Below are 71,750 nucleotides of genomic sequence, written 5' to 3' on the forward strand. Positions count from 1 at the left end.
GAGGCGGCTGCCGGCCGTTTCACCTCGCGCAGAGAACTTCCAGCCGTTCCGCCGCCGCAGGAGAGCCGCAGGGGAGGGTGGCGGGATGCTACCACGCCTCGCGGACTCGCGGTGTGGTCGCTGGGAACCGCGCAGCACAGGAGCCGCCACACCGGCAGAAGCTCCGTGAGTCCGGCGGGGGCTGTTTCACTCGTGCAGAGAAATTCCACTCGGGTTCCGGAGCTTCTGCCGCCCGTGGCGGCGCAGCACAGGGGCTGGCTGTGACGCGAGGAGGTGAAATGAACTCCGCAAAGGGGGAGAAGGAGGAGAGGAGGGCTGTCTCCTCCCCCCAGTGCCTCCCGATTCCCACCAGTACCAATTCATAACATGATTACTCACCAGTGAGTAACCGCAGCTGCAACCCCAAAAGATGAAATGAAATGGAGACTCACGCAGGCGTGCTCAGCAAAGCAGAGTCCAGCCAATCAGTGAGCTGGTTGGGATGGAAAATTTTCAGCATGTGGCATGCTGAAAATTTTCCATCCCAGCCAGCTCACTGATTGGCTGGAGTCCAGGCCAATCCAATCAGTGAGCGGAAGGCTGGGCTGGCTTAAATTTGTAGGATAGAACGGAATGATGCACCAGCCCAGCGAGCTAGCAGCTGATGGGCGGGGGAGCGAGGGAGCTGCGAGCGCCCAAAAAAGCGTGTGTTTTTAAGAAGCGTGCGGGACACGGGAAAATTTATGAAAAGGCGGGGCTATCCCGCCAAAAGCGGGACGTCTGGTCACCCTAGGCAAGACATTCATTCATCTTGATTACTGTGATTCTTCCCATCAATGATATTTGTAGCTTCGACCAATTTTTTAAATCTTTTTGGATGTTTAGTAATAGTTTATCATAGTTATCTTCTTTTATAGAAGAGCATTTCGCAGATAGCCAAATCCCTAAGTATTTGACCTTTTTAGTTACCTTTAATTCCATTGCTTTCTCTAGTTCTTCTATCTGTTTTTTGGGAAAGTTCTTTATAATTATTCTTGTTTTTTCCTTATTTATTTATAATCCGGCCACACGCCCAAAGTCCTCAATGTGCTTCATTAATTTCGGTCCTGAGATTAGAGGGTCTTCCACAATAAAGACCATGTCATCAGCGAAGGCCTGTGTTTTATATTGTTTTTTCTTTATGGTCAAACCCCTAATTTCCTGATTTAATCTTATCTGATTTAGGAGTACCTCCAACGACATAATAAATAGTAATGGGGAGAGCGGACACCCTTGTCTAACACCCTTTCCGATTCGTACCCTCTCTGTTAATTCTCCATTAATTATAATGTTTGCTAATTGCTGTGAATATATAGTTTCTATAATCTTAATAAATTTGTCGCCGAATTTCATCATTTTTAGTTGTGTGATTAAAAAATTCCAATCTAAGTTATCGAATGCTTTCTGCGTGTCGACAAAAATTAATGCTAATTGTTTCTCAGATCTTGTTTTGTAGAATTCCAAGGTGTTAATTATTATTCTTGTATTGTTCCGAATGTGTCTTTTAGGGAGAAAGCTGTTTTGGTCCGAATGGATGTTTTGATTTAATATTATTTTTAATCTTTCCGCCAAAATTGATATAAAAATTTTGTAATCTGCGTTTAACAAGGATATAGGTCTATAGTTTTGAATTTTACTACTATCCGCCTCTTCCTTTGGTATTAGGGTAATGAAAGCTTCCCCCCATGATTTTGGAACCTTACTGTTTTGTAGTGCCTCATTAAATAATTCTAATAATGTGTCTTCTACGGTATTTTGGAGTTTTTTATAGATTTCCGACGGAAGCCCATCTGGACCAGGTGTTTTATTGTTTTTTTGTTTTTGAATGGCCTTTTTCAATTCCTCTTGTGTAATTTCCTTGTCAAGCATCTCTCTCATCTCCTCCGGCAAGGCTGGAAGTTTCTGTTCCATTAGGTATTTTCTGATGTCTTGTTCACTAATTTCATCCGGTTCATATAGTTTCTTATAGTAGTTCTGTACAATCTTTTTCTTTTCCCCTATTTCCTGTTTCAAGTTCCCCTCCTCGTCGCTCAGTTGTTTAATAGTTCTTTTTGCATCATCTTTTCTTATTTTGTGAGCCAGCCATCTCCCAGTTTTATTTGCATGTTCAAAATAGTTCTGCTTCATTCTCTTAATGTTTTGTGCTACTTCCTCTTGAGAAATCAGATTTATTTGGTGTTTAATTAACTCTCCTTTTTCCCTGTATTTAATATTGTCTGGCTCTTTCTGAATCAGCAGTTCTATCTCTCTTAATTCTTTGTTCAATGTATTAAGTTTTTCCCTATGCATTTTATTTCTTCTTGCTATTGATGTTCCCCTCACGACTGCCTTCATCGTATCCCAGACGTTTTGTATTGATGTCTGCTCTTTACCGTTTTCTTTGAAAAAATATCCCAATTCCTTTTCTATTGATTGTACAAATTGTTTCTCTTGTAATATGTTCTGGTTTAGTGTCCACCTAGCTTTTATCCTTGTCTTTCCTTTCCATTGCCATAAGACTGGATGATGGTCGGCCCACTTGTTTGTTGTTATTTCAATATTTACAGTATCCATAAGTAGTGCCGGGTTTGACCAGACCATATCAATACGGGACCAAGAATTATGTGGTTGAGAGTAGAATGTGTACTGTTGTATCTTGTCATTCATTGTTCACCAGACATCATAGAGGTCTAGTTCCTTCACCATATTTGCATAGGCAGTCGGTAGTTTCCTTCTAGTACTTTTCTTGTGTATACCCTTGTAATCCATTTTACCGTCTACTACTGCGTTGAAGTCCCCTAGCCTAGAATACATATATTTTGCCACTTTATTTCATTTATCCTCTTGTGTAAATTTACATAGAATCTTTCTTGTTTTTGGTTTGGGGCATAAATTCCAACTAGTAAAAAATTTTTCCCACCATTCGTTATCTCCACCATTAATATTCCACCCTCTTTATCTGCATATATTAATTTTGGGTTCAACCATTCTTTTATATACATCACAATTCCCCTTTTTCTAGTTTGTGCTGACGAACAAAATGCTTTACCTAATTTTGGGCATTTCAACAGGTTATTATATTTTTCTTTAATGTGTGTTTCCTGAAGACAGATTACATCTAACTTTTGTTTCAATAAATCCAACAGTACACGTTTTCTTTTTGATGTTATGTTAAGACCATTTATATTTGCTGATAGTATATTCGTTTCCCATTCCTCAACTCCTTTACATATTGTTTGCTTTGAGGGCACCTTTAGATCTTGTCTCAATTGGTGACCTTGCTCTTGATTCTTCTCTGCCATATCTCTCTCGCTCTCTGACCTCTCTCGTCTCTCACCCCTCCAGTTGGGATTCAGTTATAATATCTTCCTGTCTTCTACTTAAGGTTCCTTCTTTATTAAACCTCTCTTTGTCTGCAAATAAAAGTTCCTGGAATTCTTGAGCTTTCTCCTAGGTGTCTATCCGGTACTTCTTTTCCCTCCATGTTACTAGCATTCCTTCCGGAAGGAGCCATCGAAACTGGATTCTATGTCTATTTAATTGTGAGGAGAGGAAGTTATATTTCCTTCTCTTCTCTCTAACTCTCCGGGGGATCTGCTTTAAGAGAAGAATTTCTTTACCTTTATATGTTAATGAGTCCCCTCTTATTGTGCTTAAAATATCCTCTCTCAATTGTCTTCTTAGAACCCTCACATGGATCTCCCTTGGAAGTCGATGGCGTCTCGCAAAGCTTATGTTAATTCTGTAAACTTCATCCAATTTGTTAATGACCTCATTTTTGGGCCTGTCGAGAACTAGTCCCAGAATTTCTGCAATCAGCTCCCGAAGATTTTCATCTCTCGCTTCTTCTACATTTTGTAGTCTCAAATAAAACGCTGATCTCTCTAATTCTAGGTGGAGGATGGCCTCCTCCAGATTTGTGTTTATGGATTCCAGTCTATCCTCTGTCTTATCTATTCTTTTTTCTGCTATTTCCGTTCTCTCCTTAACTTTTTTGATTTCCTGTTCATTCCTTGACAAAGCTGCTTGGATAGCCCCTACACGCTCTTCAATCCTCCCCATATTATTTTTGACTTCACTCATTTCGTTCTTTACTCCCTTCAGGCCTTTGGTGATGTTTTCATTCATCTTCAATATTGCTTCCTGTAGAGAGTCCATTGTTACCTCCTGGCCTTGTGAAGTTGAGGCTGTCTTATCTCCCGTCTGCCTGCCCTCAGGCGACTTTTCCCTCACCAGAGTGGATAGAGAAGTTTGTTTTTTGCTTCCTTTAGTTAAGGTTACTATTCTTGTTGCCATTTAACTTAATTCAGCTCTCCCCCTTTGATCTGTAGTTCCAGTACCTTCTAGCTGCTGTTAGAATATTTATACAGTTCTATTACATTAATCTATAAACTTTTTGAGTAATTTGTACTTAATTAATTAATTGATTAGGTATCAATGAGTTAGGTATCTAGACAGTAATGTTAACAATATATCAGTTACCCAAGTCTCAGTGTGTTGTTCAACAACAATCAATCCACTATAATGCACACCCCCAAAAAAGAAAGATAGATAAATTAGAGCAGTACTATACAGTATACAGTAGAACAGTTCTGTAGTATCTAAGAGGCGTCCACTAGATAGGGAGAAAACGTTTCAGCATGGAGAGTCAAGAGACGGGAGAGGTCAGAGCTCACGAAAGTCGTTTCAAAGCTCACCCATCAATCACTTCTTGTTATCAGTGAGGTAAAGAAAGAGGCAGGGGGGGATGGTTTGTTTTTTCCCCCCCGGCGCTCAGTTTTCGCTTTCAAGGTGTCGCCCTTCTGTTATCTCTATCAGTGTGCCTCGGCACTGCCTCACCAGAGTTTTAAAGCTGATTCAAACCCTCGTGACTCGCAGATTTTTCCCCCCTTTTTCCCACGAGGAGGACAGATCCAACCGACTGTCTTTCTCTTCACCGTCTCGCCCACTGTTAATCCTCCAAATTTAAATATTCAAAAACTCAGTCCTTCTCTATCCGATCTGCCACTCGGCTCTCTTAAATCTTTCCCTGTCCGTCTTTACTCGCTGCTTCAGCTCAATGCACCCACTTACGTATCCGTGCTCAGGACAATTAAATTTTTAATTTCTTCAAATTTAGGTTCTTAAATCAAGGTCTTTCATTTACCGTCTTTCAATCCGATATGTTCCCTGCAGCTGTCTTTCCCTTCCTTGTTAAAGGCTGGCAGTCACGTCTTCTGGTCGGCCATTAATCAGCCAACCTCCTTTGCACTCGATCTGAGGGAGCCTCTCGCTTCGTGGGGGAGATCGCCTTTCTCCCTCCGCTGCTCCGATGCTTCCCCTCTCCACTGGTCCTCGCACCTCGAAAAGACCTTGCCTGCTACAGCCACGCTCGTGCAAAAGGCCGGGCAAACCGAGCAGAGGATCTGTCGGCAGCTCGCACCGGCGTAATGCCAAACCGGAAGTCGCAATTTCTTTGATCTGATGCTGCTTGACACATTAAACCAGGGAATTTTTTTGGAGGAGGAGGAGCCAATGTCGCGACGATACATCATGCGGACTCGACAGTCCAAGTCTGCCAATGACACTTTTGCCCCTGGCCGGACCGGCAGGACCTAAACCGTCCCGAAGAGATGGTGACTAGGAAGACAAAACCTTGCTGGTCGCAGGGACACCGCAAAGTCCCTGATCGACCCAAGGAAAGCACTTCCAACCAGCGGCAAACAGGCAGCCCCCAGGCTGACAAAGTCGGAGACGGCTTCGCAAGGAAAAGAAGTGAAAGTGTTCCATCTGGTGAGGTTTTTTTTTTTTACTTTCAGAAGATTGCCCTAAGAAACCTTTTTTTAAAGATAAATTAGTCCTCTAAGTAAGAATAAAGTGGCAAATTTAATCCCTATTGGACTGCCTTAGAAAGTTTTCTGCTCTTGCTTGTAACAATGTTTTGTGGATTGAAGTGATTGAATCTTTCCTGTTTCTCCGCTTGAAGTGAATGTACTAATCTTTTTTCCTCTATTTTTTTTTTACTACTTTAATTTTCTTTGGCTTAAACTAAAACTCTTTTTATTTTAACAAATTTCTCCCTCTATTCGTTATAAAATTATATTAAAGATACTTAAGGTAAAAGTATAAAAAATAGTTGAATCTGCCATTTGGAAGCCTGAGTCTAACATTTTTTTGAAACAATGTATCCTTTGTTCATTCCTATTTGACTTCACTGACTTTGTAATGGAAGGGTTTGGAACTTGTTTATAAAACCTGATAAAGACTCAAGGGCAGTGTTTTGCAGGTGCCCTTGGAAAATATTTTGGCAATAGAAGGAAAAGGAAAGAAAAAGATAAGAACCCTTCTACTTTGAAAACCACAAAAGAACTTGTGCTTAAGATTTAAAATAAATATAGATATATTCTTCAAAAAATATTTGACAGGCTAGAGTGGCAGTAATTATCAGATTCCTCTTTTTCTTTTTCTTTACATTTCTTTTTATTTTGAAAAATGGATCAATATTCAGATGAAGAAAACTTAATAATCCAAAACATTCTGGCTGGACTTCAAAATATTTTAGAAGGATTTGAGAGATTTGACAAGAAATGGGACAGACTATGGGGTATCACAGCAAAAGATGATGAGGTCGGAGCCCCAGAGATTAAAGAAGAGAATGAAAATACAGAAAACAAAGACAAGACATTAGATGAACTTATTAATGGAGTAAATGTGAATGAAAGCGGAAAGAAGGGAAGCTGGAAAAGTGACTTTGACAATTTGAGCTTTATCCCAAATTCCAAGATGCAGGAGAAAAAAAAAGAGCAAAAAGGATGGAGTTAAGAAGACAAATCTATCCAGAAACAAGTTTGACAACCAAAGTTAAGCTTACCTTAATAACAATTCAAGGGCAACGAAACTACATGAGAGATCTTCCAAGCTACAAAGTGCGGAGAGAAGTTCTAAACTCTGGAAAGGTGCTGAAAAGAGAATTGACACAACAACTGGCAAGAGAGAAAAGACCATTTGCTACTGGAAAGACACTGGTTGATAATGCTAGTTGATGATAAAAAGTTAGCTAATTTTTGATGTTTAATAAGTAGGGATTTTAGTATTTTGTAGACTGTTTTAGATTATCATTGAATGTTTATTTGTTAACATATAACACTGTGATATTAATAATGAGATAACTTTAATTAGGATAAATAACCAGGCCATAAATTGTAATTTGGGATCTGGCGAAATGACGTATAAATCTTATAAATTTTTGTTTAGATCTTGTTATGAAGGTATAAATAATTTGGGTCAGAAGAGATGGAGATGTGATATAAATAGCAAACAATTGTTTTTTCTTTTTCTATTCACTATAATAATAATAAGGAAATGTTAATGCATACTTTTGGTGATTATTAAGTAGAAATGTTAACATCTCTTAGATTGTCTTAGATTTTATGTTTATTTCATCAACAGGTAAATAACTAATCTGGGACTTAGGGAAAAGACCTATAAATCTTATTAATAAATTTCTGTTTAGAGATGGTCATAAAGGTATAATTTTGTTTGGGCCTGTGGAGAGGAGGGGTGAGATAAATGGTAAATAATTTTTATTTAACTACAATAATAACAAAAAAATGTTAATGGATAATATTTAATGATACATACAGGTGTGTTGTACCAGTAAAAGTAAAATGGACAGAAACGTCAATTTGTGAGTTTGGGGGGGAAAAGGAGAGGGAATGTTTGATACCCTCCTAACTGACTTTCTTTTAAAAGATGTTATAAAGATGTTAAGTTATGGCAGATTCATTGAGATTGCGAAAGTATGCCAGTAGGTGGTTGTGTCTTTAAATATAAATGATCTTAGGAGGAAAAAAACATGTTTAAGTAACTGTAATCAAATGTAAATTGTGGTACACTGACAGTAAAATACATAAATTTTAAAATGTACAACTCAACCTGATTGAAATATATGTAATGATTGTGGAAAAAATGCATGAAATGTACTTGTAACCAATTAACATACTTTCTACAAAATGTAATGAAAGATGATTCTTTTTTGTTTAATAAAAACAATAAAAATTAAAAAAAACCAGGGATTTTTTTCCAGTTTGAGTCAAATTGGAATAAAGTCTTGAATTTAATCTGGGTCCTCAACTCCCAGTCTGCAGCAAGCTGGGCCATGCAAACAAGTGAAGCCCCATCCATGGGAAATCACGCCTCCTCCAGTCTGGAAAAACTTATCTCCATGGAAACAGTCCCTGGTGCCCAAAAGGTTGGGGGCCACTGCTTTATACAGACGATTTAGAAACAGAGCTTCCAAAAGATGATCCCAGCTCCAAGGACATCCCCGTGACCATGACCATGACGTGGTTTAATCTTTAAGGTGTAAGTTATTCATCTCCATAGTTCTGTTTTTTATGTTATCATCATTCATTGTTCCTTGTTATTTACTCTAAATATTTATACATAAAGCTTTTACATTAGTGCTCTTTAAATCAAGATGTTTGAAGGAGGATCCTAGGGCAGTTTATAAAAGCAATGAAAACATCTTGAAAACTACTTTATGCAGTAATTTCCAAAATTGCCCTTTGTCAGTTTGTGTTTAATTTGTTAAACTTCCTTTAAGGAGTTGTCGCAATGAGCTAGACTTAATATATCTTGATCTCTATAAAGCATTTTACAAGTTTGGTGGCCAGCAAGGTCTGGTGGAAAAAAAATGTCCAGATGGTGTGATTGAAGTGTGACTCATTTTTTAATGCCAGTTACATTAAACAAAAGTCAGAGCTTCAATCCTATTGTTGGCAGCTGCCATCTTGATTTTTTTGCCTGTACCCTGCAGGAGAAATGAAAAGGCATTGGGATTAGCAAGCTAGTCAAATGGGGGCTCCAGAATCACAGGCATGCTTCACACCCACAGAGTGCTCATCAATGATCCCACATCCAACTGGAGTCAAGGATCCAAGGATTTGGGTTGGATCTATCCTTTACTATTGTTTTAATGGCCTGAACAGGATGGCTGCAGAATCCAGGGGGTTTGCCAAAAAAGACAACAGTAGCATCATGCTGCAGGCTGCACATTCTGCCCCATTTGTGGGTATCTACAATGTCAACACAAACATACAAGAGGGGAAAGAGAGAGTCATGACCTCACAACTCTCATTTCATCCTCTGCCCTCCCTGACCCCAGGGGAGGGGGCTCTGCAGGACAAAAGTTCAGGTGGCAACCATATCCACGAGAGCAAACCAGCACCATTGTGCTCAAACAACAGGCAGAGCTCTGACTGCCCCCCCCCTCCGACTTTTCTGCCCAGGCTTTGCAGACACCCTGCTTAGCACAACCATGCAGTCCAGAAGATACCAGGCAAACCTCTCTGGCTGAAGCAAATTGTGCCCAGCCCCTCTGGGCAAGAGGGCGGCCTTGGCCCTTGCTGCTGGAGGAGCAGGAGGCAATGCCTGACCTGCCTCCTGCAGCACTACAAGTCCCATCCCCCTGGCTGCAATTGCTAGGGCTCAGGGCTTAGAGTCCAGCACTGTTGAGGGTGCAGGCAAGAACTTGAGTCTGGGTGCTGGGGCTCCTGTCCTGAGAGAACTGCCCCCCATCCCTGGGGCCTTGTTGAGCATTCCAGTGGGACCTGCTACCTCTTCCCCCAAGGAAAGGCCCTTCGCTCAACTCATCTGTGCTGGGTTTTTTTCACCAGGAGTCTCTGCCAGGCAGTCTGCAAAGCCACAGTACCCAGAGATTTGTTGCTGTCCATATGACGATGGGTATTCTGCAACAGTGGTGAGAAAAATTGTCACAAGTCACTTTTTTCAGCGCCGTGGTAACTTCAAACAGTCACTAAATGAATGTTTGTATGTTGAGGACTACCTATTTGCCAGAATTTGCCCCCTTGGATCTAATTTTGCTTTCTTCTCCACCCCCCTCCCTCCGCTTGGCCCGACAAGCAACTGCACTTTTCCCTTGTCTCTGGGCAGTGCCTGGATTGAGCCTGGTTTGCTGGATTTTCAGGTGGGAAGAGCAGCTGGTGGTCAGCTTAGATGGATGAGATGAAAGAAGAGTGTTCAAGGCAGGCCCCAGGAGCAACCAGGGGGTTCCTATGCTTGGGGAAGGGTGCTTATCCTTTTCCTCCCTGATTTCTTGGTTGCCTGGCGACTGCTGGGGTTTTCATTTCATTTTATTTTCATTTCCAACATCATTTGTTGCAGGCTGCTAGGAGGGGTGCCTAGTATTGAAGGGAAGTCTCTCTGCACATGCTCAGAGATGGGAGGGCTTAATTGCCCACACACCCCAAGCTGATAATAGAGGATAACAGAATAACAGAGTTGAAAGGGACTTTGGAGGTCTTCTAGGCCAGGCCCCTGTTCAAGTAGGAGACCCAAGACTATTTCAGATAAATGTTTAATTGTCCACTCTTTTTAAAAACCTCCAGGGTTGGAAAACCCACAACTTCTGGAGGGAAGCCATCCATTGTTTTCTGTCTTGCCTTCAGGGGCTTTGGAGAATAGGTTGACACCCCCCCCTTTTTTTTTTGTGGTAGCCTCTTGCATATTGGAAGACGGCTATCCTGTCACCCATGGTCCTCCTTTTCAGCAGACTAGACATACCCATTTTAGCCTCCAGACCCTTAATCATCTTTGTTGCTCTTCTCTTCCCTTTTTTCAGCGTCTCAAGCTCTTTGTCACATGGTGGCGACGAAAACTGGATGCAGTGCTCCACATGTGGCTTTATGAAGCAGTATTAACACTTCACCTGGTCTCGATTCTGTCCCTCTGTTGATGCAGCCGCTCCGGTTGCATTGGCTTTTTTGGCTCCCACTGCCGGCTCCTATTTAAGTGATTGTCCACTAGGACTCCAAGATCCCTCTGGCAGTTGCTGCTCTTGAGCCAGGTTCCACCTACTCTCTGCCTATGGGTTTTCTTTTTCAGTGGCTGAAGGCAGCCTCACACCAATACACCGACTCTGCTGGCTTCCACTGGACACGAGCAGAAAAATGCGTCTCGGCTGCAAAGTGGATGAGACTAGATGATCTCTCTGAATTCCTCCCTTCTTGGGCTCTGCGCGGCGATCCCGGCAGGCAAGGGTTAATCTGCCCTGGCTCCCTCGCACCGCAGACGTCAGCAAGGCTAGAGCAGAAGGGGAGGGGGCTCGTGAGGGTCTGGAGGGGGCTTGTGATACGCCGAGCCCGCGGGAAGCAGCTGCACCGGCACCGGCACCGGCACCGCGCCCTTCCAGCGCCCAGCCCGCCGCCGCGCTCTCCGCCGGCCCATCTGGGAGCGAGGAGCAGCAAGGGCGGCAGCAGGACCCCCGCCGTCCGACCTGCGCTTTAGCCTCGTCCACGACCTCCGTTCAAAGGTGGGCCCCTCGCCCCTCGGACGGCGATGGGGAGGCGGGCAGGGCGGCGGCAGCCTGGATTCTGGGGGCTTTCCGGAGCTGCGGGCTCGGTCGGGGACCGAGCTGTTTCTGCAGAGCGGCGAAGCGGGAGGATTACTTGGGCGCCCCTTGCTCAGCAGCGGTCGAGCCCCGGCTCCTTTCTTTCCTCCCTCCCTCCTTCCTTCCTTCTTTCCTTCCCCGTTGCCGAAGGGCTCAGCCCGCCACTTTGGGGACCAAGCCTTGCCGGGGATTCTCCTTCGTGGTCGCGTCTGTGAAATGGGCCGCTGCTGATCCCTCCTCCCCGCTTTGCCTGCAGAGACAGGAAGTAAGAAGCCACCCATCCTCTCCCCTCGAAGAAGCCCCCGTCGTTGCCTGCCTGGGAAGTTGTCGGAGGGGGAGGCGCAGGCAAGAGAGCGGCGTCTCTCCTTCCAGCAGTCCCAAGGCGCAGGGAGCCCAGGATGAGGGGCTCCTAAACCCTCTGCTTTCCAAAGGGGCCGGGAAGTGGGCAATCTCCAGCAGGGCTCCTCCCTCCCCTCACCTTGGAGATGGTCCACTTGAGAGCGTAACCTTCAGCGCCCCCCCCAACCTCTGGGGTGCTTGGAGGGACTGATCCCCAAAGTCTGCTGCAGTAATGAAGGGAGGTTTCTTTGCTCGGATGGGGGTTGAAGCGAATGGTGAAAAAGCGGAATGAGGGCTGGGCAGTCTGCAGGTGGGATACTGGAATAGCTGGTCCTGGTCTGAGCCAGCCAGGTGTTCCTTGGCAGGCAGGTGAGGAAGACCTTACCGGTGGAGGATAGAGGCACCCTGGGCCAAGATAGAAATGATCTTAGCCGATGGGGTAAATCTAGGGCTTCTGGAGAGGATTCTGTCTGGCAAGATCCTTGGAGGTCCTGCAGGGGAAACAGCCCTGTGGAGAACTCATTAAGAAAAAAGAGAAAATCTCCCTCAGAGCCCACAGGCTCAGGCCTGGCTTAGCTGCTCATTGATGGAATTTGAATGAGGGAGAGTAGAGCTTTGCATTTCTTTAAGCATCTTCTTGGGAGGGGGGAAGGTGGATGTCTCCTCTCCACAGTCCACACCCCTGTCTGGTGGCCCAGCTTCCCTTGCAAGAGTGCAGAGCATTCAGGCTGTGATGCTGCCGGCAGGGGCTCTGGCTCTGCCCTGTGTCTGCAAACTCTTAGGTGCACCAGACTGGCACAGAGACTGGCCCCTCTCCTGCTGGGTAGCAGACTGTCCTGAGGAGGATGGAAGTGGAGAAGGCTGGGCAGGAAGGGCAAAAGGATGCCACCTGTGGAGCAGGCATCCCTGGGCCTCAACTCCTGCCAAAGGGAGCAGCCACCTAGAGGGTGGACTAGCCTCGACCCAACCAACCCAGGGGTGGGACCATTCAGCTCAAAATCTCTTCCTGCTAGGAGCTTTTTTGAAATTCGATTGAGGGTGTATTTATTTGCCTATGGATGCTGTTGAATCATAAAGGCCTGGGGCAGCTAACAATTTCATCCTAAAATAAAAAACATCCACAAAAAAGTAGGGGGAAAAAGAAAATCCATCACAAATAGACCAAAAGTACACATAAGCAGGAGTGGTTAGAAAGTCAAGATGGCAGCCGGAATGGCACAATTGGTGCTCTGTCCATTTTTCGTGCATGCAGGCAGAAATTGGGGGGAGCTTCACTTGTGCTGCCATGATCACCCTCTTTTTTTTAAAAAAACACCTTTTTTTAACCACACCCTTTAAACATAAATGAGAATCAAAATAAAAAGCAGAAATACCAAAGTCACACTCTTGGGAAGCCCCTCTTCAATCAGCATCACCTCCTCCTGAACTGGATGGAAGAGATGCGGCCTGCCCATCGTCTCAGAGGGTGGAGCTGGCTGAAGGACAGGTGGGGCCCTATGGGGTGGGGGGAGGCTGCTTCCAGGCCGCACCAGAGAATACCTGCAGGAAGGCAGGAGCTGGAGGGGACCCTCCCTGCTCAGCCTGGTCAGACAGGTGGAGGAACATGGGAGAAGGCGTTCCCTGGCCTAGGTGACTCCTCCCCCTAAGTGGTATCCTGAGGTCTGGAGGAGAGATGTCCATCTTCTGGGTGAGAATCTCTTGGCTATTTGAAGAGGGCTTTCATTAGAACCTCAAAAGTCGTCGCTGTCTCCCCACGGCTGAAACTGTCCAGGGCCTTCACTGCCTCCAAATTCTCAATCATCTGAGCTGCCGTTTCCAGAAAGTCTCCCAACCATTCTGTCTATTAAGTTGACAGCAGTCTTCCAATGTTATTTGATAAAAAAGGAAATACAATCAGTCTGGCAAGTTTTGTTTCTAATCAATGCATGCTCACTTTTTTTGTAATTAGTGTGTTGCTTACACAGTGATCTTTTTAGTTGTAGCCCTTTCTTTAGCACTGCTGATAGGTTGGCTGTTTTTGTCATTCCCTGGGGTTCCTCTTTCCTTCTTTGAAGACCAAGGGGAGCATCCTCTTTCTTCCAATTCTCTTCTTTCTGGAAAGTTGCTACTTGCATCAATCTTATAATATTTCTTTTCTCCAGGAAATCTTCATTGTCTTGTATAACTGAAAGGTGGTCACTCCCTGGGCCATGTCCTTGTTGCATTGAGTCAACCAACTTGTCTTCCTGCAGGGTGCAGCTGCATTCACTCTGCTGCTTTTCCAGGGTCTCCCCTTTTACCCCCTGTTCAACGTGGCCTCTTTTTCCTCTCTTGAAAGCTCAGGAATGATGATTGTTTCTGCAAGAGGCCCAGAATTATTTCGGTTACAGCAGTGGAGAATATCATCTACACTCTCATTTTAAAAGGTCATTCTTATGAACTCAGGAGCCCCTTTGCTTAAGTCTCTTCTTTTTGAAAACTTTCTTCTCTACTCCTTGTATTTTGCTTGGCATAATAAATCTTCATCCTCCCTTGTCCATTGATGGGGCCACCTGCTCTTCTGTGCTTCTTCTTCCAGCACAGCTAAAAGTTTAATTTCAGGCAGGAATCCAGATATGCCTGACAAACATAGTTCATGATTAGAAAGTTATATTCGTTCATCTTTATTTCTGCTTCTTAAGGTAACTGCAATAGAAGTATTTTTTGTTTAGTTTGTTTTGTTAAGATTCCCTCCTCTTTTTGGCTTCTGCTTACCTGGTATACACTCTTAATAGAGGAAATTGTGACAGCTTCCCTGCCCCATTTCTATTAGTTCAGTTGGTTGCTCAAAAACCGGCTGACCTATATTTTGCCTTTTCCTTTGCTGCAGCCTCTGTTGGCTCAATAGGGAGCAGCCATTCAGTCAACCAATGGGCAGTTGGTGGTAACCCCCGCCCCCCAATGATCAGCTATTCAAGAAGCAGCCTTTTTTCTCTACCCATCAGCACTGCAGGATGCACAGATCTTGGTCTGCTGTGCTCCCTTCATCCTGTTGCTGATGAATTCCTGTTAGGGATTTAACTGTCTAGATTCTTTTTATTCAAGTATTTTATTTCCCAAACTTCATCAAATGGTATTGAAAAACACACTTCTGTTATTGGTTAACTTTCCAATTATTGGATTCCTAGGAAGATATTATGAGAGGGCAAAATGCACGTTTCCCCTAAGTCAGTAGTTCTCAACCTTGGCAAGCTGAAGATTTCTGGACTTCAACTCCCAGAATTCCTCAGCCAGCATCTTCAACTTGCCAAGGTTGAGACCTTCTGCCCTAAGTGACAGAAAGAAAGGAATATTGTCTTGTGGTTACATGATGGCCCTCAGGCCTCTTTAAAATATATAGGAAAATTAATGCAATAGCAGGTTAATATTAAAATTAAATGATCAAATACCCACAGAATCTGAACTAAAATCTGTTAAAACCATTAGATCCCTTTTGAAGAAGGAAATACTTTCCTTGGAGATACTCTCTTGAATAAAACTACTTTTATTCCTGAAATGCCTTTTTTCATTTTGCTTTCTTTCCTCTGCATTTTGCTATCAGTTACAAATGCCCTAAGTGTGAGCAATATCACTTTTAGCTGGCATTCTTGCCAGTACAATCAGTTCTTGACTCATAGATCTCAAGTAAGTTTAATAAGTTTCAGGGTTGGTTTTTTTTAGAATTGTTATGTACACCCTGTGGTGAATTTGCTGGGTCATGGGTGTGTGTGTGTTAAATGTTAAAGACCATGAAGTGGAAGACGTTTTTGTTGAGTGTTTTTCACCAGATTCACTATGATGCCCTTTTACTCAGATGTCCCTGTCAGATGTTTCATCAAATCCCTTCCCTGTTTTTCTCATTGGCTCTGAAGTGAAAGCTTTAAAAGATTCACCCAGAGATCCTTTCACTTTTGCTTGACATTTGTACTGTTCTGTCCGTCATTTCCTTCTTTAAGCACCTCCTACAAAACTGCAGCAGCAATTGTTGCTTTCATCCATGCAAAACAACAACATTCAATCAGAACAGAGCTTGAAGGGACCTTGGAGATCTTCTAGTCCAACCCCCCCTGCGCGCAAGCAGGAGACCCTATATCATTTCAGATAAGTTGCTGTCCAGTCCCAAGCCATGTCCAAGATGGCTTCCAGGCCTGACACTCTTCTTAAAAACTTCCATGATTTCTGGAGGCAAGCTATTCCACTGGTTAATTGTCCTCACTGTTAGGAAGTTTCTCCTTAATTCCAGGTTGCTTCTCTCTTTGGTTAGTTTCCATCCATTGTTTCTTGTCCTGGTGCTTTGGAGAATAATTTGACCTCCACTTTTTTGTGGCAACCCCTTAAATACTGAAATACTGCTGTCCCTAATTCTTATTTTCTTTAGACTAGCCAAACCCAAAATCTATAGCCGTTCTTCATATATTTTAGTCTCCAGGCCTTTAATCATCTTAGTTGCCTTTTCCTTCCACTTTTTTCCAAAATGTCAACATCTTTTTTGTAATATAATGAACAAAACTGGATGTAGTATTTCAGGTGTGGCCTTACTAAGGTTTTATGAAGCGGTTCTAATACTTTATGTGATTTGGATTCTATGCCTTTGTTTGTACAACCAAGGATTGTATTCACTTTTTTGGCTTCTGCCGGCTGGCTCATGTTGACATGATCGTCCAATAGGAGTCCAAGGTCTCTCTCATAGTTACTGTTTTTGAGCCAGGCTGTTCTTGTAGAACTCATTTCTTGGGGCCTGTTGATTTTTAGCCTCTTGTGTCCCATCCATAGGAAACCTTCTTCCCATAACTCCCCTCTCCTCAGTCCAAATATACCACAGGCTTTGTATCACCTCCTCCTCCGCCCTGTGCAGCTTTCCCTGCTCCTCTCTAGCCACAAAAGGCTGCACTGGGGATGAAGAAGGAAAGATGTGTCCGCCGTTGCTGGGTTTCCTTGGGGCAGCCCCTCCCAGGCCCTGCCAGAGGACCCATGGTTGCAAGGCAGCAGACGCTGTGATGCTAAGACAGTAAGGGATGGCAGCGGCTCAGCCTGGCCACTAGTGGGGCTGAGAGGGGCTACTGGTCCAGAGCATCCACTGAAAAGTCTTAAGAAAGGAGAACCTGTCAAGAAAACATTTACATTGTTTATCAATACAATGTTTTCACAGCCATATGCCTCATTGTCCCTTTCAGTCTACCATCATTCAGTTTTGCATACAAGAATACATTCCACGGGCATTCCGTAAACATGCTGAGCCTCAGGAAGACATCCTTGGCTTACATTTGGTCAGTGCTGAATCATTCCTTAAAATTCTTTTTGCTTACTTTCAAGTATGCTTTGTTTCCATCACAAACCACTCCTGTGTCATTTATCACCTTCAGCCCCACAGAATTTTCTACAAGTCAAACCTCTTTCCTCCTTAATCATTTCTTTCCCTAAACATTTTGCTCATTCTCTTTCTAACACCTTTCAGTCTGAATGCTACTAAACCCAGGCAAGCATAGATATGTCCACCAGGAAGTTGAAAAAAAGAATCCCAATGGCAGCTGCACCATGTGATCAGACACCCCCCCTTTTTTTTTTGTCTCTGCTGTGGTCATTCCTACTGCAAGTGGGTGCCCTTAGCAAATGAAATCCCTCTCTAGTTTGCACTCAGGATTCAAAAAGAATAAATGATAAAGAACCTGAATTAACAAAAAAAGAAAGAAAGAGAAGAAGGAGAAGAGGAGGTAGAAAAAAGGAAGAGAAAGGGAAGGAAGAAAAAGAAAGAGAAAGAAAGGAAGGAGGGAAGAAAGAAAGAAAGAAAGAAAGAAAACAGGAAAAAAAGATTCATAGATCTTAAGGAATGGGTTCTAAACTTGTAGAATAGAGTTAATACAGTAAATATATTCAGGGAAGTAAAACACAGGGTTCATTGTGAATGAAAGGGCTAAAATACAGGTCAGAAAATGTCTCCTGGTCTCATCTCAGTTGTTGTGTGTGTATATGAAAGTAGGAAACCATATTTATTAATAGTGTGTGTTGTGAGGGGTAATTGTGATAGAACTGGATATGAGTTTTGAGAAAAACAATGCATCCCTTAATGAATGCAGTCCAGGAGAAAATTGTTCAGCTGCTGCTGCTGTGTGTGTTTGTGTGTGTGGTGAATGGGATGGGAGGGAATGAGACGAGTGTTGGAAAAAGTGTCCTGACCAGGCTATTCAGAGACCACCACCCCAATGAAGGAGAATTGAGTACCTGCTTAGAAAAAAGCCTTTTGTGTCAGAGGGGTAATGAACGCAAGTCTCTGTTCCTGTAAGCACGTAGCAAAGAAAGGAATTTCAATTTAAAAGCATAGGTCACTGTTAAATAGAAAGTTACACACATAATCAACAGATTTAAAATACAATCCTTAAGAAATGTGGATTCTCTTTTATTTTTGGGGGGGAAGCTATAGTACCTGCCTTCACTTGCATAGATTTGGTGACAGCTGATTGACTGGACCTCATTCACTTTAGGACATCTTGAGCATGGAAGGGCCTGCAGCCTGGCTAAATGCAGCTGAAGTTCGTGCTCTCAGCAAAATTTTGGGTGCATGTTCCTGGGCACCATTGACAGGCGCCTCGTTTTTCTCCTACCTAAGCAAACCTTTGATTTATCATCTTCATGAGACCCTTTGGAAGACAATAGTTCAAAAGCATTTACTTCTGGAACTTGCTCTAGCTGGCTCAGAGCACTTCCACCCGATTGTCTGAAAGGTAATGGTATTCTTTTAAAATCTCCCCCCAGCTGGACTGAAAGTGCTTAAATATTGGTCAAAGGTTGTAGATTTTTAAGGAATGCTAAACATCCAGGCAGATCCTGTCGGAGGTCCTAATTTAGTGTTGAAGTTGAGAAGATCCTGCAGCTGCCTGTGCCCAATTCTTTCAAATTGTCATTCTTCTGGTATGCTTCTCCTACAAATTGGTAACAAAGCCCAAACCATTGCTTAGATTTGGGGTGCACTACATAATCATGAGTTTTGAAAGCAAGCTTGAAATCTTCTTGAGCAATATTTGGCTTTATTTTTCAATATACAAAGAGTTTTTCAGTTTTTTTCCGTTGTTCTAAGCAAAGGGGAAAATTAGGATTAGTACTAAGACAATAACAGCTTATTTGCAGCATCAATATTTCATTAACCCATCAGTAGTAGACTTTGATATATCCAAGTTTAAGCAGGGCCAAATGGCTTTGTGCTATGGTAAGGTACCACCTTATCTGGCAGGGAGAAAGAAAACGGTGAAACAAATAAAGGTCCCAATGGGTTGCTTGGATCTTCTCTGAGACAAGGCAATCCCAGCAGTGAGGTTGCCATGCTTTGGAAAGTTGGGTGAGACTGTTCAGCAGTGCCAATCAATGTTCTCTGCAAGCATAAAGAAATGGGTGCCCATATAAATTGCTTAGATAATTGAGGGCCTTCCTTGGCTTGAGGATGGCGAGCATTCTCGCCATTCTCCCAAAGTTTTAGATAAACTTTGATGAAACAAACAAAATAATTAAAAACCAGTAGGGCTTCAACTGTACAGTTGTAGAAATCATTTTAATCTTTTTTTAAAAAAAAACCCAACCCCCAGCAGTTATACATGAACTAAATTGGGGTGTCTGACTTTGGCCACTTTAAGACTTGTGGACTTCAATTCCCCATCCAGCCATGGGAGTTGAAGTCTACAAGTGTTACAGTTGCCACAGTGGAATACCCTTGGACTAGATCAAATCACATATTTCACAAGTATTAACCACCCATCTCCATTAGACAGAAGAAGGGATATGAAATTATTTTTCTTTGCAAGCACATTTCTACATGGCCTTACTTCCTAAGACTCAAGGTACATTGAAGAAGTTAAAATCGTAGTAACATCTAAATGTAACCTCATAGGAGTTAAAACTCGAGGTGCCTCACTATATGACCCAATACTCTGTTGGAACAGGATAGTTTTAACTGCTTTGTGAAATATATGCATATCCAGGAATCTAAAATGAACTGCCTTCCTCTGCCTCAGTTAGCCTCATGTGAAAATGGGATCCAGGTCAGCTTCTCCCAGGAGGAAGTACACAGGTAAAAATTTCCTGGCCAGGACCCTGCAAACCATAGGGTGCCTGGTTGGGTAGGACTTTGAAGAATAAACCCAAAATTTTGCATTTGGATGAAAAGCCTTCTAGTGCCTTGTTTCGCCCCCCAAAAAGACTTATTCTGAAAATAAGGCCTAACATGTTTTCTGCGAGTGTGCCCAATATAAGCTCTACCCCCAAAATAATACCTACTTAAGTGCCTGCACAGCTGGCCGCCTGCCCATTCCTTCTGGTTGCTTGCAGTGCCACCGACACAAGGTAAGGTGAGACGAGCGGGTGGATGGAGCTATTCCACATGTATATTGGTTTACCTTGCAGGCCATCCACACCCAGACACCTGCCTTGCCTCATGGCAACGGCCCACTTCATCTTCTGGCACCGGCGCATCACTTGGCCTCCTGCTCCAGTGCTAGAAGAAGGAGTGGGCTGGTGCCGCAAGGCAAAGTAGGTCTTGGAGCATGGATGGCTTGGCTGTGGAGGCCCTGATATAAGCCGGTCGGGGTACATGGGGCAGCTCCACCCTTCCTAGCCTTGTGGCAGCAGCACTCAAAAGAAATAAGACATCCCAAAAATAAGCCCTAGTGCTTATTTCGGAGCACAAAAGAAAATAAGACCTACTCTTATTTTCTAGAAAACACAGGTATTCTTAGTAACCAAAAATATTGCAAGGGAAGAGGTCAAAACAGTCAAGATGGTGGCGATGGACATTTGGTTAAAGCCCTGCTCTTTTTACTTGTGTCACAGTCACAGAAAGGGTAAAGTTTCAGTTAAAACGCTACAACCAAAAAAAACCAGTTTTTTAATTCGTTCTCAGTGGACCCCTCCCTCCTGTTGGTTCATAAATCAGAAACATCAGTCTCCTTTCATTCTTCCTCAAGACGCAGTGCCTAATCTTCACAGTCACACATTTCATCTTGTAAGATATGTTTTTGATATTGGTTGCCATGGAAATAGTATATTTTACAATCCTTTACAGTACAAATTCTTGGGTGCTTCACAGCATAAAAACAAAAAATATATACAAAAGGCATATAAGAACAGCAATATTACCAGATGGTGGGAATAGTCAACAATACAAAAGTTGTACACCAGAATGGGTTCCAACCACATTTGGTCCAACACCTGGAAGAGGAGTCAGGTCTTTGAGGCCCTCTGGAGTCATCAGAGTGGAAGCCTTCCAGATGGCAGGTGCCACAACAGAGAAGGCCTATTCTGGGGTGCCGATAGATGGCATTGTTTAATGAAAGGAAGTGTCAACCCTGGGCAGAAAGTAACCAGGCCCTGCGCTCTGTAGGCTTTATGGGTCATAACCAGGATCTGGCCACCAGCGCAGCTCATGAAGCAGGAGTGGTCAGTTGGGCATTGCACCCTGCTTGGTGGAAGAAGTGTTGCCCCATCCAAGGTTAAAATGAATATCCCCAGATTTAGGAGGTGCTAATATCCACAGTCACTCAGTAGAATTGAATTGTGAGGGTTCCTCCTTGTCCAAACCTCCACATCTTCCAGGCACCAGAAAGAAACCTTGACAGACTCTCTTGGCTGGCTTGGAGTCCAAAGATATAATTGTGTATCATCAATGAACTAATCATAGCAAAGCTCAAACTTCCAAAGGGCCTCACCCAGCAGTTTCATGTGAAGGTTGAAAAAGAAGAGAATTGAGCTCTGTGGTACCTTTCCTCCTCAACCAACACTGAGTGAAACTGGCCCAGAGGAAGGGAGAGCACCACTCTAGAACAGCACACCCCCATCTCCAACCTCCATAGCTGATCCCAATGCTGTGGTTGATACCAAAAGCTATGGAGAGATCAAAGAGCACAAAAATGAATGCAACACCCCCCCCCCCCCATTTTGCCTTCAGCCTTCCAAAGTGCCGCAAAGGCTGTTTCAGTACCAAATCCTGGCCTAAAACCCAGCTGAAATGGATTGAAACAATCTTCTTACTACAGAGCTCTCATCAACTGCAGACCAGCCACCTTCTCAACAATGGCTTTTGGAAGTGGGGGTGCTACACCCTTTCCTTTAAGGCAGTAATTACCACCCCACTTTCAAAGAAGCTGACACCAACACATGGACCCAACCACAAGCCATCTCCTCACTTTTCCAGCACATGTCTTCTTTCATTCTTGATCCAGGAAATCAAAATTAGCCTTGACCTTCTTTTCTTGCCATCAGCTATCAATTATTAGGTGCCTGGTAGACATTTCCTTTGTCTTCTTAACAACGTTTCCTCTTTCAAACATTAATAAGTTAATTCTTAATAAGTTCTTGAAAGCCTTCTTTACTTTCTGTCATCTGTGTATCCTAAATGGTAGGATGTTTAATCTTAATTAATTCCAGCCATGTCTTCTTCAGGTCTTTCTGTTCCTCTAATGTAGCCACGATATTAGGTGAAATAGGGAAGGAAATATTTCTTTTGGGGAACAATGATTCTTCTCCCATTCAGTTCCTTTAATAGGTTCTTGTATCTTGTAAAGGTTCTTTAAATCAAACTTTCCATTATGATGGAAACCTAGAGCTCAGGGACTTCAGAGTTTAACTATTGCATGCTGTACTCAGTGAAAGGTCTCCTAAACCTAAATAACTCAGACAAATGGTTACCATTGAAGGTTTGAAGATCTTCCGTGAAAGTGAATCTACCACTTCATGAGGCAGCCTATCCCACCAGTTGACAGCTTTTAGAATAGAAATTCCTCCTAATATCTAACCTGTATTTGCTTCCCTGTGGTTTCAAACCCTTGGTTCTACTGCTGCCTTTGGGTGCAGAGAAAATCCATTCCATCTTCTGTGTTCCAACTCTTTAGATACTTGAAGACTAATATCTGTCCCAAGTCATTTTTTTCTGTAAGCTAAACAGGTTCTTCCCAGATGCTTTTCTTCATAGAACTTGGTTTCCACACCTTTCTTCATCTTGGTAACCCTCCTCTGAATATGCTCCAACCTGTCATGGTTGCAATGCCCAGAATTGGACACAAGACTCTCAAAAGGAACAGGCCAGGGCAAAGTAGAGACAGACAATTATGTCCTCTAATCTGGATTCTATACTCCTGAATATGTCCCCAAATAGCATCTGTTCTTTTAGCAATGGCAACATAACTCATATTCCACTTGTGATCTACTAGAAGGCACAAATATTTTTGACACATATTACAACCAAGCCAGATCTCCATCTTATATTTATAGGTTTCATTTTTTTGGTCCCCAGCTGCCCCCAGACTGGACATTTCTTATTGTTAAATTTCATCTGTGTTAAATTTGGCTTATTGTATCTGCCTATCAAAGTCATTTTTAATACTTCCTTTCTGGATGTTAGCTATCCCTCCTAGTTTTGTGTTATTTGCATATTTAATAGATGCTCTCCTCAGCCTCAGGTTATTAATAAACATGTTTAATAGGATAGGCCAAGAGAGAACCCTGTAGCCCTCTACCTGATATTACTCTTCCACCTGATGTAGAACCATCTGTGAGAATCCTCTGGAGTGTTGATTCCACTATATTCACCACTTGTGCAATTTAATTCAGGGGTCCCCCACCCCTGGTCTGCACTGGTTAGGAACCGGGCTATGCAGCTGGAGTGAGCTGAAGGTGCATCTTCCACCTCCAGGCATGTGATGAGTCTGCAGAGGTTGGGGCTGGGACTGGAGCGGGAAGGCAGCAGGGCAGAAGTCATCTTGCCCAGTGCAAAGGTTCCCCACTGGCAGTGCTTGCATCTAGCTTGCCCTTCTTGGGCTCCATATCCTTCCTCTTCCTGGCCCTGCTTCCTCTTGTTCCTGCTACCTCTTCTTTCTCCTCCTCTTCTTCTTCACTTTCTTGCTCTCCCCCTCCTGGCACCCCACTGGGCTCACACTCCCTTTGTGCAGTTCTCCAGGTTGGCAATGGAGGGCTCTCCCAAAGCCTCATTGTAGGGACAGGAAACCCCGCCCCCTATAGTGTGTATGTAAGGTGGGCCAGGAGAAGCTACTTTCCCCCTTATGTGCTGGTCTCCAAGGGAATCCCCTTCTAGTCTGAACCTTTTCCAAGACCGCTGGGCTCTGTTGCACTTCAACTTGTGCTTTCCCTTTTGTTGCTCGAGGATGCCTTGTGTGTTTTGGCCACATCGTGCCAGCTTCTTGCAGTCAGGTTTGGTGTGTGCTTGTCTCTGTATTTGTGGGTATGTTTAAAAGGCTTTCACTGCTTGGCAACCAAGCCTTTGCATGTTGAAGCAGCTGTGTCCTTCAGGTTTCTTTGCAAAAAGACATTGCTCTATGCAGAGTTGGTTTGGTTTGGTCTCTCGCTTTCTTCCTCTCCCTCTCTCCCTCCCTCCATATCCATATCTCTCTCTCTCTCTCTCTCTTTCTCTCTCTCTCTCTCCCTCCCTCCCTCCCTCTCCCTCTGGTGGTTTTCTCAATGTGCTGGGTCTTTGCCTTGTTTTGCTGGAAGGCTGAGTTAAGATTGCCTCTTCCACCTTCCTTCCCTCTTTCTTAAAAACAGAAAGTTTCCAAACAGGAAATATATTTAACAGACTAACAGAGTTGGAAGAGACCTTGGAGGTCTTCTAGTCCAATCCCCTGCTCAGGCAGGAAGCCCTACCATTTCAGACAAATTATTGTCCATGTCCATTCTCCCACTGGTTAATTGTTCCCATTGTCAAGAAATTTATTTAGCTTCTCTCCATTGTTCTTGCCCTGCCTTCAGGTGTTTTGTAGAATAGTTTGACTCCCTCTTCTTTCTGGCAAGCCCTAAGATATTGGAAGACTGCTATCATGTCTCCCCTAGTCCTTCTTTTATTAAACTAGACATACCCAATTCCAGCAACCATTCTTTATACGTTTTAGCCTCTAGTCTCATGAACCTCTTTGTTGTTCATTTCTGTGCTCTTTTTAGGGTTTTAACATCTTTTTTATCATGGTATCCAAACTGGACATAGTATTCCAAAAGTGATCTTACCAAAGCAGTATAAAGTGATACTAACACTTCACCTGATCTTGATTCTGTCCCTCTGTTGATGCAGCCTAGGGTGGCATTGGCTTTTTTGGCTGCTGCCTCCCACTGCTGGCTCATATTTACCGTAAGTGATTGTCTACTAGGACTCCAAGATCCCTCTCACAGCAAGGTGCCACCTACCTGTGCACTTTGTTTTTCTTGCCTAAATGTAGAACCTTACTCTTTTCACCATTGAATTGCATTTTATTAGATAGTGCCCAATGTTGAAGTTTGTCAAGATCCTTCTGCATCTTAAGCCTGTCTTCTGGAGTGTTGGCTATTCCTGCCAGTTTGGTGTCATCTGCAAATTTGCTGAGTTCCCCATCTATCCCCTCATCCAAGTCATTGATGAAGATGTTGAAGAATCCTGGGCCTAAAACAGAACCTGTTGTTTTATCCCACTGGTAAAGTCACTGGTGTAATCTGGAAGGGGAACACCGTGCTGAGCTATTGAAAAATGCAGGCAGTGGTCATCACATCTCATTCTGCTTCCCTGGGGTCTTTGTTTGGGGGTTTTCTCTGGAGCAGAAGCAGAGAGCCACTTCCAGTGAAGGTTTCTCCATGTCTTCTGATTTTTCTCCAGAGCAGAAGAAGAAAGCCTCTTCCCACCAAGGCTTTTCCATGTCTTTATGCTGATTTTCCTCTGGAGCAAAATCACCTTAGGTCAGAGTCCCTCATGCTTTTGATCAGTGCATGGCCTGCCCATCATTTTATTTACCACTTGCGTCTGGGCCTCTTTCCCATACTGAGCACTTGCCTAAATCATAGTTTTGGTATTTCCAACATCCTATCTTTGAGGAGCAGGGTTTTCTGCAGTTACAGCAACCAAAACAAAATACAGAGTAGACTGGACATAAACAACACACTTTGAGTGTCACTATCTCTCATCACCCCCAGATGGGACTGTCTAGTTGCAGGAAAACAAGCTCAGGACTCCCACTGATTCTGCATTATGATGAGCCCTATAATTAGTTCATTATATATTGCACTGTAATAATAATAGAAATAAAGTGCACAGTTTATTTATTTAGAAAATTTACAATAAATGCGCTTGAATCATCCTGATACCATTCCCCACCCCCTGGTCTCTTCCATGAAACTGGTCCCTGGTGCCAAAAAGGTTGGAGACAACTGATTTAGTTCCTATTGTATTCTTTTATTAAGGAGAACATGATGAGAATCTTTGTCAAGTGCTTTGCTGAGGTCAAGCTATAGGAGTTCCCAGAAATTTCAGTTGGAGATTCGGCTAGTTCCTCTGTCATCTAGACCTCAGGGCATCATTTATCCAGCCTTGGAGAACTGAAGTCAATTAATTGAGCGAATGGTTCTTTTACTATATTTGTCTGCCTGAGCACCAGTTCCCTCCTTTCATTAGTGGCTCAATGCATGTCCTTGGCGTGTGTCACATGGCAGCATGAACTACCTGATCCAAAGGCTTTGGTGTAGTCAGGGAGACAGAGGTAAAACTCCTCTTGTTCTTTCTTTTAGTTGGCCATCTTACACTCACTGTCTCATTTTCTTTGGTCTGTTTTGAAATCTGCCTGTCAATCCAAGTTAATCTATTTGCTTTTGTAAGATCTTAAGCAAACATTTTGTTACATGAATTCAATTATTGCACACTTTGATCATTTGTACATTCTACATTCTTTGGAATACAAGTACACATCAGTCTTTTTCAGTCTCCAATCCGCACACTCCTGTTCTGTATTTGCTGAGCCAGAATGGTTAGCTTTTTAATTGCCTCTTCTGCCAATTAAAAAAGTTCACTGGGTATCCCATCTGCACCCGACAGTGGGTTTGCAGCTTTTGTTCTAACAATTGCATTACAGTAATTCAATCTGTATCAGAGTCATCACTGTATGATAATGCAAAGATTTTCCAACTTTCCTCTCCAGAGGGCGCAATTATTATCTACTCAAGCTGAACAGACTCCACCAGTTTGCTCTGCTTGCTTCAAAAATAGTTAATTTCCGGAAGGGCAGAAGAGTAAAGAATATAGATCCAGCGATGTCTTTAAAATACTTTCTAAGCTTTTGGACTGATTAAAACTTTAGGATTTCTGTTTGGTATGGAATGGTAAAGCTGTGTACTGATGAGGAATGGAAAGAAGCATTGCTTATTCTAGACAGACATTATACGGGACTTTTACAAGACTTATTTGAATCTCAATCCAAACTGTGCATGAAGTGTTTTCTGTGAGGAAAGCGGGGACTAAGATTTATTTGAATTGCGGCTTGGGATGAATGGAGTTGGGAGGAGTGGGGCAGAAGGGAAGGTGGAGCGGGATATTGATGAAGGGATCTTGGGATTGAACGAAATGGTATGGATTTTGGGCACACATTTTACGGATTTACATGCTTGAAGTATAACATAAAAAGCTCAGGATTTTAAAGTGAAGAGCGAGATCCTAATCTTATGCAATTTGGGCTAGGGAGGAATGGAGACGTGAAACGAAGGGTAGGAAGATGAGTAGCGAAAGTATGATTAGACTGCTCTGTCTTTGAAGATAAATTGATTTTTGTATAAACTAATATTTGAATATAAGGTTAAGAAAGGCTATTTGGAGAGTCTACAGGAAGATGGGGGTAAATATCAAAGAAGTAAGGGACGAGGACAAAATATAAATGGAATGATTCACACTGTTTAAATTTTAAGAATGATGGGAGGCTGAGCATAATGCAAAAGATTTTTAAAAAAATTTTTTTTATTTACTTTTTTGTTTTTTTTTCTTTTTTTTTCTTTTTCGGAGCGTTCTTTTTATTTTATTTTCATTATTATTGTTAATAAGATATTTTGAAGGTGAATGGTACTGAATTGTGCCGGGTGTGGGACCTGGGAAGTCGGAGGGGGTTAGGGAGGGGGGTTCATTGGGGGTGGGTGGGTGGGTGGAGATATAGTTTCAATATATAGAATAAGAAGAAAACACTTGTATACTGTTGATCCTTATCTTTTCTTTTTATTTTTCTCTTTTTTTCTTTTTATTTTTTTCCCTTCTTTTTTCTTAGCGTAACTGAATAGATTAAGGAATAGAGAAATGCACCATAGTGAGAAGTAGAGGAAAGGAAGAGGGAGAAGTAAGGAGGGAGGAAGAAGGGAATGTAAGGAGGATGAGAGGGGAAGGAGGGTGAGGAAGGCGAGAAAGGAAGATAGAAGGGGAAAGGGAAGTAGGAGGGGTGATCGTTGGAGGGAGAAAGGAAAGTTGGAGGGGGAGAAGAAGGGGTGTATGAAAGTGATAGGTTGGGTTTATGAGTTGTGTTTAGGTTGGAGTTTTTCTTTTCTTATCATTATATTATTATTATTGCAAATATCCAGTATATAAGTGAATGTACAAAATTGAAAATGAAAATGAATAAAACATTTAAACTAAAAAAAAAAAAAATAGTTAATTTCCACTCTCTTAGGAGCCAAGGTGGCGCAGTGGTTAAATGCAGCACTGCAGGCTACTGCTAGATCAGCAGTTCAGCGGTTCAAATCTCACCGGCTCAGGGTTGACTCAGCCTTCCATCCTTCCGAGGTGGGTAAAATGAGGACCCAGATTGTTGGGGGCAATATGCTGACTCTCTGTAAACCGCTTAGAGAGGGCTGAAAGCCCTATGAAGCGGTATATAAGTCTACTGCTATTGCTATTGCTATTGCTATCCACCATGTGACTTTGATAGACATTGATTGGGGTCAAAGCTAAGGAAATAATTTGTAACTGCATGAGAGACAGGAAGGAAGAGAAGATGAATGACGGGGGTTGCTTCTAAACATTTGGCCTATTCATTCACATGAGGACACTCATCCAGCTCTCTTCTGAACTTCCCCATTTTCAGAAGACTTCCAGAACTTCATCCTCTATAACTTTCTTGATCATCTGTACTAAGAATTGGTGTAAAATAGTGTAAAATAATAATCAGAATAGAGCGGAATGGGACCTTGGAAGTCTTCTAGCCCAACCCCCTGCTCAAATAAGAGATCCCATACCATTTCAGACAAGTGACTGTCCAATCTCTTCTTTAAAAACCCCAATGATGAAGCACCCACAACTTCTGCTGGCAAGTTCTTGCACTGGTTAATTGTCCTCATTGTTAGGAAGTTTCTTCTTAATTCCAGGTTGCTTCCCTCCTTGATTCATTTACATCCATTGTTTCTTGTCTTGCCTTCAAGTGCTTTGTAGAATAATTTGACCCCCTCTTTTTTGTGGCAGCCCCTCAAATACTGTAATGCTGCTATCATAAATATTGTGAGGTTGCCCACCATCATCTCCTAATACACTCAGTATAGTTTCTTTTTCTTAAAACAGTACCCAACATTGTCCAAAACTGCTCTTTCAAAAGGCAACTGGACTTCGTTTTTTACCTTAAAGAGGTTTTGCTTCTCATCCAAGAAGCTTCTTCAATTCTAACTTCAGAACTGAAGAAGCATCTTGGATGATAAGCAAAAGGAAAAAAAACCAAGAAAGTCCAACTGACGTTTGAAAAAGCCCCTTTGGGACAACCATGACCTGGATGGCTGAGAATTTCCACATAGTACCCAACATTGCTTTACATGTCCACATTGATTTGTGACCCCAGAGTTGTCCTCAATATTCAGCTGATGACAAATTCTTCCTGATGAAATAAGAATGTCATGAACATCGTATAATTAGGGACGAGAGTGCCCACCCCAATTGCTACCAGTTGTGTCTCCTCTCCCAGCCTTTGAAGATTTTTCTGTTTTGACATTTTAATTGCTGCTATGCATTGAGATAGTGGCTTTAATGTGTTTCTGAGGCATTTATTTTTCTCTTGTCTTGTTCAGTCTCTTAATACTTTTGCAATCCATCAAAGAATTCTTGCTGTTGGTGGGAGAAATAAAAATCAGAACCAATCTATAAGCATGATTGCTTTTGGCAGCTGAATCCTTTGGCTCCCTTCTGTGTGGAACAATGGATGAAGTTTCTCTTTCTGGTTCCACCACAAAACCGCGTTCGACTAAAGGGCGCTCGACGAAACCGCGTAGCTGACGTCATCACAGCGCGACAACAGCGCGGAGAAAAAAGCACGCTGTAAACGCTAAACCTAAAATTAACCCCTAAACCTAAACCTAACCCCCCCTAAACCTAATCCTAAACCTAACCCTAAACCTAACTCTTAACCTAACCCTAAACCTAACCCTAAACCTAACCCTTAATCTAACGCTAAACCTAATCCTAACCCTAACCCTAACCCTAACCCTAACCCTAACCCTAACCCTTAACCTAACCCTAAACCTAACCCTAAACCTAACCCTAAACCTAACCCTTACCTTAACTTGAATCGGCTTGCTTTCAAAGCGCTATTTAAAGCGCCCTTCTTTCTCCGCGCTCGCTGTTGTCGCCCTGTTGATGACATCAGCGATGCGGTTTAATCGGGCGCGCTTTAGTCTAGCGCGGTTTTGTCGTGCCACGTCTCTTTCTGACCTCAGGTGCCCATTTTCGCATCCTCAGTTTACACCAAGGACATTGAGCCAAGGGAGCCGAGGTGGCGCAGTGGTTAGAGTGCAGCACTGCAGGCTACTTCAGCTGACTGCAGTTCGGCTGTTCAAATCTCACCGGCTCAAGGTTGACTCAGCCTTCCATCCTTCCGAGGTGGGTAAAATGAGGACCCGGATTGTTGTTGGGGGCAATATGCTGACTCTGTAAACCGCTTAGAGAGGGCTGAAAGCCCTATGAAGCGGTATATAAGTCTAACTGCTATTGCTATTGCTCTCCTGCTCAGACACCAGAAAGGAACTGCTGAGCTGGCCAGGAGGGTCTGGAGCTGGAAGCTTCACTCACTCACACACACACACCATTTCTCTGCCCCTTCCTTTCTGCAGGATCCCCCCAGCTGATGAAGTGTGTCACGATCTCCACAGGACTCCAGGACTCCTTGCTGTAGACATTGCCCAAGCACCATAAACAGAGGTAAAAGGGCTACTCCTGCACTGCACGAGCCTCCCCCAGTCCCCTTCCATCCCACTAGTGCTCATGTCAGAGCCAGACTTGGGTGGGGGGAATTGCAAAGGAGGACGTTCCTACTGTCCAGGTTGTGGCTGCTTGCAAGAAGCAAAAAGGGCACCTTGAGGGATGCTTATCCAGCTGTTCTTAATGCAAAGGAACATGAAAGCAAAGAGGGGCCCAGCCTGTGGTCTGCTGCCCAGGGCCGGCTCTAGGCCCAGGTGAGTAGGTCCTGACCTTGGGGTGCCAAAAGAGAAGATTTCTGAACAACAGAGAAAGTGAAAGACAGAAGCGGCGCACTCTGAGAGCCATCATGGCTCAAAGGTTAAATGTAATTTTGCAATGTAAATGTCTGAGGGGGAAAAAAATGGTCTGAATCCCTAACCAGATGGAAAGAGGAGCCCAACTGCAGGGGGCACCAGAGGGCCAGAGCTGGGCACAGGCTCCAGCTCCTGAAAGCTCAGAGGACCCTCAGCTGCCCCCCAGCCTCCCCGATGAACACTGCAAAGTGGGGCCAATCATGAAGGGGCACAACCAGGCTGGCCTTATGGGCAGCCTGAGGTCCAGCTCCCCAGGCCTCCATTCCTGCCCCTGCAGCCCAAAGGGGCGGGGCTTCTGGCACCCAAGGGGAGTTGTGGGGGGCTCTGCCTGGGACAGCCAGGGGTGAGGGGTGCTTGATCCTCAGGCAGGGTTGAGCTACAGCAGGATTTGCCAGTTGGTCTTTTGGGGGGGAGGGGGAGGCCTGCTGAGCTTTTGAGGGCAAAGGGGGATGAGGGGGGCCCTCGTCCCACCTGGGCCTCCCTTGGGCCTTCCCACCCTCCTCACTTTCTCCTGCTTTAGGTCTGCTGCCATGGGCAACCTGATCAAAGTCCTGGGCAAAGATTTAGAAAACTGTCCTCATTTCTTCCTGGATTTTGAAAGTAAGTCCCGGACGCAAAACAAAGGGGGAGTTGGGGGCCCTATAAATCCTGGCAGGGGAGTCACTGTTCTCCACCAGTTTGGGGGGGCTCGGGCCATGGCCTCCTTTGGCCTCTGCATCTGCCGCAGAGGAGGCAAGTTTGCCCTACAGAAGAGCAGCAGCAGGGTTGCTGTCAGACAGACTTGCAAATTCTCTGTCAGGGAGGGGCTGTTTTAGAACAGGTGCTCAGAGGTCCCTTGAGGTTCAGGTGCAGAGTTTCCCCCTCAAGGCAATTGGGCATCATTAAATCCCTGCCCCCTTTTATTAGCATATGTGTTTCAGTTTGCACCCCCACGTGCCACCCTGAGATGATCAGAATACATGACAGATTGGAAAACCACGAGTAAAAAGCAAAACCATGTAAATAATTTATAACCCAGCTAAGGGTCTTTCAGTTGCAGGCAAGGTTGCATCTGTCAGTGCAGGTGAAAAGGGCTGCTTGTAGCCTAGGAGTCTTTCCCTGCATGCCTGAGGCAGAGGCAAACCCATCCCTCCGTCCCCACAGTCTGTCTCCCATACAAGAAAGAGAATTTTGCTGGCGCAAAGACAGAGACAAAAGGCTTGTGCATTTCTTTCTTGTAATTGAAAAGCTTTACCTTTGGGATAAAATTAACAGGACGTTTATTGATTATGCTCACCTGAGCTGGCAGGGCTGGATTGGTTAAGAGCATCAGACATATATTGGTCCCAACAGGTGCTCGTTGCTCAAGTGGTTGTCTCTTGCCCTCACTGCTTCCACCTGCAAAATGGGAGCAGTGATGCTGGCAGCCTTTGAAAAGGCATTCTAGGAGTTACTGAAAGAAGTTCTGGGGTCTTGGAAATGCCCCATGAAGGCTTTGATCCATTTCAGGTGCTTCACATTTCACTTTTATTCAAAACCTTCCTGGGGATGTGTCCTTCAGGCAGACAGTGGTTTTCAATATTGCAACAGGGGGATGCAGAGCTGCTGCGCTCCAGCCCCGATGGACCACCCCAGGCGGGCCTGCCACAGGGGTGTCCCTCCCCCATGTCTGAGAGAACAGTGGCTCTTCTCTTCCTTATCATTGGTCTTCCTCGCCATCAGTCGATGCTCTCCTCCATTCGGGGCAGGAAGAAGCAGGCCAGACCGGCCCCAATGCATGTCTGGGTTTTCTTGCCTTTGGCTGTGCGTTCAATTTGGTCTGACTGGTTCCCCAGGATCTGCTGGTGACTCTTCCTGCCCCAGATGAGGAGCCATTCCTGCTCCCCCCATGACCCATCATGCTTTTCTCCCTCTTGTCTCTTCTCTTGCAGGTGTGTCAAATGGGGGACCTTCTTAAAGTGTTGACTTATAATGAGCATGACCAAGGCCCTAATTTTTCCCTTGACTTTGAACGTGAGAAGGGTTTTTAAAAAATTTTTGTCTTTATTTTAATTTCACAAGTTCTTTCATTAATTTTTGCCTTATTCACATTGATTTTCTTTCATTTGGTGTTATTTTGCTGGGCGATAGCTTAGCAGGCTGGTGGAGCTGGGAACCAGGAGGGGAAGGTAGAAGGGGGCACCATCCAGACAGATAAATGGCAGTTGCAGAGGAAGGGGGCAGGCCCATTAAAGAGGGGGGTGGCATGAAGGGCTTCCAAGAGGAAAGTGGGATCTCCAGAAGAGCATAAAGACCTCTAGGCTTCATTAGCAGCATCGCTTGGAGAGGGATCCCCAGTGACCAGTAAAAGGTGCCACAGAACTGTGATCAGTGACCCCCCCCTGCGAGCCCCCGTGAGCTCTTTAAGGACAGGGACCTCTTTAGGGAGCAACCTGGGTCTTCTTACCTGAGAGCGGAATTCCTGGCTGGGGAGCTCTGGGAGCTGAGGTCCGTTCTTCAGGAGGAGCCCTCACTGGGAAAAACAGTTGAAGGAGGAACCCACCTTGGCGGAGAAATGACAGGAAGAAGGGGGATGCTGACCCATCAGATGGTCCCTGGGGGTGAGAGGGAGCCCTGCTTAGCAGCATCTAGGTAGACCTGACTTGGGTTGCCATAGCTTAAAGCCCTATTTCACACCTCTATTCTGTTTGGTTCTCATGTATGTTTTTCTGTATATTTATTTTCTACAATTTATCCTGCCCTGCTCAGGGCCAAAGGTCTTGGCTTGACAGAGCAAAGCAACTCATGAGTCATGGCTTTCCGGGGAAGCCCCAAGATATTTCCCCTCCCTCCTAGATATTCCCTCTCTCTCATCCTTGGTGAGGGGGCAAAGGATCTGGGGACAGAAGCTCATGGATTCCATGGGGCTATTCAATGACTCCCTTGAAGATCCTGCTTCTCCAGGCACCAGCTTGGATAGACTAGCCAGCTTGGGGAGGCGGTTTATGGACTTCCAAGAGTGCCTTGGCTCCTTCCCATCCCTGGCCAGCTGACCATCCTCCTCCCTTCCATGTGCTCCCCTTGATGGCAACCCCTGTGCCCCCTAGCTTCTGAACTTTGCCTCCCTTCCTTCCTGGGTGGGGTGTGCTGCAGATGCTCAGCCCACAGAAGCCGAGACGGCCATCTGGAACCAGGTGAACGCTGTCCTGGAGGAGGCCCAGACCATCCTGGCAGAACTGCAGTCCTACACAGGCGCTGGCCAAGAGATCCGGGAGGTACAAGCCGAGCCAAGCTTGCAGCCACCCCAGGCTGGGCCAGCCCCGTGGCTGTGATGGGCAGCTGTGTTCTCACAACCGAGAGATCCTGCCCCAGGGATTCTGCTGGGGAGGATCTGGTCACTCAACATTTTTGTCTTGCTGGCCTTGGCTAGTCAGAGCACATCCTCCAGATAGGCTGTTCCCAAGTCTTGGGGGTTGAGGTTGGGCTTCAGCTGCCATGGGGCCTTTCTCCAGCTATCCCAGCTCCCGGGAGTCCATCCCGCAGCTGACCCCCAGGAGAGCAGGCCTGGTTGGGGTTGCCACTGCTTCTCTGGAAATGAAAGCATAGCAATGGAAGGTGTGAGGAGGAGCACATCCAGCATTGCTCTCTTCCTTCTTCAGGCCATCCAGAACCCCAGCCAGCTGCAACTTCAAGAAAAGGCCTGGAATGCTGTGTGTCCCCTTGTGGCGAAGCTGAAACGGTTTTACGAGTTTTCTCTCAGGCTCGGTATGTGTCGACCTGCTTGGTGTGTGAAGGGAGAGATGACAGGGGCAAGTCCATCACACACACACACACACACACACACACACACACACACACACACACACCATTCACCTTGTGCAGCCTGTCTTTCAGGGTGCATCTTCATAGGCAGGGACCGTCACCTCTTTCTTGGTTTATTGATTATACTTACATTATTATCGCACCGCCCTTACATTATATTTTACCGGGACTCTGGTCACCTAAGAGAAGGCAGTCAGTATTGTGCCCCCGTGTCCTCCGGTGCCAAGGGGACAAAGGACCTGATTGAGGGAGGGGCTTTTCTGGACACGGTGGTCCCGGGGTTCTAGTTTTCCCTTTTGAAGCAGTTATTCTTCCTTATTCCTTTGTGAGGGAGAACAGGGGCGCCACTTCCTCTGCCTCTTTCCTGTGGCTTTCTCTTCTTAGCAGCTGGGGCTTCTTCTCCTGTAGTGCTGGGCACAAAGAGCCTGGTCTGGCTGTGTGCACCTTCCTCCCCTGACCTGGGGGAAGGTGATGGGCTTCTCCACAGGCCTCCTTTGCCCCCCTTCTAGCATTGGGCCAGCCCCCCAAGTGGTATACAGGGACTGACCTGCCCTTTGTTTGCTCCCCGCCCCTAGAGAACGCCTTACGGAGCTTGCTGGAGGCCCTGACCAGCCCCCCGCATCCCCCCACCCAGCACTTGGAGAGAGAGCAGGCCTTGGCCAAGCAGTTTGCAGAAATCCTGCACTTCACCCTCAGCTTCGATGAGCTCAAGGTACCTTGGTGGAGGGGAAGGATGGAGGGCAGGAGAATGAAGTAAAGGGGTTCCTGGGGAGGTTGTGGCTTCAGGCTCACAACTGGTCCTAAGTTAACCATGTTTAATCCTGATTCTGTTGGGACAACCAAAATGCACCAAACCTGCTCAGGCACCGAGGCACTGGGTCTCCCATCTTTTATCTGCCTCTGTCTGAGCTGAATTCTCTCTCTCCTCTGCCCCATTCATTTTCCTTTTTACTCTGGTCGTCCATGTTCTCTGAGTAAATCACATACTGAGCAAACATATCCATAAGAACATTGAACATTGGGCACTATAATAAAATGAAATTCAATGGTGAAAAGAGTAAGGTTCTACATTTAGGCAACAAAAACGAAATGCACAGGTACAGTATAGGTGGTACCTTGCTCAATAGTAGTAACTATGAAAGGGATCTTGGAGTCCTAGTAGACAACTATTTAAATATGAGCCAGTAGTATGCAGCAGCGGCCAAAAAAGCCAACACAGTTCTAGGAATCAAGATCACTTGAAGTGTTAATACCACTTTATAATGCCTTGGTAAGGCCACACTTGGAATACTGCATTCAGTTTTGGTCACCACGTTGTAGAAAAGATATGGAGACTCTAGAAAGAGTGCAGAGAATTGCAACAAAGATGATTAGGGGACTGGAGACTAAAACATATGAAGAACAGTTGCAGGAACTGGGTATGTCTAGTTTAATAGAAAGGACTAGGGGAGACATGATAGCAGTCTTCCAATATCTCAGGGGCTGCCACAAAGAAGAGGGAGTCAAACTATTTTCCAAGGCACCTGAGGGTAGAACAAGAAGCAATGGGTGGAAACTAATCAAGGAGAGAAGCAACTTACAACTGAGTAGAAATTTCCTGACAGTTAGAACAATTAATCAGTGGAACAGAAGTTGCCTCCAGAAGTTGTGAATGCCGCAACACTGGAAATCTTTAAGAAGATGTTGGATAGCCATTTGTCTGAAACATTATAGGGTTTCCTACCTAGGCAGGGGGTTGGACTAGAAGACCTCCAAGGTTCCTTCCAACTCTGCTATTGTATTGTAAGATCCCATAAGAAGATTGTAGTAATATCTGGTGAGAGTAAGTCACTGCAGAAAAACACATAATTCCTCATAAAATGTGGTATTTATAAACATTATCACTGCTGTTTCCTTTATGTCATTGCAAACCTTCCTTGTTCTTTCTAAAGGACAACACTTGGGTCTTACCCAGCCCAGCAGACAGGCAGCTTCCATCTGTCTTTAAATATCCAAGTGGGGTTTTTCCTCCTTTTCCTCCACAAATCTTGCCATGGGAATTATCTGTGATGTCTCCTTGTGTGGCTGAGGCTGGGATCCAACCTGTCATTGCAGGTTGCTGCAGGCTTGACCTGTTTCCTTGCCTCACCCCATTTGCAGGAGAATCCAGTTCCTTCAATGTGGGTTCCCCCCTCCCCACGTGGGAGCAGCATCCCTTCCCATGAGTGCTACCTTGAAAGACCTGGCAGCCGGTCTACAGGCTCAGAGCAGGGTCAAGGCTGTGTCCCCAGTTCCACAGAGTTCTTTTACTTCACAGGATCAGAAACCAGGGAACAAGCCTTCCCTTCTCTTTTCCTTGCCAATTCCTCCCACACTGGCAGCTGATCCCAAGGCTTCCCTATCTAGGTGCTAGGCAAGAGCAGGGCGGGAGCCAAGTCCTTTGCTGCCAGGTCCCCCCTCCCTCCCCTCGTCTGAAGCCCCCCCTCCTGGGATCAGAGTCTTGAGGCTCCCACCCTCAGCCATTGTTCGCCGGCCCAAGGGACCCTCCTCCACCCATGGCCTACCCAGAGGGCCTGCCAGGCTGCTTTAAATCAAAACTCCTTCCAAAGAGCACGAAACATGTATTTAAAAATTTCCCACAAAACATTTAAAAATCAAGGGGTTGTAACATAAAGGGACACCTTGCAACCACTCTTCCTAATCTCAGATATTTTATTCTGAAAGAGAATTAAGCTCATTTGCCCTGGAGAAAATCAATCTATGTACTTTCTAAGAGTCAACACTAACTTTCTACCCCCCCCTCCTCTTTCTCATCATCAAGCCCACATTTCAGAGCAGCCAGAAAGCATCTCATAGTTGCTACAGGAAGCAGCTAAATGGGGATTTTTCTCTGCCCTGCCCTGCCCTGCCACTGCCTGCTAGGGGACCCAAGTGTGTTGGGGATGATGAGTTTTACCACTCTGGGGATCAGCTGTAGGCCCGGGGCCTCCTCCCCAGGGAATGTTGGGGCTTCCAGGGAAGCCGCAGTGGGGCCAGGAGGAAGCACTTTCCAGGTTTCCCCTTTGTCTCCCTCAGATGACCAATCCTGCCATTCAGAATGATTTTAGCTACTACAGAAGAACCATCAGTCGAAATCGAATCAACAATTTGCAAGTAAGGAAATGCTTCTCTGATTTGTGAAGTTTTGGACACATAAAAATTTTGGACACATAAAAATCTGGTATTAATAAACTGGGGAAAAACAAAAGACCGATGCAGAGCAATGTGGTGATTAATTAAAATCTATTATTTGCTTATGAGATAGTAACCAGTTTTACCTTAACCCTTTAGTCAGTTGTGAAAAATGCCAAGGAACCAATCAGTAGGACCAATGTGCCCCCTTAGCCAGGTGGGCTTTTGAAATTGGGGAAAGCAGACCCTGCTTTGCTTTTCTCCTTGAAGGGTTGAGTTTGCTCATCCCTGATGGGGGAATGAGAGCAAGCAAAGCCGGCTCTTCCCCAGAGAAATTCCACCCCCACTGTGGTCCTGCAGTCATCCCCTCTTAGGTCACTGTCCTTGCCTTGCTCTGTGCCCACGCCTGCAGTTGGATGTGGAGAGTGAGGTCAACAATGAGATGGCCAACCGGATGTCCCTCTTTTACGCCGAGGCAACCCCGATGCTGAAAACTCTGAGCAGTGCCACCACCAAGTTTGTCTCGGAGGTGAGCCACGAGATCTCCTGCGGACACTTTTGCAAGTCCCAAGAGGAGAAGATTCCGGCTGATGATGAGTGAAATGCCCCAGGGCTGCAGAGGCTCTGGGGAGGGAGGGAGGGAGGGGTCTGAGCCCCCTCCTTGATCCCAAAGGTGCTTCCTCCCCCTGATGAAGAGGAAGAGATCTCTCAACCCACGAAGCCTCTTGCTCTCTTTCTTTCAGAACAAAACTCTCCCAATAGAAGACACGACAGACTGTCTGAGCACCATGGCCTGTGTCTGCCGAGTGATGCTGGAAACTCCGTGAGTTTTAGCTGGTTCTTCCATGGACTGAACAAACAGGGGCTTGCACTGTGGAAGCTGCTGGGCTGCTTACATGACAGGCATCTTGCCACTCAGGCCCCAGGAATGCTGTCCGGAAGGAGGCGGCAGGCCCATGCCCAAGAGGGTTGGTGGTTCTGCTTATGATTAAGTGCAGAAGGACCAGCGGTGAATGCAGCAGGAAAAGGCTGCTGTCTCCCTGGCAAACAGGCTTCTTTGAAGTGGTGCAGGCTCAGATCAGGATTGATGGCTTTTGGCATTTTTCCAGGAAGGAAAACTGAGCCAGTTCTTTCCACGTTTCTCTTCGGCTTTCCCACAGGGAATATCGCAGCAGATTCACTAACACTGAGACTCTCCTCTTCTGCATGCGGGTAATGGTGGGAGTCATCATCCTCTATGATCATGTCCACCCAGTGGGGGCATTCACCAAGACCTCCAAAATAGATGTGAGTAACATTTTTAGACAATCCCCCCACCCAGTGCAGCCCCTAGGCTAAGCTTAGTTTCTGTGAGGTCCCCTGCCTCACTCGCAAGAGGGGTTTTCAGTTGGAGACTCACCCCTGTTTTCTCACCACTTTTGGCTTCGTACTCTTCCTACCAGAGAATATCCCTTAAGGGCAAATGATGTGACTGCCCCACGTGTTTTGAAAGCTCTCTCTGCTCATGCAGGACACGCATGAGACCCCTTACAGCCCCTTCATCCTCCCAAGAGGAGGGCTGCCCTTCCTTTGGAGGTGAGGAGCAAAGGGGAGAGGGTTTTCAAAGGAATGTAACAGAAAGCTTTGCAGAAATCTCCCTGGCAAAGAAAGAATTTGCATTCCAGCTTAAACTTGCTGTTACTCATCTTGCTGCATATGCCCTTCATTCACAGTCAGAGGTCTAAAAGGACCCCTTAGGGACAGGAGCAGCTCTTTTGGTCTCTGGTGAAAGTTCACGAGCTGAAGTCAGCAGATCTGGTTGTGCCTTTCCAGCCCTTGCTCCTCTCTGCAAAAAGAAAGCCCTTCCTTCCTCTTTCCCTCTAGATGAAAGGATGCATCAAGGTTTTGAAGGAGCAGCCCTCCAACAGCACAGAAGGCCTTCTCAATGCTCTGAGGTATGGCAGCTCCAAAGGTGCTCCTGCACCCACCAGAGGCCCAGGGTGGCTCCTGACCAGGCACTTTGGGTGATGGAGCTACAGAGGATTAGCCATTGCCCTTCTGGGAAGCTTCACGGGAATCATGGCGGAGAACTTTCACAGGATGAAGTTGGGAAGAAGATATAGGCAGAGACAGCTGGCCGGGAGGTTTTAACTGTACTGTAGTTATTATGTCGGTAACTATTCTTGTTTTGCCCAAATACAAATAAATATTCCCATTTTTCAAACCAGGAAATGGAGCTTTCTTAGGGTAAGAATTGTCCTCAGTTTGCAGTTCAACAGGACTTTGTTGGCATTTAAAGGTCATTTGTTTCTCCTCACTTCTATCACTTTGCTTGTTTGTACAGGTAGTCTTCAACTTATGACCACAATTGAGCCCAAAATTTCTGTTGTTAAGCAAAACATTTTTCAAGTAAATTTTGCCCCATTTTGTGACCTTTCTTGCCACAATTGTGAAGTGAACACTGCAGTTGTTAAATTGCTAATATGGTTACCAATTCTGGCTTCCCTGTTGACTTTGCTTGTCAGAAGATCGCAAAGGGGGATCCCATGTCCCTGGGACATTGCAACCGTCATAAAAAGGAGTCAGTTGCCAAGGAACAGAATTTTTATCACCTGATCACGGGGATAGTACAAAGGTCGTAAGTGTAAAAAACAGTCATAAGTCATTTTTTTCAGTGCCATTGTAACTTCAAATGGTCACTAAATGAACTGTTGAAAGTTGAGGACTACCTATACAGTCTATCAGAAAATCTTACGTTCACACAGCATGGGTGACCAAAATGCTTCTTTTACTCAGTTTGCACAATGCTCTGAAACAGAAGCAAACTAAAGAGGTCAGCGAGGGGTGTGAATGCAGCCCATGTTGTGGGTCTGCCTACAAGGTGAGAGGTTGGGGGTGGGTATGCCAGGTGCAGGACATACAGGAAGGGCAAGTGGGAGGAAATTCGGTTATGTGTCATTGTGTTGGTGGATTTCGCCAGGAAGAAATCAGGGTCGTGATCAGGAGATGGGTACACAGGGATTTTCTGCATTCACCACACACAGCCACTTCCTGTCCAGTTTTGCACTCAGGGAATGTGGCCTTAAGGAGGCCTTCTCTTCCACCCTGGTCCTGTTCTGGAGCTCACCCTTTTTTCCCCTGGCTGTCTCTCTCCATCACAAAACACACACTTACACACACTTACTTCTGCTAGCTTATTCCCCGATTCCCTTTCTTCTGGGGCTTTCCTGTTCATTTGCGAAGGGCCATCTATCCACCCTTTACCCACCGGGGGCCAAGAGGCTCTGGAGCTTCATACACGTCCCTTCCTTTTTCCCACCTTCGGACGGATGGCTGTGCTTATCCTCCTCTTGCCTTCTTCCTCCTAGGTACACCACCCGGCACCTCAATGATGACACCACTTCGAAGCAGATCCGGGCTTTGCTGCAATGAAGCTTCCTGGAACAGCTGTTCACCAGACAGACGCAAGAAACCTCCGGCAGAAATTTTAATCTTGACATGTTGCTATAAATAGTCGTCATATCCCGCATTTTGTAAAAAAAAAAAAAAAGAGCAGGTGAGATTGTCAATATTATATATAGAGAGAGACAGAACTGCAATAAATATTCCAGCTCCAAGATGACCCCCGTTCAATACTGGCCAAAACACAGGGACTAGTCTCTTGTCTCAAGTGGCCGTGCTGTGCTGATTCCAGCCCCATCCATGCTGGGGTGACCAGGCCCCCTGCATGTCAAGTCTTTTGAGCGTGGAGGAAGATTTCTTCTGAGCCTTTCTGGGATCATAACATGGAACTGCAAGGAAGCCGGATGCCAGGAAAGTGAGAAGGAAGGATGGCTGGTCTCTTACCCAAGGTGTAAATATCCCATCTGGAAAAGCTTGATTGAATGAATGGGCATGAGCACCATCATTAAGCCTTCAATTCTGATTCCATTCTTAGTGGCTCAGTCACACCTTTTAGATTTTTAATATGAACAACTGCAACATCCAACTATTATTTTGAACATTTTTGTGTCAAAATAAAAAGAAAAGTTAATGTGTGAGAGATTAAAGAATGATTTTCTGCTTTGCTTTCATCTGTGATGTCTGTGCTTGTCAACATTGGTTGTGACTATTGCTCTGAATATGGCCTCCACCATTAAGCTGATTTCTTGTACATACCAGAACCTGCCCCAGTTAGGGTCCATTTTTACATCCCATTGCCACTAGCAACCAGCAGGGTTTTCACAAAACCAAAATGCCCAGCCATGCGTGAATCGTGGGCACGTTGAAGGACCAGACTCCGAATAGTCGCGGGAATATACAGTTTAGCCCAAATACAGGCCAGACCATCTTTCATGGTGCACTCATCTATATGTTGGTGAAACCATTCATCAGTTTCAAGAGCGTCTTTGAGTTGTGTAACGAGGTGCTTTGTGACCTCCAAATTGGAATCGGTCTGGCTTCTGGTAACAACCGGAGCAGCGAGGCTTTTTGTTGGGATGACTGGTTGGACGACACTAAGCATTGAGCTGTTATATTGAGGAAGTCTGGACAAAGTATCAGCTATAAAGTTCTTCCCTCCTGGGATATACTTCAAAATGAAATTAAACCTATTGAAGTGTTGTGCCCATCTCATTTGTGCCCATCTCAAGAGCCAAGGTGGCGCAGTGGTTAAATGCAGCACTGCAGGCTACTGCTAGATCAGCAGGTCAGCGGTTCAAATCTCACCGGCTCAGGGTTGACTCAGCCTTCCATCCTTCCGAGGTGGGTAAAATGAGGACCCAGATTGTTGGGGGCAATATGCTGACTCTCTGTAAACCACTTAGAGAGGCCTGAAAGGCCTATGAAGCGGTATATAAGTCTACTGCTATTGCTATTGCTATTGTTTGGGGGACAATTTCCAGGGAGTTTTTAATGCCTCTAAATTTTTATGATCAGTCCACACCTCAAAAGGGTGTTTAGCCCCCTCCAAGAAATGTCGCCAGGTCATCAAGGCCCACCTAACTGCAAAAGCCTCCTTCTCCCAGATAGCCCATCTCCTTTCAGTCTCGGTTAGCTTCCGAGAGGTGTAAGCACAGGGTTGTAACTTTCCATCAGCATTTGCCTGAAGCAACACTGCCCCCACTGCAACATCATTAGCATCAGCCTGGACCACAAATGGTGAATCCATGTCCGGGTGTTTCAAAACTGGTTCAGCTGCAAAAAGCCGTTTCAATTTCTTGAACGCAGCTTGACATTCCATAGTCCAGTTCAAGGGTTTACCTGGTCTAGGTTTGGCCTCCCCCTTTGATTTTAGGAGGTTCGTAATCGGCAGGGCAATTCTGGCAAATGAAGGAATAAATTGACGATAGAAATTAGCAAAACCTAAGAAACTCTGCAATTGTTTACGGGTGCGGAGGGCTGCCCATTCAGTGATTGCTTGGACCTTTGCTGTGTCCATTTCTAAACCCTCGTGGGAGATGTGATACCCCAGGTAATCCACCTTCTCCTGATAAAATTCGCATTTAGACAATTTAGCATACAGTTCTGCCGCCCGAAGTTTTTTTCAATACTGAACAAACTAGTTTCACGTGTTCTTCACGTGTTTCCGTGTAAATAAGGATGTCATCAGGACAGACCATCACGCCTTTGTAAAGGTGGTCATGTAAAACCTCATTTATCAATTGCATGAAAACAGCTGGCGCCCCCTGTAGTCCGAATGGCATAACACGGAATTGAAAACAACCAAGAGGGCAGTTGAATGCAGTTTTCCACTCATCCCTTTCCTTATTTCTCACCCGGTAATAGGCCTCTTGTAGATCTAACTTTGTGAAAATTCTTCCTTTACCCAGCTGGGCCAGCATGTCCTTCATTAATGGTAATGGATAGAGATTTTGGACACAAATCGCGTTCAGGTTTTTAAAATTAACACACAAACAAAAGGAGCCATCTTTCTTTTCTCTGAATAAGATCAGGGCCTAGCGGGTTCAATGAATCCCCTTTCCAAATTTTTGTCAATAAATTTTCTTAATTTGTCCATTTCTCTAGGGGTCATTGAATAAATCTGAGGTTTAGGAGTTTTACCCCAGGGAGAATATCAATGCTGCAGTCGGTGGCCCTGTGAGAAGGTAATTTTCTCACTGAAAACATCTTTCAGGTCCCAGTACTCTGGGGATTTTTTCCTCCCCCGCAATTTTTTCTTGCCCTCTAGCTGCCAGGTTGGGGTCTTTCTTATTCGGTTCTGGAACCCTTCCTTCCTTCCTTCTCAGGGGGCATAGCAGACCGGATGCGCAACCAACCCCTCTTCCAGTCTATGCACGGGTTCCATTTACGCAGCCAGGGCAATCCCAATATAAGGGGTCGGTCCACTCCTGGGGCCACAATAAAACTTATTGTCTCTTGGTGGGTTCCCATCCACATATCAACAGGCTCAGTTACAAAATGAGCAGGGCTCCCTCCCGCAATAGAACCATCCAGCTGGCAAAAAGCCATTGGAACTTTTAGAATTTTAAGCCTTAATCCCAGTTTTTCCACTATTTCTGGGCTCATAATGCATCGTGTGCATCCGGAATCTAAAAGAACCAGCATTTTCTCTTGTGCACCAGAAGAGGGCACCCTTAGCTCAACTGGAATAGTCATGGGTCCCAATCGGGAACTTACCAGGCATTCATCATTAGATTTGGTTTCTGTCTCTTCCGAAGAGCTGGGGGAATTCTCCCCCCTCTCACCAGGGTGGAAATGCTGAGCTGGTTCCTCCCCCTTCAGGGCAGGTTCCTTTCTCTTGCTGGGAGGTTTTTCCATTCTTTTCTCTCTCCGAGAGGAAAATTTTTGGGTCATCTTGATGTGGCAATTAGTGGCGTGATGCCCCTCCTTCCCACAGCGGAAACACATGAAGGGTTTTGGTTTGCTTGCAAATCCACTTTTCCCTCCTTTCGGGGCTCTTGGGGGGGAGGTTTGGCAGGCGGGGATTTTTCGTTCTCACTCTCCTCCTGATAATTCAGACTGGCCAGGTCAATTTCCACATCAGCAGCCACTTCACACCAGGGTTGCAGTCTACGGGGCGGGGGGGGGGAGGCTCCGGTTCACACAGTGCTGGTAAATCTCTTTGTTTAACCCATCAGTGAAATGATCTAACAACGCTTCTTCAGACCAACCCCTCATAAAAGCTAATAGCTCACGGAATTCTTGTATATAATCAGCTACTGACTGTTTCCCCTGGGTAAGAGTTTTAAACAATTGTTGCTTTACGCTCTGTGAGTGGATCATCAAAGCGTTTTCTCAAAGCGGCTATAAATCCATTATAGTCTCTCAGTAGGGGTGAATCAGCATTATGCAAGCCCACCATCCATGCCGCCACTTTATTTTCCAAAGCCATAGTAATAACTCTTACCTTTGCTTCATCAGTGACCAGTTCATCACCATACATTTGCATATAATTCCATACTTGAACAATGAAGAACCCTAAATCCTTTGGTTCCCCCCCCCCATATTTTACACTTAATGGAGGAACTTTAGCCATCCGGCGTCTGCGGGGAGGGGCCCCTCCTCTTGGAATGTTTCTAACCGCGGTGATTGGATCATCTTGTTCATCTCTCCCTTCGGCCTCTCCAGTTTCTCTCGGGTCAAACAAGGTTTCTGAATACTTTCCCTCTGTTTCCTGGAGATCGACTTCTCTCTCCAGACCACTCTCACGGGCTCAGCGCCTCTTCCATGCCCCTTCAAAGAGTTTCATCGCTTGGGAATCATAAGGTTCTCCTCCTCAGAATCCCTCCAGTCAGCCACTGGTTATCTGGGTCTCCTCATAGTAATTCCAGTCAGAGGTTCTTCGGGGTCATCTTTCCGTCCCACTCCCCAAGTCCATCTGGGTTGAACAGATCGGTCTTCCAAATGCAGGCCAGCCATTCGCTCCAAAGGGCAGGAGGATGCAGCTGCTCCCATATCTTCTTCTTGATCGCTGCCTTGGTGGGACATCCTTCAGGTTTTGGGTGCACCCACCTCGAAAGGTGTCAGCTCCAGGATGGGTGCGAAGTGAGATCCAACTTAATGTCAAGGCTGCTTCACTTAATAACCAAGAAAGAAACCACTCAACTCCATTTTGCAGAATTAAGAGTACTTTTACTGGTTATAAGTAAATAGAAGCTAAGCAAAGCTGGATCTGAGCAAAAGCGCGCGCAAGCATTAGATATCAATATATGACCCATTCCCCTCCCCTTGGTAACCCCAGCCTATAGTCCAATCCAATATCTCCACAGCTGTCATGTGGGAGACATCTTCAAAAATCATCATCAGGTTGGTATGCCGGACAGTTGGCCTTGGCAGGAAACTCCTCTCCTTTCCATATGCACAGTAGATGGTGAGAACAACTCCCAATTAACAGTCCTCCTGTATAGAATATTTCCCATACCCAAATACCATACCCCCCTCCCCGTTTCAATGGCAGCCAAAAAGCAAGCAGCAAAACAGAGGCTGACACCAGCCTTTGCTCCTTGTATGGCTGAGGAAGGGAGCTCCGGGTCAAAGAGAGAGCAAGGAGGCATTTTAGCTAAGACTTTACATTCCACTCTGGGAAAACCAGAGACCTTTCCATTGGGCTACCCAGCTTGACAAGTGAAAGGATTCTAGGAATATCACTGAAATCTCCACAGCAATTTACATGAAAGTAAGTATTCATAGATAGAATGAAGCATTTGAACAGGACAGAAGTAAACCAGAAAGGTGGGGGGAGCAGAATGAGTATTTGCCCAGCTTAAGGTAGTGGGATGTAAAGTCTTGGCTGAAATACCTCCTTGTTCCTTTTTCTACAACATTCAGCCAAAAGTTGCCCTTTTTAAATATAATTCCTTTGCCATTCCCATTTCTGGAACAGAGAACCATATTTTGCCTTCTCTGAAATATTGTTTCAGGTACTTTAAATTTTCTCTCATACAGGAGAGAGGGAGAGGGAGAGGGAGAGAGGGAAAGGGAGGGAGGGGGAGAGGGAGGGAGGGGGAGAGAGAGAGAGAGAGAGAGAGAGAGAGAGAGAGAGAGAGAGAGAGAGAGAGAGAGAGAGAGAGAGAGAGAGAAGTTCTTAGGCTAAACATTCTTGGCTCAATCCTTCAGTCCCTCTTCAAAGATCTTTGGTCCCTTCTCATCAGTACAGAAGGGTGGCATTGATCCAAGATTGGCACCACTGTTGCATGTCCTTATTGTGCTGAGGGTTCTGGCAGTTTTCAACCCTTAATAATTCCTCTGCTCCAGAAGAACCACCATGAAGCTTTGCAGCATTTTCCCTGACACTGCAAGATGCAGCGCTTACATTGGTGGCTTCTGGGTTTGGAGTTCGGGTTATTCTTAGCATTGTTTGCTAACTCAGCTTGCTCTGAGCTTGTATTCTCGGGATCCCACACCTACCAGTCCAGGCTCCCCTTCGGTACTCCTTGTCCCTTTTTCCATCTTCTCTGTGTCCATCACAAGCTCTCTGTGCAGCCACGTTGCCTTCCAATTTTCCTCTTACCTGGAATTGTGTAATTTTGCTTTTAGTATCTCCTTTAGGATCTCCCACTCACCTTGACTCCACTTCTGATTAGCATCTCCTACCATGGAAGCATACTCATCCTTTCCCTAAGTTCATTAAAATCTACTTTTCTAAAATTAAACTAGCAATTTCCCTCAGATTTACTCCTTAAAATAAACAATCTCATCATTATACACTCACATTCCCAAATATTACTGCGATGTCCACATGTTGGCTTTTAAACTCATGCTTCACCATGACACAAGAAATCCTAGAAAAAACTATCTTTTCCTCTTCGTGTTTTTTATGTAGTTGCTTTCATTTCACTGCTGACCCATATCAATTAAATTCAGCCTTTTTATTAATTTCATTAATCAAGGCAAGGTGGCTTACAACCAGATAAAAACAACACAATAAAACATAATGATATTGACATTAAAATTAATAAAGATTGCAAAGAAGGGAATAAGATGCACACAGGGAGGAGGGGAGTCTTTGCCCATTAACCTCCTCCAGAACAATTTGCCCCCATCGGAGCCACAGGCCACTTGACAGAGCTAGGCCAGGAGGGTGGGGGTAGATCTCACCTTGAGAGGCACAATATTCCAGAGGGCAGAAACCAGAGTAGAAAAGGCTCTTCTCCTGCCAGGTGACAACACAACGGGCATGCCCTTTGCCCAGTGCAGATGAATCCAATTGGGTTGATATGGTTCCTCAAATAGTCTGGGCCCAGGCTTTTCAGGCTTAAGCTTGTGTTTTTCTCCATGAGCCATCAGCTAATGTACTTCACTGAGCTTTTGTACAGTCTTGCAGCGTTGCAGTCAGTTTGGACACGGAGAGGTGGAATCAGATGGCACCCATTGACCTTCAACAAAGGTTGGCATGTTCCTCCTTCCCCTAGTTCCTTCTTTGGCTGGCTGAGAAGGTAATTCATTGAAACTGACTTTTCCCCCTGTAGCTGTCTGATCTTTTGAACTGATCCAGAGGCCAGCGAGACAGCTGACCAGTGGTGGCACGACAAGTGGGAGAAGACTGTCCTCTATGCCTGTCAGTTGCTGTCTGGGTGGCTTTTGCACTTCCAAGAACATTGCCATGTTCAGAAGCAGCACAAATAAATGAAGGCAGCTGATGGCTGCAATGGGGAGTAAGACTCCAGTATAAAAAGACAGCCAGCTCCTCCGATTTCCACCATGCCTGTCAGCTACGGCTTGGGCTGCCAGGTATCTGGAGGGATCAAAGGAATGCCATGCAAAGGGCTACTCTCTGTCTTCAGCCAGAAAAGCTGGCCCTCAGGCTGGGAGAGGGGACAGTGCACATGGGGGAGAGAAGAGTTTTCTGACAGTTGGTTAAACCTGCAGATCTCGGTTTCTGCCAAAGCCATCCCCAATCAAAAGAGCACTTGGCAGACTTCCGGGGGAGGGGGAGCTTAACTGAGCTGCCCCCAGAGTTCTGGTTCGTATATCTATTTAACATCTATAGATATCTCTTTTTCCAGGCAAGGAAAAAGCAGGGAGGGACCCAGGCGGTTAGATCCTTCTTTGTAGTTTGCAGTTGTTGTTTTTTTTGGCTGTAAACGGAGAAGGAGGATCACCTTAAGCTGAGTCATTTACTCCGGCCAGATCTTCTCAGCTGTTTTTTTTTTACAGCTCAAGGCGAGCCCCCCCGCCCCGGACATTCTTTTGAAACTAAGCCATTGAAAATAACTACGAGCAGAGACCAAACCTGTGAACTTTTCTTTACTTGTTTTTCTATCAAAATACCAGCTTCAATGTTATAAAAAACTCCTTTGTTTAATTGTTTTTAAAATGGCGACTTTTTAGCTTCCGCATTTGCTATAACGATATATCTCCAACTTCCTGGCACAGAATTAAAGGAATAACTTCTCGCAATTTAATTAGCCTCCTTTAAAAAATTTTCTTATCAACCTCTAAAAATTTACTGAAACTATTTTATCTGAAACTAATGCGAGCAGAGACTTTGTTTGCTTCCTTTCTATAATGGCACCGAAATCAAGATTGGGGAGACGTCTTCTTAGCAACACATCTCAGGCATTTGCTACAAGGTCGCAGCCCTTGCCTTCTACGCCCCCTACTGGAGATTTTTTAACGAAAGAATTTCTTTTTGAGACTCTTAAAGAATTTAGAGAGGAGATGAAGGAACTTATTACAGACTTATGTGATAAGCTTGATACCAAGATCGCTCAAACAAAGGAGGATATGGTCGGTTTTGTAACAGTATTGACAGATTATGTTGCTGGAATGGAAGATAAATTGGAGCTCTTGGAGGAAGCCAACACCAACCTGACATCTAAAATTGAAGTGCTTCAACAGAAAGTTGAAAACGCAGAAAAACAACTTGTTATGACAAACTACAAAAAGATGGAGCTTGCATTAAGAGTTAGGGGATTGCATGAAAACAAACAGGAGAACTTGAAACAGATTTTTTCAGAGGCTTTCAGTCGTTTGGTGGGAAGTCCGGGACTCAACTTTGATTGGCAGATCCAAAAAATCTACCATCATAACTCATGCCTACTGAGGCTTGACTTCCGGAGGCCAAACCCCCACCGTAGGGAGGAGGAACCGACCAGGTGGTTCCGCCCCAGGCGACTGATGGACCCCTTGAGGTTCCAGACGGAGCTTGGGGTTATTCCTGATACTCTCGCCCACAGTTCGGCGGAGACTCTGGCTGCTGCCTGGTATTCGGCGGCATCGGAGTCTCTTGACCGGATTGCGCCACTACGGCCCCTCCAGGTCAGCGGATCCCGGAGACCTCCTTGGTTCACCGAGGAGCTCCGGGAGAAGAAGCGCCGGAGGAGACGCCTAGAGCACTTGTGGAGGTCCGATAAGTCCGAGTCGAGCCGAGCACTATTAACAACCTGCACCAAGGATTACATCAGGGCACTTAGGGCAGCAAAAAGATCTCATATTGCCACCTTGGTTGCGTCCGCTGAGTCCCGCCCAGCCGCCCTGTTTAGGATAACCCGTTCCCTCCTAAATAGGAGGGATACGGGGGAACCCTTGCAGGGTAGAGCTGAGGATTATGCCCAATTCTTAGCGGACAAAGTTGCTCGGTTTCGGTCGGACTTGGACTCCACCGCAGCAGATCCAGCTGGGACACAAGAGGATCACTTGGCAAACCATCTCTGGGTTGAGTTTCAGGATGTTGCCTCTGGAGATGTGGACAAGGCCATTCGAGCTGTGAGTGCCTCCACCTGCATTCTGGACCCGTGTCCCTCCTGGCTGGTTGCCAACAGCAGTGAGGTGACACGTGGCTGGATCCAGGCGGTCGTAACTGCCTCCCTTCGGGAGGGGCACTTCCCCGCCGCACTAAAAACGGCGGTGGTGAGACCCCTCCTGAAGAAACCATCCTTGGATCCAGCCATTTTAAATAACTACCGTCCTGTCTCCAACCTTCCCTTTGTTGGGAAGGTTGTTGAGAAGGTGGTGGCCTTCCAGCTTCAACGGGCCTTGGATGAAGCTAGCTACCTTGACCCCTTCCAGTCCGTCTTCAGACCCGGTTACAGCACAGAAACCGCTTTGGTCGCATTGACCGATGATCTCTGGAGGGCCAGAGATGGAGGCCATGCGTCCATCCTGGTTCTCCTTGACCTCTTGGCGGCTTTCGATACCATCGACCATGGTATCCTTCTGCGACGACTGCGGGAGGTGGGGGTGGGAGGCACTGTTTTGCAGTGGTTCTCCTCCTACCTCTCGGACAGGTCGCAGTCGGTGTTGGTAGGGGGGCAGAGATCGTCCCTGAGGCCCCTAAAATATGGGGTGCCGCAGGGCTCGGTCTTATCCCCCCTACTATTTAACATATACATGAAACCGCTGGGCGAGATCATTCGGAGGCACGGGATAAAATACCATCAATATGCGGACGATACGCAATTGTATCTGTCCGCCCCGTGCCAACTCAATGAAGTGGTGGATGTGATGAACCGGGGTCTGGAGGCCATTAGGAACTGGATGAGCGCTAACAAACTGGTACTCAACCCGGACAAGACCGAGTGGCTGTTGTGTTTCCCTCCCAACAATTTGGCTAATGTTCCATCTATCAGGCTGGGGGGGTCAAATTTTATACCCCTCAGATAGGGTTCGTAACTTAGGAGTCCTCCTGGATCCACAGCTGACTCTCGATCATCATCTGTCGGCTGTGACCAGGGGGGCATTTGCCCAGGTTCGCCTGGTCTGCCAGTTACGACCCTACCTGAATCAGGAGGCTCTCACAACAGTCACTCGAGCCCTTGTGATCTCTAGGCTGGAATACTGCAATGTGCTCTACATGGGGCTGCCCCTGAAGTGCATCCGGCGACTGCAGTTAGTCCAGAATGCAGCCGCGCGAGTGATAGTGGGCGCACCGCGGTTCGTCCACGTTACACCCATCCTCCGCGAGCTGCACTGGCTACCTGTCGATCTCCGGGTGCGCTTCAGGGTACTGATGACCACCTTTAAAGCACTCCATGGTAGTGGATCTGGGTACTTGAGAGACCGCCTTCTGCCGATTACCTCCCTCCGACCGATTAGATCGCACAGACTGGGCCTCCTCCGAATCCCATCCGCCAGTCAATGTCGACTGGCGACTACACGGAGGAGAGCCTTTTCTGTTGCAGCTCCGACCCTGTGGAACGATCTCCCCGTCGAGATACGCACCCTCACCACCGTCCAGGCCTTCCGCGCAGCCCTCAAGACCTGGCTCTCCCAACAGGCCTGGGGATAAGTCCTTAATTTGCCCCACCCGAGTGTTGAATGTAGAATGCATGTTGTGTTTTTACTACTTATCTTGTTTATATATTGTTTATTTTGTATTGTACCCCCTCCCTAATGGTTGTAAGCCGCCCTGAGTCCCCTCAGGGAAAAGGGCGGCCTATAAATTTTAATAAAATACCTATTAAAAAAAAATCATGGGTGGCGAAACAGAGACAGCTTCCGAGAGATGTAGTCATATATTTTGCTACAAGAGAATCCAGAAATGCGATATTACAAGAGTTTTATAATACCAGGCTGCGAATTGACGGACAGGACTTGATTGTTTTCAAGGAAATACCATCCCAAATGTTAAGAGCCAGGAGAGACTATGCTTTTTTAGTTAAAGAACTCAGAAATCGTCAAATACAGTATAGATGGGATGCGCCATTTGGTATTATAATTACATTCGGTGAGCAAAAATATCGTCTCAACTCTGTATGGGAAGCCCGAGATTTTTATTATAAGACCCTAAAGGCGGGACATCCTGAACCACCTGGACCCGGAGAAAGACAAAGAGAAGGACAAGAGAAACAACAAAACACACAATCACAAGACAGGAAGTATTGCTTTCTCCTCTCGGAAGAGCAGAAGACCAGAGAACAAGGATCCAAAATATTTGTTTAACTTTGAACTTGGTCAATATTTGGTGACTTTTGTTTTGCATAAAATGGTATAGTTGTATACCGATGAAGAGACATTAAGGCTGAAAGAACTGATGCTGATCTCTTTGGAAGATATATTGTATGGGATTTGAAAAGACTTGATGGATAATCTCGAATTTTTATATAAATTACTGATGAATTATTTTCCAGGGTGAGGAGGGCGGAGATCGTGTTGATTTTCCTGGATCGCGGCCTAGTTCGGATGGAGCTGGGAAGAGTGGTGTAGACGGCAGGGTAGTAGAGGTCGAATGAGAGTTATTTTGAGATGGAAACTCTATTGATGTTTGTAAAAATTGTTATCTAATATACTGTTTGGAAGGATATATCCAGGGAGTTTGCAGGAACCTAGGCGGAGCATATATGAGAGGAGTACGGATGAATATAAAACATATGTATGTGTATGTATAGGTGTGTGTATATATGTATATACATATATATATGTGTGTGTATGTGTATATATATGTATATGGATACGGACAGAGGCAGGGAAGAGAAGAGCTGGAAGAGGAAATCGAGAGAAGAATTCGAGATGTGTTTAAATTGTGTTATAGAGGAAGGAGGCATAAAAGGGATAAATTAAGGGTTTAACAGACAGATATTTAGATAAAGAGATAAGGCCTCTAGCTAGAGAAGAATTCTACTTGGTTAACTTACTTGGTTTTAATATAGTCTGAAAACCTGAAAGTAATTAATTAATTGAGATTAGGACTGTTTAACTTTTTGTAGTGATGAGAAGCTGAGCTCAAAGTAGAGAGTTTATTGACTTTTTTTTCTTTCTTATTCTTCTTTTCTTTTACTCTTTTTTTTCTCTTTTAACTTTTAATTTACTTGGCTCTAATATACTCCAGACTGTGTTTGATAAAAAGTTATACCGGGTATGGGATCTGGGAAGTCGGAAGGGGGGAAGGGAGGGGGGGGTCATAGGGGGGAGGGGGGAGGGGGAGGGGGGAAATATAGTTTATATCAATTTTAAAACAATAATAATGCACTTGTATACTGTTGCTTTTTTCTTTCTTTTAGTTTTAGTATAAAATAAGAAGCCGAATACATTGATGAATAGTAGAAATACACCGAAGTGAGGAGTAGAGGAAGAAGAGGGAGGGGCAGAGAGGGAGTGAGAGGGGAATGGAAGGAGGGTGAGATGGAAGGGAGGGGGAGAAAGGAATGTTAGAGGGGGAGGGGAAGTAGAAGAGGGGAATGTTGAAGGGAGAAAGGAAAGTTGGAGGGGGGAGAAAGAAAGGGTGTTTGGAGGGTTGAAGTGTTATGTTGGTTTTGTATTTTGGAATATAAGAAGAGTTATGTTTATTGCTTAATGTTATATGGCCTCAATCTTGCACAGTATATATGTGATTATATAAAATGAAAATGAAAATGAATAAAATATTTTATTTCAAGAAAAAAAGAGCACTTGGCACTCTTTTCTGCTGGTGACATTTGGAAGGGGGGAGGGGAAAGGGCAGATTTCCCTGCGTGGGAAACCAGAACGGCGCATGTGTGTGTGTGTGTGTCCGCAAGGGGGATGGCAAACTGTTGCTGGTTCCAGACAAGTGGAGTGCACTTTAGCTGATCCAACTGTCTTCAGCCTCTCTCCTGAGGAGAAAATTGTTAGGATGAGAAAATTGTTCCCTGTTAGGACCATGATTGGCGTAGTCCGGCTCCCAACAAAGGTTGGGGTGTTTAAAGTGCTCCACTCTTGAGTAGTGATATAGGCCTATAATTTTTTGGCTGGCTGAGATCTTGATCTTCTTTCGGAATCAGGGAGATAAAGGCTGTTCTCCAAGATGGTGGTACCCTTCCTTCCAATTGGATTCTATTAAATAGTTCCTTAAGAGGTTCTACCATTTCTATTTGTAAATTTTTGTAATAAACTGCTGTCAGTCCGTCCAGGTGCCTTCCCAACTTTTAACTGTTTAATTACCAGGAGGATTTCCTATGAAGTTATTGGTTGATTCAATCTCTCCCTTTGCTCAGCCGTAACTATAGGAATTTTCTCTTTCTCCAAGTACCTATCTATGTCTAAACCTTGTATTTTATCACCAGTGTATAATCTTGTATAAAATTCTAAAAAAGCCTTTTTAATCATATCCTGTTGGTAAACTTCTTTACCTTTATAATCTATTTTTTCTATAGTACGAGATTTTTGGTTTTTCCTCATCATATATGCTAACCATCTGCCTGGGTTGTTTGCGTTGCAAAATGTGTTATGTTTAGCATATAATAAATTAGTAGCCACCTGATCTGACATCAACATATTAAATTGCGCTCGTAGTAAAGTGATTGCCTCTTTTGTCTTCCTATCGCCTGGGTTAGATATTACCTCCTGCTCTTTCTTCTTATCTCTTCCTCTAATTCCTTTCGTTTTTTCCCCTGTTTATGTCTATATAGATAATTTAAGTTTATTAAAACTCCTCTCATATATGCTTTACTTGCATCCCAAACCATTTCCATAGATGTTCCCTTATTCATATTAAAAGCAAAATATTCTTTCAACAGTTTTTTACATTCATTGACATTTTTCTCATATCTAAATAAATTTTCATTTAACCTCTAAGACCTTCCAGGTTCCTTCCCATATTCCAGTTCCATCCAAACCGGGTTATGATCTGTTAAAGCTCTCGAGCATATCTTCGTCTTCTTTACCCACTCTCATGGCCTTTCACAAAGCCATTAAAACCTGGCTTTTCTGGCAGGCCTTCTGATTGGGTGTTTGTTGCGTTCCTTTTTAACCGTGTGTCCTATTGTTTTTAACTTCCTTTAATTTCTTTTTATTCTGTAAGCCGCCCGGAGTCCTTCGGGATTGGGCAGCATAGAAATCAAATAAATTCAATTCAATTCAATTCCTTAGAAAGAAAATCATTTATGATTAATATAAAATCAATCCTAGAAAAGGATTGATGCCTATCAGAGAAAAATGTAAAATTAGACTGAGTGACGTGGAAAGGGAGAGCAGTGGAAAAGTAAGATGGGAGATGGATAGGTCTGAATTTTTCTTAAGATTTCAAAACATAGAAGAAAAAGGAGAGAACTTAGTACAGATAATATCCAAGATCCTGATAAACGTATTAGAGATATCCCAAGATAAGATGATAGATGCCATAGATGAAGTCTTCCGAGTACATACAAGATATGCAATGAGAAATGCTCTTCCAAGGGAAGTCCATGTAAGATTTACTAAGAAAACAATCAAATTACAAATTTTACAGAAAATGAGAGATAGAAAATTAGAATACAACGGCAAGGAGATTGTAGTTCTCAAACAAATTCCAAGAGAGGTGAGAGAGAGGAGAAGAGAATACCAATTTTTGACTAAAGTTCTGTTTTAAAAAGGTGTTAATTACAGATGGCTCATACCGGAAGGTCTACTATGTACATGGCAAGGACAAAGGCACAGGATAGATATAATTGATAAGGCAGAAGCTTTCTATGCAGAATATTTTAGAGAAATGGCAGAGAAAACTGGGAAAGATGACTCTGTGGCACAACTACTGGAGTCACCTACAACTGAGACTGAAAAAGTAGAAGGAGCTGTAGGTGGAATTGAGAGAGAAGAAGGTGCGGTGGGGGATGTAAGCTACAGATAAAAACGAGAACCCAGATGGTGTTTTGTTTCCTAACACAATACTTTCTGCAATGCAAATAAACCCGGCAGGTGGTTGGCTTATCAGATTAGGGAAAAAAGAAAAACTCGAAATGTATCCAAATTGCGTTATAGAGGGAAGGAGGTGTTTCAACAGGAGGAGATCCAAAAGGCATTTCGGGAATTTTTTACAGAACTGTACAAAGGGGACAAAATTAGGGGTTTAGACATAGATAAATACTTAGATAAAGAGAAAATCCCCCTAGTTAGAGAAGAATACAGGCAAAAGTTGAACCAACCAATAACCTCTGGGGAAATCCTGCAGGTAATCAAACAATTAAAGTTAGGGAAAGCACCAGGTACAGATGGCCTAACAGCGGTTTATTATAAAAACTTACAGTTAGAAATGGTAGAACCTCTTAGAGAATTATTTAATAAAATTCAATCGGAAGGTAAAGTGCCCCCATCATGGAAGACAGCGTTTATATCGTTGATACCCAAAGAAGATCAAGATATTACTCAGCCAAAAAATTATAGACCTATTTCATTACTTAATGTAGATTATAGAGACTTCCGGGGGAGGAGCCTGTCATCGTCGGGAGCTCAACGGAGCTCTCCTCAGAGTTCTGGTCTGTATATCTAAAAGATCTATAGATATCTCCCCTTTCAGACAAGGAAGGGGCAGGGAGGAACTCAGTCGTTAGAATTCTCTTTGTTGTTCACAGCCTTTTGTTTTTTTGCTGTGAACGGAAAGGAGGTTCAACATCAAAGCTGAGGTTTTTTTTTACTCCAGCCAGATCTTCTCGGCTGTTTTTTTTCCAGCTCAAGGCAGGTTGCCCCCCCCTCAGGACAAAACTAAGCTATTTAAATTCTATACGAGCAGCGACCATTCCTGAGAATCCTTTGGTTTATTATTATTCAAAATACCAGCTTCAATTTTACAAAAGGCTCCTTTGTTTAACTGCTTTTCAAAATGGCGTTCATAGCCTTCGCAGTTGATATATGATATACTTAACTAGCCCCGTTTCCCTGAAGACTTCTCTTTGCTAACTGCTAAAAGTCTACTGAAAATACTTTATTTTAAATCAAGGTGAGCAGAGACTTTGTTTGTTTGTTTTATTCTTTTATTATGGCTCCTAAATCAAAGCAACCGAAACGTTTCGTCAATAATACATCGCAAGCAATTGCCATAAAGCCACAGCCTTTGCCTTCTACGCCCTCTACTGGAGATTTGTTAACGAAAGAATTTCTTTTTGAAACTCTTAATGAATTTAGAGCGGAAATGAAGCAATTTGTTTCGGAATTATGTGATAAACTTGATGCTAAGATTGCTCAAACAAAGGAGAATATGATCGAGGTTATAACTGTAATGACAGATTATATTGCAGGAATGGAAGATAAACTGGAACTTTTGGAAGAAACTAATTTTAATCTGACATTTAAAATTGAAAAGTTGCAACAGGAAATTGAAAAGGCAGAGAGACAACTTGTTATGACAAATTATAAAAAGACTGCATTTGCAATAAGAGTTAGGGGATTGCGTGAAAAGGAACAGGAGAATTTGAAACAGACCTTTTCGGAGGCTTTCAGTCGTTTGGTGGGAAGTCCAGAACTTAACTTTGATTGGCAGATTCAAAAAATTTACCGCCATAATTCGTGGACAGCAAAACAGAGACAGCTTCCGAGAGATATAATTATATACTTTGCTACAAAAGAATCCAGAAACGCCATACTACAAAAGTTTTACAATAACAGGCTGCGAATTGATGGACAGGATTTGATCGTCTTTAAAGAAATACCATCTCAAATGTTAAGATCCAGAAGAGACTATGCTTTCTTTTTTTTTTTTTTTTAATATTTTATTCATTTTCACATTCCATTTTACAATCACTTATATACAGAGTATTTGCTATAAGAAAAATAAAAAATAAAAAATAAATAAAAAATAATAAAAAAAGAAAACACAACTCATCATTCACAACCCCACCTGACACTTCCATCCTCCATACACCCCATCTACCCCCTCCAACTTTCCTTTCCTCCCTCTAACGCTCCCCTCCTACTTCCCTTTCCCCTCAAACCTTCCTTCTCCCCTTACTCCCAACACACCCTCCTTGCATTCCCCTTACTCCTTCCTTACTCCTCCCTCCTCTTTCCCTCTACCTCCCTCCTTGGTGTATTCCTTTATTCAAGTGTTGTTTATTATAATCTGATAAAAAGTAAAATAAACCAAGGGAAAAAAAAGTTTTAAAGAAAGAAAAGAGTAAAAAAAAAAGGAGAAAAAAAAGAACAACCATATATAAGTGCATTCTTGTTCTTATTGAGACTATGTTAACACCCACCCACCCACCCACCAAAAATCCCCATCCCTACTCCTCCTGACTTCCCAGGGCCCACACCTGGCACTGCCTTCTATCTAAAGTATCTTATATTCATATGGATTAAAAATAAAAATAATATATTAAAAGAAAAAAAAAACCAAAAAAAAAGAAAGAAAAGAACAAAGAAAAAAAGAAAAAAAAGAAACTCTTTGTGTTAAGCTCAGCCCCCCATCTTTATCTATGCTTAAATAGTGTAAATCATTCTATCTATATTTTATTCTCGTCTCTTGCTTCTTTGTTATTTACCCCGACCTCCTGTAGACTCTCCCGTTCCTCTTCCTTAACCTTGTATTCAGATAAACATTTATCCAAATTTGTAAAATAATTTCACCAAGCTTTCCCTTCTAATAAAAATTAGATAGCATAGATCATTCCACATATTCAAATAATATTTTCAACAAAAATCAGTTTACCTTCCGTTTTAAAATTATCTCATCCAGCTTTCCCTTCTAACAGAATTTAAACAACATAAATCATTCTGCATTCATTTTACATGTATACATTCAGTATCACCCCACCAATATAGGTAAATCATTCCACATGCATTTTACCCTCATCCCTTGCTTCTCTAATATTTGCCACTATCAAATTTATGCAAGCATTAGTTTAAAATCTAGCTCAAAATAATTAGTTTCAACAAAAATCAGTTTACCTTCTATTTTAAAATAATCTCTTCAAACTTTCCCTTCTAACAAGATTTAAACAGCATAAATCATTCTGCATGCATTTTACATATATACATTCAGTATCACCCCACCAACAAGTTCCCCTTTTTCTGCCGGAGAGAGGTCGCAAACCCCCATTCAATCCACAACTTTGGTGAATATTTTAGAATGTCTAAATCCTCAAACTCTGCTTTTCTGCTTCTCCGAGGGAGGGGGAGCTACCCCCTCCATCTTGCAGCCATGTGGTCTTTGCTTGCCTTCTCCTTCAGCTTGTCTCTCCTCTTTTCCAAGTGAATCAGGAAGTCCCGCCTTCAAAGTCTTGTAATAGAAATCTCGAGCCTCCGAAACAGAATTAAGACGAAGTTTTTGATTCTCAAATGTGACCGTAATGCCGGCTGGGGCCTCCCATCTATATTGAATCTGTTGATTTCTAAGCTCTTTAGTTAAGAAGGTATAGTCCCTTCTTGCCTTTAACATCTGGAAAGGTATTTCTTTGAAGACAATCAAGTTCTGGCCATCAATTCTCAAACTATTATTGTAAAATTTTTGCACGATCGCGTTTCTGGATTCTTTTGTGGAGAAATATATAATTATGTCCCTCGGGAGCTGTCGCTGTTCCGCTACCAACGAATTCTGACGATAGATTTTCCGAATCTGCCAATCAAGGTTAAGTCCCGGGCTTCCCACCGCATGGCTGAAGGCTTCAACAAAGGTCTGTTTCAAATTCTCTCGCTCCTTTTCGCGGAATCCTCTGACTCTTATTGCGAATGCCTTCTTATTAAAGTTTATCATAACGAGCTGTTCCTGAGTGTCTCTAATTTTTTGTTGTAAAATTTGAATATTAGTAGTCAAATTAGAATTAGCCTCCTCCAAACTTTCCAATTTATTCTCTATTTCAGTGGTATAATCTGACAGGGCAGACACGGCTGCAAACGTATTCGCCTTCATTTGGTCAATTTTAGACTTTAAATCACCATATAGCTCCAATACAAATTCCTTAATTTCTTGTTTAAAATCATTAAAGATTTGAAAAAAAAGTTCCTGTGTTAAGAATTCTCCAGTAGAGGGCGTAGGAGACAAGGGCTGTGATTCCAGTATAGATTCCAGGACAAAGCAAAGTTGTTTGAAGCTAGGATTAATACGGGCGGGTCCCACTCCTGTGAGATTTATGCTTTTATTACTATCGTAAATACCAGCACCATTCGTCTTAGAGGCTTCTTTGTTTAAACGGACTTCAAAATGGCGATTTCTCTCCGTTGGTGACTGATAGGGGATGTACGTAGCCGGTTTTACCTTCCTGCAGACCGCTCCTTAACAAAATAATTTTTTTTTGTGTTTTTTTTTGGAAACAGAGGGGAGCGAAAGCACTGTTTATTTGTTGATTTATAATGGCACCCAGGTCAAAATCGAAGCGTCTCTCTACAAATGTGCCTAAAGAATCTGTGAAGGAGACTATGCTTTCTTAACCAAAGAACTCAGAAATAATCAAATAGAGTACAGATGGGAGGTGCCATTTGGTATTATGGTTACATTCGATAACCAGAAACATCGCCTTAACTCTGTTTGCGAAGCCCGAGATTTCTACTACAAGATCCTGAAGGCGGGACTTCCTGAATCACCCGGACATGGAGAAAGACAAGGAGAAGCAGAAGAGAAACAATTAAACACACAACTACAAGGCGGGAGGTATTGTTTTCCCCCTCCGGAAGGGCAGAAGAGCAGAGAACAAGGATTTAGTTTTGCTTCCAAAATATTTGCTTAATGCTGATCCCCTCGGAAAATATACTGTCTGGGACTTAAAAATGACCTGATGGATAACTTTGAACTTTTATATAAATTGCTTATGATTTATTCTCTAGGGTGAGGAGGGCGGAGATTGTGATGTTTCTGGATTGCGGCTTAGGTTGAATGGAGTTGGGAAGGGTGGTGCAGACGGGAGGGTAGTGAAGGTTCAATTAGAGCTTATTCGAAGCCAGAAAGTAAGGTGATTTTTATAGAAATTGTTATTGCTATTTGAATATAATGCTTGGAAGGATATATTCAGGGAGTTTGAAGGAAGGCGGAGCAAATATGAGAGGAGTACGGATGATATAAAATATATATATGGACACGGGTAGAGGCAGGATGAGAGGAGTTAGAATGGAAACCGTGAGAAATATTTGAGGTGTCTAAATTGCTTTATAGAGAAGGAGGTAAAAGGGACAAATTAAAGGTTTGGAAACGGACACATACCTAGATAAAGAGATAAGGTCCTGGCTACAGTAGAATTTTATTTGATTAACTCACTTGGTTTCAACATAGTTTGAAATCCTGCAAGTAATAAATTAATTGAGTTTAGGAATGATGCACATTGCTTAAGTTTTAATAATGATGGGAAGCTGAGCCTAATGTAGAGAGTTTATTGATTTTTCCCTTTTTTTCCTTTTTTTTGGTTCTTTTTTTTCTTCTTTTATTTCTTTCTTTTTTCCCTTATTTTTAATCCTTTAATTCTTAATCTATTTGGTTTTAATAAACTCCAGACTGTGTTTGATAAAGAGTCATGCCGGGAATGGGATCTGGGAAGTCGGAAGGGGGCCAGGGAGGGGGGTTCACGGGGGGGGGAGGGGGGGAGATAGTTTCAATTTTCAAAACAATAAGAATGCACTTGTATACTGTTGCTCTTTTTTCTTTTTTTTTCTTTTCCTTTTCTTTTCCCTTTTTTTTCTCTTTTCTTTTAATTTTAGTGTAAAATACAAATTGAATAGATTAATGAATAGTAGAAATACACCGAAGTGAGGAGTAGAGGGAAAGAAGAGGGAGGAGTTAAGAGGGAGTGAGAGGGGAATGTAAGGAGGGTGAGATGGAGGGAAGGGGAGAAAGGAATGTTTGAGGGGGAGGGGAAGTAGAAGAGGGGAATGTTGGAGGGGAGAAAGGAAAGTTGGAGGGGGGAGAAAGAAAGGGTGTATGGAGGATTGAAGTGTTACTGGTTTTTCATGATGGAATAGAAGACAAGTTGTGTTTATTGCTTTTTTAATTGCACAGTATATAAGTGATTGTACAAAAAGGAAAATGAAAATGAAATAAAATATGTGATGAAAAAAAATGTAGATTATAAAATTTTTACTAAAACATTAGCAAATAGGTTAATGGTGGTTATTCAACAATTGATACATACCGACCAAACAGGTTTTATACAGGGGAGACAGATGAAGAGCAATGTTAGATTAATCATTAATGCTTTAGAATATTTGGGAAAGAACAATCAAATCCCTGTCGCATTCATATTTTTGGATGCTGAGAAGGCCTTTGATCGAGTTAATTGGCAATTCCTGTTGAAGATATTGCAAAAAATGCAGATAGGAGATGGCTTTTTACGGTCAATTGGTGCAATATATCAGCAGCAAACAGCCCAAATCATAGTCAATGGAAGTTTAACAGACTCCTTTCAAATTGAAAAAGGTACAAGACAGGGCTGTCCTTTGTCCCCACTATTGTTCATTATAACTTTGGAAGTATTGTTGAATAAGATACGGGGCTTGGATGATCTAAAAGGGATCAAGATTAGACAGCAAGAATATAGAGTCCGCGCCTTTGCGGATGATTTGGTCATAATATTGGAACAACCGCAGGAATCCAGTACGGTCTTAATGAACACGATTAATCAATATGGTCAATATGATACTACCCAACCAAAAAATTATAGACCTATCTCATTACTTAATGTAGATTATAAATTTTTTACTAAAATACTAGCAAATAGGTTAATGCTGGTTATTCAACAATTGATACACATGGACCAAACAGGTTTTATACAGGGGAGACAGATGAAAAGTAATGTTAGATTAATTATTAAGGCATTAGAATATTTGAGAAAGAACAACCAAATTCCTGCTGCATTCATACTTTTGGATGCCGAGAAGGCCTTTGATCGAGTTAACTGGCAATTTCTGTTGAAGATATTGCAAAAAATGCAGATAGGAGATAGCTTTTTACAGTCAATTAAAGCAATATACCAACAGCAAACAGCACAAATCATAGTCAATGGAAGTTTAACAGATTCTTTTCAAATTGGAAAAGATACAGGACAGGGCTGTCCTTTGTCCCCACTATTGTTTATTATAACATTGTTGAATAAAATACGGGGCTTGGATGGTCTAAAAGGGATTAAGATTAGGCAGCAAGAATACAGAGTGCGTGCTTTTGCGGATGATTTGGTCATAATATTGGAACAACCGCAGGAATCCAGTATGGTTTTAATGAATACGATTAATCAATATGGTCAAGTGTCTGGTTTTAAAATAAATTTAGGAAAAACTAAAATATTAGCTATAAATATGAATACTAAACAAAAGGAAGAATTAGGAGTGATGTTAGGATGTGAGGTAGTTAAAAAAGTCAAATATCTTGGAGTTAATATTTTAACTTCAAATGGGAAATTATATAAGCATAATTATGAACCACTTTGGCATAGTATACAGACGGAGATGAAAAGGTGGGAGAAATTGCATTTATCTTTGCTGGGTAGGATAGCGGCAGTGAAAATGAACATCTTACCAAAAATTTTATTTCTTTTTCAAATGTTACCAATACTTAAAAGAGATGCGAATCTTTTAGAATGGCAGAAGGGTATCAACAAATTTGTTTGGGCAGGAAAGAAGTCGAGGGTAAAGATGAAAATAATGCAAGATGTACGTGAAAGAGGATTGAAATTACCTAACTTAAAATTATATTATGATGCAGTGGCATTATCTGCAATTAGTGACTGGACCCATTTAACCAATGATAGAATATTGAATATCGAGGGACATGAGTTGGTATATGGTTGGCATGCTTATTTGTTATTTAACAAAAAATTGGATAAGAATTTTAAAAATCATATTTTAAGAAATGCTTTATTGCGGGTCTGGAAAAAATATCAACACAAACTAAATGATAAGTTGCCCATGTGGGCAATTCCTAGACATGCAATTCAAAATATGAATATAGAACAAAAACATGATAGAACCACTTACAGACAACTTCTTACTTCAGAAAGGGGGGTGTTACAATTAAAATCTTTAGAGGTACTTAAAGAGGAGAAGGTAGTTCAAATGTGGTTTCAGTATGGCCAATTACAGGCTAGGTGGAAAATAGATCAAAAAACTGGCTTTGTAAAAGCTGAGGATAATTTGTTTAAACAAATAAGAGATCAAAGCTTAATGCATATAAAGAGGATATATAATGTACTAATACAGATGGATTCCGAAACGGAACTGATTAAAGACTGTATGATAAAATGGGCTCAGAATATTGAGGAACCAATAATGCTGGACACATGGGAAAGAATATGGGTAAGAAATGTGAAATTTACACAAGCACAAAATCTGAGAGAAAATTTTTATAAGATGTTCTATAGATGGCATTTAGATCCCAAAAAGCTTGCTTCTATGTATCCGAATGTACAGCCTAAATGCTGGAGATGTGGTTCTCTTGACGCTACATATTTTCATATATGGTGGACATGTCGTAAGGTTAAGGCATTTTGGATAAAAATATGGTGGATCCTGCAAAATATCTTCAAAAGAAGGATAAAATTCACCCCTCAGTTGTTTTTACTAGGTATATGTACTGACTTTACAGCGGTAGAGATTAACTTGGTTCTGTACTTAATAACGGCAGCAAGACTGTTGGTGGCGCAATACTGGAAGAAGAAAGACGTGCCTACAACTCAAGAATGGACTTTGAAAGTTATAAACTTAGCCGAAATGGCAAAAATTTCAGCATATCTTAAAGAACATTCAAACGAGAGATATAAACGAGACTGGAAAAAATGGATTGATTATACACAAAGCAAATATGGGACTAAGAAACTCCAGATAGCCTATGCTTAAGATTAGCAATAACTTAAACTGTTTAAAGTTTGGGTAACAGTAAGAAGCTGAGTTCAACGTAGAGATCTTATCGACCTTTTTTTTCTGCCTTTTTTTAAGACATTTTAGACTGTGTTTGCTAAAAAGTTATACCATGTACAGGCTCTGGGAGGTCAGGGGGAGGGAAGGGAGGTGGGGTTTTAGGGGGAGGGGGGAGGGGGGAAATATAATATGTGTTAGATCTTAAAGCACATGATTGCACTTGTATACTGTGGCTCTTTAATGTTAGGGTAAAAATAGGACAAGCTGAACATATTGGTAGACAATAGAGGTACACCGAAGGGAGGAGTAGAGCAAAAGAAGAAGGAGGGGTGGAGAGGGTGGGAGAGAGGATTGGAGGCAGGAGGAGAAGGAAGGGAGGGAATGTATTGGGAGAGAGGAGTGATAGAGGGGGAGGGGAAGTAGGAAGTAGAGGGGTATGTTGGAAGGAAGAATGAAAGTTGGAGGGGGGTGAAAGAGGGTGTATGGTGGGTCAAGGTGGTATATTGGGTTTGTATTGTCTATAAAAGCGAGGGCTGTGTTTATTATTCAATGTTATATGCCCCGGTTATGCACAGTATACATGTGATTGTATGGAATGAAATGGAAATAAACGTATTTTCAAGGAAAAAAAATGAGAACCCAGATCTACTAGAGCTATAAATCCTGTATATAAAGTATAAATATGGAGGAAAGAAAAATGATTACAATTAATATCAATGGACTTAATTCAGCAACTAAAAGAAAGAAAACATTTCATAAATTAGAGAAGTTAAAACTTGACATAATTTGCCTACAAGAAGTACATATCCAAAAGGGATATGAACATCTACTAATTCAACCAAAACTTGGGAAAATGTTTTCAACACTGGCAAACTGCAAGAAAAGAGGAGTGATCTTCTATATTAAAAACAATATTCCAGCAAAACTAATTTATGCAGATGAAGAGGGAAGAATTTTGATGGTGGAAATTATGGATATCAAAAAAAAAAAAAACACTTCTAATTGGAATCTATGCCCCCAATGAAAAACAAGACAAATTTTATAAAAAATTACATAAAAGAATTTTGGACTTAAACTATGTTGATATTTGTATGATGGGAGAATTTAATGGCATTGTGAACCAGAATATGGACTATAAAACACAAAAAACTAAAAAGCTAAAAAGAAAATTGCTGCCGAAATCTTTCTTTAGGATGATAGATGAAATAAATCTAAAAGATATATGGAGATAAAGAAATGCCAAAAAAGAACAACACACTTTTAATTCAAATAGACATTCATCATTTTATAAAATAAATATGATATGGGCTTCAGCAGAATTGATCTGCAATGTACAAGAAATTGAGATTGGAGTAAGCACTTGGGCGGACCACAACCCAATCTCAATTAAATGGAAAGGCCAAAGAGCAAGATTTAGATGGACATTAAATAATACCATATTGAAAGAAAAAGACTTTGTACAAAAAATGGAAAAAAGCTAGTCCTTTTCTTTAAAGAAAATAGGAAAGAAGATACATCAATGCAGAATTAGTTAAAGATTGTATGATAAAGTGGGCTCAAAATATTGAAGAACCAATAATGTTGGATACATGGGAAAGAATATGGGTAACAAATGTGAAATTCACACAAGCTCAAAATCTGAGGGAAAATTTTTATAAGATGTTCTATAGATGGCATTTAGATCCTAAAAAGCTGGCTTCTATGTATCCGAATGTACAGCCTAAATGTTGGAGGAGTGGTTCTCTCGATGCTACATATTATCATATATGGTGGACCTGCCAAAAGGTTAAGGCATTCTGGATAAAAATATGGTGGATTATGCAAAATATCTTTAAAAGAAGGATAAAGTTTATTCCTCAGTTATTCCTACTAGGTATATGTACTGACTTTACAGAGGTAGAGACTAACTTGATTCTGCACCTAATAACGGCAGCAAGACTGTTGGTGGCGCAATACTGGAAGAAGGAAGACTTGCCTACAACTCAAGAATGGACATTGAAAGTCACAAATTTAGCCGAGATGGCTAAAATATCGGCATATCTTAAAGATCACTCAACTGAGAGATATAAACGAGACTGGAAAAAATGGATTGATTATATACAAAATAAATACGGGACCAAGAAATTCCAGTTAGCCTATGCTTAAGATCAGAAATGATTTAAATTGTTTAAAGTTAGTTCAGCAAGAAGAAGCTAAGGTCAATGTAGAATGTCATTAATTTCTTTATTTCTTTTTTCTCAATAGATTTTAGACTGAGTTTATTAAAAATCCATACCATGTACAGATTCTGGGAAGTCGGGGGGGGAAGGAGAAGGGGGGTTGGGGGTGGAGGGAGGGAGGGGTATACATTAGGCTAGTAACTAGAACTATCTTGACATACAAAAAATTGTACTTCGATGTTTTACTGATTGAGGAATGATGAAATGTTTGTTTTAAAAGAAATAACATTTTTGAACTTAAAAAAAACAATAAAAAAAGAAATGCAGAATCTTTGGGCTACAATGAAGGCTGTTACTAGAGGTCTGATAATAGACTATACAAGGAAGAGAAACTTAAAGAAAAGACAAATGCATAAAGCTTTCGATAATGATTACAAAATACTTGAAAGAGAATTACAGTGATCGCCACAAAAAAAAAGATGTCAAGATAAAAATGGATATAATTAAACATAAAATGGACCTACTGGAAAAGGAAGAACTGGCACAAAAAATTAGAGGTGCTAAACATAATTATTTTGAAAATGAAATAAACCAGGCAGGTGGTTGGCATATAAGCTGAAAAAAGAGAGAGAAACAAAGAAAATATTCCAATTAAGAGATGAACAAGGACAAATTCAGTATGAAAATACTGAGGAAAAAAAATTATACAAGATTACTATGCTAAGCTCTACAAACAAGAGAAGGTGGAGGAGGGAGGAGTCAAAAAGTACTTACAGGATGCCAATCTCCCCCAGATATCAGATGAAACTAGAACAATGCTAGAAAGTAAAACAATGATGGAGCTAACGGATGCACTTAAAAAACAAAATAGCGGAAAAGCCCCAGGCCCGAATGGACTACCTGTGGAATTATACAGAATATTTGAAGAAATCTTGATTCTCCCACTCCTACAAGTCATGAATGAAGTGATGTCTGAGAATAGACTACCGAAGTCATGGCCAGAAGCATACATTGCATTGCTACCCAAGGAGGAGACCGATTTAACACAAACTAAGAACTATAGACCAATTTCCTTATTAAATTCAGATTATAAGCTATTTGCATTTATACTAGCAGAGAGACTTAAAAAATATTTAAATAGCTTCATCCACTCAGATCAAAATGGCTTTTTACCTAAGAGACAAATCAAAGAATGATTTTGAATACTTTGGAATACTATGAGGCCCACCCCAAAAAACAAATGGCTTTAATGTTTCTTGATGCACAGAAGGCCTTTGACAATATGAATTGGCAATTTATGTTTTTACAACTGGAGCAGATGAACTTTGGTAAGAAATTTATTCAAACCATACGAATGATATACCAGAAACAAACAGCAAAGATAATGGTAAATGGAGAATTAACAAATCCTATTGAAATAAACAGAGGTACGAGACAAGGTTGCCCATTATCACCATTACTCTTTGTCTTAACATTAGAAGTTTTAAATAGAAAGATCTGAGAAGAAGAAAAAATAAGAGGAATGAAAATTAACAAAGAAGAATAGAAGCTACAAGCGTTTGCAGATGATTTAGTTTTTATTCTTGAAGATCCACTAGAAACAGCACCCAAATTGCTAGAAAGAATAGAGGAATATGGAAAAGTAGCAGGCTTGAAAATAAACAAAGACAAAACAAAGATTATGACAAAGAATTTTGCCAGCAACACAAAAGGAAGAGTTGTCAGAAACTTTGCAGATTCAAATTACAAGTAAGGTTAACTATTTGGGGATATACCTATCACCTAGATGCAGTACTCTCAAGGAGGACAACTATACTAGACTAAAACAACAAATTGCAACTGATTTGATGAAATGGGAAAATTTACAACTATCAATGATGGGAAGAATTTCTACAATTAAAATGAACATTCTACCTAGAATTTTATACCTGTTCCAGACAATCCCAATCAGATTGGGTAAGGATTTTTTTCAAGACCTAAATAATAAAATAGTTTTGAAGTTTATTTGGCAAGGGAAAAAAGCTAGAATAAAACTTAAATTGTTACAAGATGCTAGTATTAGAGGAGGATTGGGCTTACCTGATTGGGAGTTATACTACCAAGCAACAAACTTGATGTGGATTACGGAGTGGATAACACTAAAAAATTCTAGATTATTGAATGTAGAAGGTCATGACTTACTGTTGGGATGGCATGCTTTTTTATGATATAAGGGAACTAAAGCACATGGCTATTTTAGAAGACATTATATAAGGGAGGCTTTGTTATTAAACTGGGAAAAGGTTAAAAGATTACACTACTAAAAAATTCCAGTCTGGATATCAACGATTGAAGCATTTTCATATCCAATAATACATAAAAAGGAACAAACAGATACGTTGAAATATTGAATGCAGAGGGTGAACTCAAATCTATCCAAGAGTTGAAACAAGAAGGGATAGAAATGAATTGGTATTCATATGTACAGATACAATCTAGATAGAATGAAGATAGAAAATCCAAAGGTTTTTACAATAAAATGACTGAGTTAGACAAAATTTTAACAGGTACTGATGAAAAAGTAATTTAAAAACTATACGGATATTTATTGGAGGTTAAATTACAAGAAGAACAAGTTAAAGAAACTATGATAGCTTGGGGAAAAAACTTTAGGTATGGGATTGATTTAGAGAAATGGCAGAATGTCATCAGATACCGGGCTCATATTACCACATGTGGTGGACTTGCATTGAAGCTAAAAGATACTGGACTAAAATCCACATGTGGTTGGAGAAAATGACACACTAACAAATAGACTTTAAACCAGAGGTCTTTTTATTGGGAATCATACCAGAAATCTATAACAAAGACTTAAAATATCTGATTGTAAATGTGTTAACAGCAGCCAGAATCGTATTTGCAAAAAACTGGAAAAATGAAACAATACCAAAACAGGAAGAAGTTATTCAAAAAATAATGGACTGTGCTGAGATGAGTAAATTGACATTTGAAATTAGAGAACAAGAGGACGAGCAATTTTATAAGATATGGGACTTATTTTATCAGTGGCTGTGGGAAAAAACTTGGAAATGAAAAATGTTTTACTCATGATTTAACTGAAGAAGTTAAATGATAACACAATTGTGCTGTGAAATAGATTAACAATGATACAATGAAAAACTGATACATCTATGAATTGAATACTTTAGAATTTTTTGCTTTAAAAAGGATAAGGATAACAACGATTTTATGTATACTTGATAGAGGATTGGTGATATAATATATAACCTTAAGAACATATTACAATGATATCTTGTTGTTGATAAATAATTTTAATAAGGGAATAATTAAAAATTGGTATACATATGTAGCGACTATTTAGAATATTTTGTTAAAAAATGAAGGAATAAGATTTCTGTTTGAAGGTATGAGGTACAAGGATAACAATGAACATAAGCATACCTGATAGTTGATTGGTGGAATTATGTATAATGGAAAATAGTGATATATAAATATAAATGGTTGGTAAAAAAAATCTTTTCTTTCACATGGGAATTATATAAAGGTATACTGTTATTAAATAGATAATTAAGAATGTAAGGGAACTATGATTTATTGGGAAAAAAATAATACTAATCGTAATTGAACATATACTGTACAATGAAAGTGAGGCATTTAGTTATACTAGATGAAAAATCTGTGATTGTAAATGTTATTCGAGAATATGGATGTTAAAATACCTGTAACCAAACGACATGCTGTATGTGATGATGCTTTTTTGTTTTTTTTAATTGTTGTATGTATGTGTTGTCTGTGTAATAAAAATAAAAAATTATTTAAAAAAAGAGTCTGCTTCAATTAATTCAACTTTTAAATCCTTTTTTAAGTATATAACTATACCATTTTTCTTCTCCGGAGCAGAAGCTACAAAATGTTGTCCCAATCTTGCATTCATCAAGTATTTCTGATCATTTGTTCTAATATGTGTTTCTTGCAGACAAATTACATCGTTTTTAAATTGTTTCAAATAATGGTATTTTTTTTTCCTTTTTTTGTGGTGAGTTTAAGCCATTGATGTTCCAGGTTAAAAATTTAATTGCCATCTTCAGCTCCCTGAAACTTTTTAAGAGCCGCCTGGAAATCCTGTGATTTGATCTTTGGCCTGGCTCCCCCCACGGCTTCTGTGTTAATGTTTATAGTTTCTTGAGTTGTTGTCTGGGCTTGTTGCATCTTTAATTCTTGTTCCTTGTGTTTGGTAGCCACTCAGGTTTGTCTTTGCTCCATAGTTCCTTCTATCTCCACAAAAAGATTCAGAGCTTGGGTAGCATCCAATGATC

At 42.7% G+C, this 71,750-nt stretch overlaps 1 protein-coding gene and 1 pseudogene across 3 annotated transcripts; one reads left to right on the plus strand and one right to left on the minus strand.

The window, feature by feature from the left end:
* The first annotated feature begins 11,129 nt into the window (after positions 1 to 11,129).
* LOC106557026 (CYFIP-related Rac1 interactor A) lies at positions 11,130 to 41,471 on the plus strand. 3 transcript variants are annotated; one of them, XM_014076131.2, is made up of 12 exons: positions 11,130 to 11,308; positions 30,572 to 30,659; positions 31,533 to 31,612; positions 34,124 to 34,245; positions 34,630 to 34,735; positions 35,368 to 35,504; positions 37,847 to 37,924; positions 38,355 to 38,471; positions 38,686 to 38,765; positions 39,103 to 39,229; positions 39,806 to 39,876; positions 41,290 to 41,471. In XM_014076131.2, the coding sequence occupies exons 3-12, from the start codon at positions 31,543 to 31,545 to the stop codon at positions 41,351 to 41,353; spliced, it is 972 nt and encodes a 323-aa protein (XP_013931606.1). In that variant the 5' UTR covers positions 11,130 to 11,308; positions 30,572 to 30,659; positions 31,533 to 31,542; the 3' UTR covers positions 41,354 to 41,471. The 3 variants fall into 3 exon arrangements, with proteins under 3 accessions (XP_013931606.1, XP_013931605.1, XP_013931608.2); XM_014076130.2 differs by lacking the exons at positions 11,130 to 11,308; positions 30,572 to 30,659 and adding an exon at positions 32,923 to 33,004; XM_014076133.2 differs by lacking the exons at positions 11,130 to 11,308; positions 30,572 to 30,659; positions 31,533 to 31,612 and adding an exon at positions 32,841 to 32,922.
* Positions 41,472 to 71,505: 30,034 nt separating this feature from the next.
* Positions 71,506 to 71,750, minus strand: part of LOC148043117 (uncharacterized) — a 4,969-nt pseudogene continuing 4,724 nt past the window's right edge.

This window comes from Thamnophis sirtalis, unplaced genomic scaffold, assembly GCF_051295495.1.
Source record: "Thamnophis sirtalis isolate CommonGarterSnake01/CBP01778 unplaced genomic scaffold, rThaSir2_p1.2 scaffold_13, whole genome shotgun sequence".
Lineage (NCBI taxonomy): Eukaryota > Metazoa > Chordata > Lepidosauria > Squamata > Natricidae > Thamnophis > Thamnophis sirtalis.

Excerpts from the sequence above, each read along its gene's own strand:
- LOC106557026 (XM_014076130.2), top strand. The coding sequence starts at position 32,932 with ATGGGGGACCTTCTTAAAGTGTTGACTTATAATGAGCATGACCAAGGC. Across the intron at positions 34,246-34,629 it reads CTGGCCAAGAGATCCGGGAG|GCCATCCAGAACCCCAGCCA; the intron begins GTACAAGCCGAG and ends TTCCTTCTTCAG. Across the intron at positions 39,877-41,289 it reads GGCCTTCTCAATGCTCTGAG|GTACACCACCCGGCACCTCA; the intron begins GTATGGCAGCTC and ends TCTTCCTCCTAG.